The sequence below is a fragment of the Cardiocondyla obscurior genome, unplaced genomic scaffold (assembly GCF_019399895.1).
Source record: "Cardiocondyla obscurior isolate alpha-2009 unplaced genomic scaffold, Cobs3.1 scaffold69_0_121451, whole genome shotgun sequence".
Lineage (NCBI taxonomy): Eukaryota > Metazoa > Arthropoda > Insecta > Hymenoptera > Formicidae > Cardiocondyla > Cardiocondyla obscurior.
This window is the reverse complement of record NW_027228807.1, coordinates 47,497-119,585: the sequence shown is the minus strand read 5'-3', so window position 1 is coordinate 119,585 and position 72,089 is coordinate 47,497. Positions and strand designations below refer to the sequence as shown.

Here is a 72,089-nt window from a genome sequence, read left to right as displayed (position 1 = left end):
GAGTATTAGTCGCCGACTCGCGAAATATCAGACATTGCCTACAGTGCCAAGAAGCTATACGGTTATTTCTAATCTACCTCGAACGAAACCCGCAAGATCAACCCTACTTAAATAGCGAAGCAACTATCATCTGCATCAAATATCAGAGAATTGCTTTAACGTAGATCAATCCTATTTTGTTAAGTTATCGTAACTCCCACAATTGCCTAGGCCCGTAGTCCGAATCCGCTTTGGGCGCCCGCGACTACCGGGACGTAACAATATCAATCCTTTCCGATTCCGGTAACGTAAACCAAAGAGGTAATAAGAAAATGCGAACACGTTACGCGCCAGACATAAACATCTTTTCCAACACCGGTAATATAAGTAAAAAGGTGATAAAAAATATGTGAAACGATAACCGACATTCAAGCGCGCAATACATCAGACATAAATATCCTACCCGAATCAAGTAACATAAATTAAAACGATGCTCGCTTAGATTTAGATGCTCTCTTGAGTGACGATTATAATAACAAATATGCGGATAGCGGCGTATCAGATAATCAGATAGCAACTCTATTTCAAGCGAACAGTCCAACAACAAAATATTTAATAATGTTAATATACCGTACCAGTTTCCAAATCATTACATGACCATAATAAGAAACACGCAAAACAATATTTTATATCGAAAATAGTTTGGTGTTACCCGCCAAATAACATGTATTTCATAGGAATATTTTTGCGAATACATTTAAGTATAATTTAATAATCATGTACGTAATGCGTAGAAAGTAAGACATATATAGATTTATATCACTTTACTCATGCGTAGTATAGCATTAGTTGCGGTGACATTATATTCAGTAGCTTAGCATTATTCACGCCGACGCTAGAAACCAGTAGTCTAACTTTATTCCCGCCTACAGAGGCTTCCACTTTCATGCGGCCGGCAGCGCCGAACGCCGCTACTCCCACTACCTACTATTGCCTAAGCGCTAGGTGGGAGGCAGCGCCGGTGAAGCCCGGAGCTCAGTCTCACCAAAGCGTCAGTTCTATTCCCAACTTAAAACCTTAAGCATCTCTCTCCTCAAGAAAGTCCATCCCGCGTGCGGGTCCTTTACTATTTTCTTAACTTGTCTCTATCGAAACTTAGTTTGTACTTATATCTTAAACTTTATTCTTGTATAACTAACATTATTGTAACGTAACTTTAGAATATATACTTATTGTTAATTCTATATCGTGTGCCTAGATTCAGTGATATTTTACCTTATCATAATTCAACAGTTTCACTATTTGCTATATTTGTTAACCTGTGTGATTGAAGATTGATTTCGGTGCAGCCGCACTGCACGTCTTTGAGATTCAGTCTAGCAGGTATTCCTGTGTTGGAAGTGGTGCAGACGCACTGCACGCTTTCTGCCTGGAATCTTTACTTAATTTATTTGAATTTTGTGAAACTACCCATAACAAATTCTAAATCACGACGCGGCGGTCGGAAATATCAGATTCGAAAGATAACCGCGCATTATCACGCTTTGAATCGACATTTGAACAACGTACGCCTGCAATACCACTTGACGCCGATCACCTTCGTCGTGAGGAAGCCAAGCCTAGCAGACATTCCGAAGGACGATCTACGCAGGAGGGCCTACGAGAGTTCACCCCAGGAAAAGAACGTGCACTGCGACGCCGAGTTTATCGAGACGCAGCGAAGACAATCAAAAGCCAAGCAGTTTAGATGTCTAGAATGGATAAGTACGAATAACTTTTGCTTTTAAATCTGTTACACGCGTCTACGCTATTCCAAATTTATTGGTATCTACTTAAACTTAACAAATACTTCACTTTACCTTTTTACCCTAACCCCTGCTGTGAGAGTCGCGTCCCGACCCTTTTACCTACCGCATCGCTAGCACTTAACCCAAAAATCCAAAATCTACCTTTTCACTCTAACCCCTGCTGTGAGGGTTGCGTGTTCGACCCTTTTAGCGAGCACTTAACTTAAAAGCCTACTTTTACCTTTACCCCGACCTCGCTGTGAGGGTCGTGCTGTCGACCCTACACCTACCGCATTGCATGCACTTTCCTAAATAGCGTCTAGACTTTTATTTTGAATGCGCATGTTTATTTTATATTATCCTAAGATGTATAATGTGTCCTCCCAATCAACGTACCCCACGACGCGCTAATAACATTCGTGACATTGCTTTAATAAATTTAGCGCGAACCGAGTGGTTAGAAACCGGTCTTTGTGTACACAGATTGTACAGACGTCACCGCGAAACTCGTAATATTTACTGCCTACCTTGTGCAGTTAACGTCGATAGACTCAGAGGTAATTTTACTTTTGTTACTGGTCATTACCTCTGTCTTGGAACGTTTCGCGTTTTACTAAGGTGTCACGATTGCAGATTAATTTTAGAAATTCCCGAACCTTATTTAAATTGCGATTATTGCCGGCTAGTACATCGTGATTTTTCTCGGTATTTAGATCTCAGTGGCAATCAAGTCTTCCTACAAAATAATCCCGTCGAGATATTCATAGAGACCCTGACTACCATTTAATAAATGTGTCCACGACACCTTCGTGTACGGATACCTGCTCGCGTCTACTCCGGAGATCTAATTAGATTAGTGCTTAATTGGTTGTCTCACGCTCGATGTGAGTATAGATATCGTTATTTCGAGCAGAAGATTACGCGTCTCCCATTCTGTGAACGGTGCATGCGTAGGACCGGACATCCTATTTCTGATTTTGTCCGCGTACACTCGCATCAACTACTTATTGGATTAAATTGTGGCGAACGCGAGTGCAGTAATTGTGGTGTTTTGATTGTTGACTCTCGCAATATACGGCAGTGCTTAAAGCGTCGAGAGACCATTCAGTTATTTTTGCATTACCTCGAGCGAAATTCAATCGAACAACCGTATTTGGATAACGAACCTACGATAATCGTTATAGATTATCAAAGAATTCCTGCAGAATAAATTTAGTTTTACTCGGTCAAAATATCGCGATCTCATTATTGCCTAGGCCCGTGGTCCAAAACCGTTATAAAACGCCCGCGACCACCGGGACGTAACATTGGTAATATTTATCTAGAAAACCGGACAACCATGCGATTAATGCTAAAGGCTAAAATGTTAAAACAAAACTTAATTTTACCAAAAATTAATGAGCCTACTATTGGACAAGCGCGTCTAGTACCGTATATAAATAAATATAATAATTATTAATTTTACCTAAAAAATTATTCACTGTATCGCAAATGTTACGTCTCGGCAGTCGCGGACGCCTAAGGCGGAATTAAACTACGGGTTTAAGCAATTACGGAAGTAACAATAATTTAACGAAATAAAATTAATTTACGTTAAGGCAACTCTTTGATATTTAATACAAATAATAGTCGCTTTGCTATTTAAGTAAGGTTGATCCTGCGGGTTTTGCTTAAAGTAATTTAAAAATAACAATATTGCTTTTTAACACAGTGGGCAATGTCTGATATTTCGCGAATCGCGACAAGCACACCGCAGTTACTGCATTCGTATTTCCTTTGACTTAAGCCGATGTTGATTTTATGTAATGGTACGTAATAAAAGTCCGAAGAAAGTTGCCCAGATCTAAGCATACACTTTCGGCAAAAAAAAGACGCGTTACCTTTGCTCATACAATCAATACCTGGTTTCGCAAGTGGCATGAGCTAGCCAGTTATAATTACTCTAGTTAAATCCAACGAGATTTTACAGGTGAGTGCACGCGCGCAAGGTTGCCTTGGACACATTTATTAATGTAAACTAAACCGTAGGTAAAGTTTTTATAAAAATCTCAACGGAATTGTTTTAAAAAAATATTCTATCTCCACTCAGGGTTAAACAACGGGAAAAATCGCGACGTACTAATCGGCAATAATCACAATCTTAATACGACTCAAAAATTTTTAAAATTATTTTACAGTGATGGCACCTTGAAGAATTATAGGAAAGTCCCAAACAATAATTATCGCGAGTTTTGCGATGCCGTCTATATACTTTATGGACACAGCGGCCTGTGTCTAACTATTCAGTTAGCGTATGAGTCGAGTTTAATAGAGCCGTGTCGCGAGTATTACTAGTGAGCTGTGGCACGGATCGACAGGACAGGCACATTATACATAATGACAAAAATCAAGTTTTATTGATGCAAATAAAATTTAAAATAATCATGCACAAAATTTTACCAAACTTCTACAAGCCAAGAAAAAAAGTAAAAACAACCCTCACTGCAGAGTGCCGAATGACAATAGGACCAAAAAATAAAAAAATGAAAGTTAGGAAATATCACAGAACAATAGGGTAAAGTGAAAGTTAAAAAAAGTTGAGCAAGTCTGAACAAGAATAAGCTAGTCTAGTCGGATGTGACTTGCGGAGCAGATGCACATAGAATTAAATGTAACTATTAGTTTGGTTCACCCACTGCTGGCATTTTGACTGTACTTTGCGGTGTTTTTTTTTTGTTCCTTGATGAAGTTGCAGGATATGGCGTTCTTTTGTAAATGGTTTCCGTACGCCTGCCTGCAAGAATCGTTTTTAGGATGTTGTCTAAGTTCGGCTTTTTCAGGACCACACTGATTGGTGTCAGGCGGTATTGTAGGTGATTAATGATTTTGGGGTTGCCGCGCGATCGTCGATTCAACGCGTGGTAATAAGCCGTAATTTTGCGAATTTGGAATTTGTGTTTATCTCGTTGTCTAAAAGCTAAATCCCAACATCCGCAAGAATTTTGCAAAATACATTTTAGGTTGCCGATAGAAAAAATATTTTATCGACCAACTCTCAACATTTTTCGTTTTGAAAATGAACAATGCCGACACCATGCGCAAACCTCGAGACAATCGTAATAAGCTCAAGCGGTGCCCCGCTCCGGTGCCAGTCGGATTTAATCAGTCATACAGTGCACATCGTTTGTGCCAGTCTATTTTCTATATTTGTCATTAAAACTTAGTTTTGTGAGAGCGTTAGCAATACACTTGCAACTCCGCTTAGTTCTATTGTTTTACTTCAAGGATTATTTTTGTAAAACATCCAACGCCTGAAACTACATTCACAGGCCGGTGGTTACATTTAAGAGCAATTAACGCCTCAAAATATTAATTTTTTTTAACATTAACAACGTAAGTTTTATTCACTTTTTAAACCTAAGAAATTACACTTAAATTAGCTACCGTGGTCAATTCTATTTTAAATTTAATTTATTTTTGTAAGCTATTGCAATTTAAATTAATAATTTAATTGAAACTAATAGTATAAATCTATGACAACTTACTTTAAACGCGAATCGATTACCAATTATATTGTATTGTTTTTTATTGCATTAAATATTATAATCAATGATCGAGTCAACGGTTACACTTTTTGGTCTTTACGTCGTTTAATTTTAATCCTAAATTTAGCGTTAGCATGTCGGTGTGACTTAGCTCCATTAGCACAAACTCTGAGTAATTTATTCTTTTCAAATTTGTGACATTGATGCGCTAACACTTGCCCCATTGACACTTAACGTTGATGCGCTACTAGTCAGTTTGAGTGTATGCAAATTCGCTCCATATGACTCAACGTCTATAAATTTTGTTAACAGGCGACAGCGTGGATGTGATCTCATTTTAAAAGATAAATACATTTTGATTCTATTTGCTTTATAGGCGCATTCATATAATTGCTACTCTGCTGATTTATTTTATTTCTATTTTCTTTTTTTAATCCGGGTTTGTAAAGTAAAGCAAACGTGTGAGACCCGCCAAACGAAAGAGTGTTCCAAAGTGCTACTCCGCTTTATTAGCGACGATATTGAAGCGCTGGACCGCCCCATAAGCGTTAACGTTTGAATTGCTACATTGCTTGAGAGGCAAAAGCGTCCATGTACTATCAGCAAGACAAGCAATAGCATCGACGAGCGTCTCTCTAGCTCGGCGAATAATTCAAATCTTTATTTTACGAATTCATCTATTTCTGAAGAGCTACTCCGCTTCGTGCCGTAACACGATAGCGCTAGAATCAAGGACTGCGCCACAAGCGATTGCTCCGATGACCAAGTCTTTTCTATAATTTCTATTATTCTTTTTTATTTTATTACACTGACACAAGCGGCCATACCGCGTTACATAAACACAAATTTTATTAACTTTACACTACACTTACACCAGCAAAAGCTAGCAATAGCTATTCCGCTCTTAGACTAAATCGTTAGCATTCGTCTGCTACACCGCCGCCTTCACAACACTCCACAACATTATTCTCAAGCGTGAGCATTTTAATTGCTAAAATCGCTTATCATATCTTTTTTTTTTTTACCTTAGATAATCTGAAATTTAAAACACAGAGCCGGCAAACGTAAACGCGCCCGGATAGAATTCTTGAAAAGAAAAGCAGCGGCAGAAAAGGCAAAACCAAAAATATTATTTATTGAAAGCGAAACATTTCTAACACCTTTGCAAATACGACAATTTTAACGATCTTTGAGACCACCGACTCCGCCAGTAATAGACACAACATATTTAACTTTAGACGCATCTTCTATTCCAGACACTGCAAAAACTTTTACTATCTTAAACACCCCAAGATCTTTGACACCAAAAACTAAAAAAATTTTTGAATTTATGGAAATAATTAAAAACTAACAGTTGTTACGTCCCGGTGGTCGCGGGCGTTTATAACGATTTCGGACCACGGGCCTAGGCAATAATAAGATCGCGATATTTTGACCGAGTAAAAACTGAATTTGTTCCGTGGGAATTTTTTGATAATCTATAACGATTATGGTAGGTTCGTTATCTAAGTACGGCTGTTTAATTGGATTTTGCTTGAGGTAATACGCGAGCGTCCGCGGACGAAGTCAGTAATAGAGTGTCCGGTTCTACGCATACACCGTTCACAAAAAAGGAGACGTGTAATTTTTTGCTCGAAGTAACAATATCTGGTCTTACATCAAGCGTAAGCTAACCAATTAAGAATTAATTTAATTGAATCTTTGGAATAAACGCGAGCAGATATCCGTACACGAAAATGTCGTGAACACATTTATTGAAATGAATTGAATGGTAGTCAAACTTTCTATAAATTTTTTGACGGGATTATTCTGTAGAGAGACTTGATTATTGCTGAGATTTAAATACCAAGAAAAATTACGATGGACTAACCGGCAATGATCGCAATTTAAATAAGGTTCAAAACACTTTAAAGTTAATCTGCAACCGTAACATTTTTGTAAAACGCGGAACGTTCCAAGACAAAGGTAATAATTAGTAACAAGAGTAAAACTATTTTTGAGTCTATTGACGTTAACTGCACAAAATAGGCAATAAATATTACGAGTTTCGCGGTAACGCCTGTACAATTCATGTACGCAAAGACCGGTTTCCAATCACTCGATTTGCGTTAGATTTAATAAAGCAGTGTCACAAATATTATTAACGCGTTGTGGGGTACGTTGACTGAAAGAGCACATTATACATCTTAGGATAGTATAAAATAAACACACGTATTCAAAATAAGAGTCTAGACGCTATTTATAAAAATGCATGCAATGCGGTAAAGGTAGAGTTGACATCACGACATTCACAGCAAGAGTCAGGATAAAAAGGTAAAAGTAAGTTTTTAAGTTAAGTGCTCGCTAAAAGAATCAAACACGCAATTTTCACAGCAGAAGTTAGGGTAAAAAGATAGATTTTGGTATTTTGGGTTTAAGTGCAAGTAATGCGGTAAATAAAAGATCAAGCACGACCCTCACAGCAGAAAGTAAGGTAAAAAAGTAAAGTGAAGTATTTGTTAGGTTTAAGTGAATACAAATAAATTTGGGATAGCGTAAACGCGTTTATCAGAATTAAGAGCGAGAGTTATTTGTACTTCATTCCAGATATTTAAACTGCGTTGCTTTTGATTGTCTTCGCTGCGTTTCGTAAACTCGGCGTCGCAATGCACGTTCTTCTCCTGGGGTGGATTCTCGTAAACCCTCCTGTGTGAAACGTCTTTTGGAATGTCTGCTGGGCTTGGCTTCCTCACGATAAAGGTGATTGGCGTCAAGTGGTAGTGCGGGCGTACGTCGTTCGAATGTCGGTTTAAAGCGTGATTATACGCGGTTATCTTTTAAATCTGATATTTTCGACCGCCGCAGCGGATTTTAGAATTTGTCATAAAGTTTTACAAAAATATTATAATATTAAATAAAATTAATAAAAATCTTAGGATAAAAGCGTGCAGTGTAACTGCACCACTTCCAACACTAAAATGTCTGTTAAATTGATTTTTAAAAACGTGCAGTGCGGCTGCACCGAAATTAATTGTCAATCACACAGGGTCTTTGAGATATTGTTAATAATTAAAATTGTGAAACAATTGCAATTGGAATAAAGCAAAAGATTTAAGATGTCATTGAAGTTACCACGAGAATTAAAACAATTAAAATATAATCTTAAATTTTATTTTACACTACTGGTTACAATTATAAAGTATTGAATACAAAAGTTAAATTTATTTCGTTAGACTTATGTCGTTAATTTATTAGACCCGCACGCGGTATAAACTCTTTTGGAAGAGAGATTTGATTGAGAGAGAAAAATTTGAAGTCAGGATTGGAACTGTCGCTTCGGTGAGACTGAGCTCCGGACTTTACCGGCGCTGTTTTTCATCTAGCGCTTGGGTGGTAATGGAAGTTGGTAGTGGGAGTAGCGGCGTTCGGCGCTGCGGGTCGCATGGAAGTGGAAGCATTTGTTGGCGTGAATAAAGCTAAACTACTAGATATAAGTCGTCGCAACTAATGTTGTACTACTCACGAGTAAAGCAATATAAATTTATATAAGTTTTATATGTATAAGTAATAAATAATGTTTTAATGTACTTGCAAAAATATATTTATAAAAATATATATTATGGCGGGACGTAACAAAATATACATATTATATTTTTAGTGTTAAGAAAAAATAAAAAATTTGAGATTGAATTTGTTAATACTGTAAACATACTCTAAATATTTCTTAAACAATTTATGTAAATTATGTTTAAAAATTATCAGTTAAAATAATAGAGAAACTGAGCTTATTATGTGAGTCATGATTTTGAGTCATGATAAAACATCATTTTGAACCAAGACCTGATTTTAAAAACAATAACGAAATTTGTTACTATATAAAGAACTAAAATTAAACTTACATAAACAAATTTAAAACTCTGTAATTAAATAAGAATTAACAAAAACGAAATCACTTCTTTTTGTTGCTTTAAAATGGTATACAGGGTGTTCCAAAGTCATGTATAAAAACATTGAAATTAAGTAGATCTCGTTATTTTAAGAAGAAAAGTTTTTGACTATTTTTTATTCCGAGTAATATTAAGCTAGATAATAATTATTGAAAATTATATTCTTTGAGCGGAACTTACTGTCCCCCACACCGCGCGGAGACGCTTTATCTATCGGTAGTCACCAATCCTTGCGTTCTCGATCATCGATAAAAAAAATGAAAGCGCGCGAAGCAAAACAGGCGGTTACGATCGGCCCGCCTAGATAAACTGGTCTAAACCAAGAATAAAAAAAAGCGACAACGCGTAACAATACAAAAAAAATTATCGATGTGTCACATCCTGCGACGACTAGGAGACGTTTTATTAACACGGGTAAAAACTTCACCACCGGCGAAAATTTTTCAAAAATCATATTATTAAAAATAATTCTACTACACCAACTACACCGGCATTCATAAATTTCACCACTTGTAGTACAGTCACTCGACAAATCTTTAAAGAGACACAAGCGACATCTACAATAAGTCCGTTTTAAGTCAAGTCCAGAGCCAACCAATCATAACCTGACCCATTAAATTTACTCTAACTACACTCAATTACACATGTAGACCCAAGAAACCGACATTTTGTGACAACTCCTACTAACAAATCTTATGAACAATTATTAACTATTGAAAATAAAACTTATAACAATGATATATAAATAAAAAATATATAGAAACATGTTCTTCTGTCTTACGGTAACAACATACGTAAAAATAACAGTTTCATAATAAGACATTTTTTAATATCAATTGTTATAAACAATTAAAATTATATATAAAATATAAAAACTGTGATGGCTATCAATCTTGTTGTTAAAAATACAAAAACTTTTGTATATACCATTTTTTCGGTATCTGTAATAGTTTCCGAGATATAAAAATTTCCTGAATTTGAATCTCTCAGTTCAACTTTTCTCTTATGAAACTAAGGAACCACAAATCAAATCGTATAAAAATAAAATAAAATATAAAAAACAATATAACTGATAGAAAAAATTATATAGCTGTATTCGTCTCTCTCTATAGAAACAGAATATATGAAAATAATCACACCATTATTAAATAATAATATATATATAACTTATAATATATAACTTTTGATAATAAACCATAAACAATATTAATTATAATTTTTTTTGAAAAGCCTATAAGACCTATAATAACTTTTATTATAACATTTTCTATATAAAATCAAAAACCTAATTTATAAAAAGAATTAAAGGAAAAGTCACCCGTTATAAGGCAAAAGTCCCAGTAAGTGCCAATGTACATACATATATATCTGCGTCTAACGGTAATTACCGGGACCACAAGTTTAACCCTTAATATTTTTAAAAATAATAATCATAAAAATATGCTGATTAATTTAAATTAAACCTTGAACCTTTTCCTTTAAAACCATACCCTAATAATAATTTTTACTCACCTTGCATACCTAATTAATTTAAATAATACCCGGAGTCAATCGGTCCTCGAACCATATATATAAATGTACGTACAAAGACTTAGCCGCGAGAATGGTAAAGGCATAGGACTTAGCCGCGCGTACTCTTGTCTTTTCATCTATAAAAATTACTAAGTATGAATTTCGAGACGGACTTAGCCGCGAAAATGAACGACGGACTTAGCCGCGAAAATGAACGATGGACTTAGCCGCACAGACTATACGATGGACTTAGCCGCGTGAGCTCTCTTATAGAACTTAGACTCTCGATCAACCAACATAAAATTAAAAATTTAATAATTTTTACTTTTTGTTATATACGTTCTAAAGAGCCTTAAATAACTAATAACAAACCCTTATAAACCATTTCTTAATCTGCCTTAGTTTTGGACTTATAAATTTTTAAAGTTACCCACTCATGTTCTCCTGATACATCAGCCGCGTAAAATCCTTAATAATTATTAAACCATTAAAGATCAAGCCATATCCTCTTAGATGTGAAGAGCCCTATGATTTTCCATCTAAAAACCCATATAGACTTATACCTTTGTGGGCATTAATAGTATATTGTTATAAATAAATTAAATTTAATAACCATTAACACGCAAATTTTATAACGCTAAATCATACTTCCCTATGAATTATTAACGTATACTAAATATCTTTTCTTAATTTTTATTAGTTTAGCAGCTACGAATTTTTAAACTTTTACTCTTACCCATACATACATACATTTCAACACACGTACAGAGAGAACTCCCTTTATTTGCAACATTTCAAGAACTTATAATTATATTTGTATTAAGAGTAAATAAATATTCAAATTAACTTTTATAAAAGTTATTCTTTATTAATTAATTATTAAATTTGTTATAAACAAATTAAACAAGTACATTATTTTCAAATTCTGTTCCGTACATCCTTCGGCATTTGCAAAATTACCCCAAATCCATATATTATACTTTCTTCTACTCCTCATAGATTCCGAGATATAGGAATTTTACAAACTCCGATAATTTGAAGAACTGGAATACCTTTTTGCTGAAAAACAAGAGATACAAAAGTTAATAAAAGACCTTTTAAATTATAAAATATTAATAAACTATTAATTTATTTATAAAGTAATTGAATAAAGGAATAAAAATGGTTCTATAAATAAACTTTCTTAATTAGTTAATTATCCAAATTGTTATAAACAAATAAAACACTATCCAATTATTCAAAATTCTGTTACGTGTATTTTGTCACATTTGAGCTCCCATTTAAAAAACTATTAAACATTTTCTTTCTAACTCTTTTAGTTCTCGAGTTATGACCACTGTTCAAAATCAGAGACCGACACAAATGACACAAAATAGTAACACCAACATTTTCTAAACTAATGCTCCTAATAACCAACTACGAACGGAACAAAGACTCATCGCTATAACGCACAACTGAGTAATTAAAAATCTTATATTAATAAACAAATTAATAAATTGTTATAAACAATTTCAAGTTAACAATTGACCTTCTTTAAATTTTATAATAGAAGTTAAAGACTATAATGAATCATTAATCCCTGCAAAATAACTTTTCTTAATTCCTATTAATTTAGCTTTTATGAATTTTTAAAACTTTTATTCTATATATATATAGATATACTAAAGCATGTAATTCTTACCATCCTATTATTAGTTGATAAATAGCAACTCTGGTCTTATCTCTGCTATCCTGTAATAGAAACAATAACAGTAGAGAACAATTAACAAACTTAACAACTTCTAACAATTATAATAATTATTATTATTATATAAAATCTATATTATATATAAAAAATAAGAAATGCTTTAGTTAAACACTTGGAAAATATGTATAATGTAAAGAAACAACTCTTTTATATATAAAATAAAATATATAAATATCCTTTAGTTAATTAATGATTAAAATAGAAGAATTGTTTCTATCTAAACCAAGTATTAAAACCTAGTGCGGTAGAAAGTAGATTTTAACCAGCACTCTCACTGCCTTCAATACAGAAATAGACTCAAGGATATATCCTTGAGTCCCATAAAGAAAATAGCTTTTACATTCAATAATTTAAACTATAAAATATATATATATATATAATATTATGTTAACACAAGGAAAAAATGGAGAGATCTAAGACTGAATTTATTAATACTTTAAACATACTCTAAGACATTTCTTAGACAATTTATGTAAAGTATGTTTAAAGGCCATCAGATAAAATAATAGAAAAACAGAGCTTACTTGTGAGTCATAGTTCTGAGTCATGACAAAACACTTTCTCGAACCAAGGCCAGCCTTTCAAGCCAATAGCGAAATTCGTTACCATATAAGGAACCAAGGTTGAACCTACGTGGACCAATCTGAAACTCTGTAACCAAATAAGGATTGTCAAGGTCAGAACTACTCCTTTCCATTGTTCTAAAATAGTATATAAGCAGTTCAGAAAACCATAAGCCAGCTTTTATCGCGCCCACTACTTCAGTTACTTCTACTATTATTCAACCCCTTTTACTTTTAACTTTCTCGCGCTACAATTTTATCGCTGTCAAGATATAAATAAAAATACGCATATTACAAATTCGTTAAACTATAATACCAACTTTACTAATTATATTGAAATATTGTAAAAATTTGTGTTCAACAATAAATCTACTCTGGGAACAAATCATCAACTCTTCAACAGTGAATCATTAAGTGACCTTTATCTTGGAGTTTTAGCCTCCTTAACCGCAGAAGAACCCTTTAATTATTATTATTCATCATTACATGGTCGAACCAGGTCTCGAGACCACTTCGGACTTCAGGACGTCACATGTAAGGATAGAATTTTTGGTGGCAACGGTGGGATACACTACAAAATACCATCCCCGTGGAGTACTTTAAAAATCCATAAAGAATTGAGAAATATTTTTGGATTTAAAGATATTCCCTTAAGTGGAAAAGCTCGTTTATAAACAGATTAACGGACATCTTATCGTTATCTGAAAAAGAGAAATTTTCCGAAGGGAAATTGCGGAGATAAAGGATACGCTTAAGGAACTGCAAAATTATTTAAATGGAATTCTACATAATCATCTTATTTCTGGCCGTACATTCCATGTAAGTGTGCACATCTTATTTTATAATTTATTAAAACACAGAAATGTCTGTAGAAGCTAACATTGACTCATTAACTCATCAAATTGGAAGCATGAGTGTTAACGAGGATAACGTGAATCGTAGAGCAATGTCATACGTAAGCCTACGCGATGCGGGGGAAACGATTCTCCCGTTTGACGGCAAAAACATGCCTGTCAATCAATTTGTCACTAGCTGTATGCATGCCAGAAATATGGTAGCTCCTCATGCCGAGTATGGACTTGTTCAAATAATAAAAAATAAATTAGTGGGTCCCGCGCTAAGAGTAGCATTAAGCGGAGAATATAATGACATAGATACGCTGTTGACAGTATTAAGAACCAGATTTGCACCTGTCTATTCATCCTCACAATTGCATGGAGAACTTTCAAAAGTAACACAGCATCCGGAAGAGTCTGTAGTTGATTATGGCAGTCGTGTATCTATGATATTGCATCAATTAAAATCCTGTTATCAAACAGAAAATCCAAGCCAAGTAATGCCATTTATAAGCTCTGCAGAAAATAATGCGGTACGAAATTTCTTAACCGGATTAAAAACTGACATTTATACGAGAATTTATCCTAGAGATCCGACTTCGTTAAATAATGCGATAGAAAGTGCTATAAAAGCGGAAGTAGAATATAATGAACACGCTCAACGAGTAAAAATAACGGAAGGACTTATGCAGTCAATTCGCTGTAACAATTGCTTAGGATATGGACATGATACATATTCATGCAGTACTATAAATCCTCTCGCGCAAGTTTCTCACGTACAATGGCAACCTAAAATCTGTTCATATTGTAAAAACACTGGTCATGTTCGCGCCGAATGTAGAGCTTTACAGCCAAGAATTCCAAATCGAAATATGAGACAAATAATACCAACAGTACTACCACGAAATTCAAACTTTAATAATTTTAATGCTCAAAATATTAATCGCGGAAATCGCCCAAATTTTACAAACTCGCAAAACGTAGGACTATTCTGTCGTTATTGTAAAACTCCTGGTCACTGCCTTGAACAATGTCGAAAACGGGAGTATAATAATAATCTAAGAGCTCGTGGAAATCAAGTGAACGAAGCTCCCAGAACTCAGGGGATTCAAATGAATAACACCCGCAGACCACAAGGATTTTCGGGAAACCAAGAACGGGGTCAGCGAGCAGGCGCAGCGCTGAACGAACGGCCCCAAGTGCGCCTTGTGAGCCCGCAAGAAGCACCAACAGAATCGCAAGCGTAAGAATCACAGGCAACGAAATTGGAAGACCACCATCTGTCGTTTTACCTAGCCTAGACATTATTGATAACCGTGGAAACTTTATGATTGACACAGGTTCCGATATTAATTTGATTAAGAAGAATTCATTAATTAAAGAGGTACCAATTGATACAAAAATTGTGTACATTCTGAGTGGAATAACAAAGGGACGCACTCGCACCATAGGCGTAGTTAAATTACGCATTCTCGGTAATGAAGTGCTGTTTCATGTGGTTCCCAACGATTTCCCAATCCAGCAAGATGGAATATTGGGCACAGAATTCTTTAAAAATCAAAAGGCAACAATAGACTACCCGAGGGCTTGTCTAGTTGTAAACGGAACTCCATATTATTTTCACGACAATGAAATTGTTACAATTCCAGCTAGAACAAGAAAACAGATTTATATTCGAGTAGCAAATCCAGAAACAAAATACGGATATATTCCTAAACTGAACGCAGGACCACAGGTGTACTTAGGTGACGCCGTAGTATCTAATCACCATGGAATTGCATATTTATATGCAATAAATTCATCGGACGAGGATATACAATTAGCGGTCCCTACAGTAAAGTTATATCCGTTTGAAGAAGCACATGAGAAGAAAGAAGTCGTAACACAAGATAGTATTAATGATAAAAATCATGAAACACGTATAAACAAAATATTACAACAATTACGTTTGAATCATTTAAACGATGAAGAAAAATCCAACGTCATTGGTCTAGTAACAACGTATGCGGAAAGATTTCAATTGGCTGAAGAGCCGCTAGGCGCGACAAGCGTTCTCAAACACCGAATATTCACTACTGATGATCGACCAATCAACGTCAAGCAATATCGGTATCCTCAAATTCATAAAGAGGAAATACAGAAACAAGTTGACGCAATGTTGGAAAAAGGTGTTATAGAACCGTCTAGTTCGCCATACAACTCTCCGTTGTGGATAGTCCCTAAAAAGGATGACTCTCAGGGAAATAAAAAATGGCGCCTTGTAATTGATTTTCGGGCACTAAATGATAAGACCATTGGAGACGCATATCCACTACCAAATATCGTTGACATACTAGATCAGCTTGGAAGTGCTAAATATTTTTCTGTGTTTGATTTAGCATCTGGGTTTCATCAAATTGAAATGGATCTAAAGGACAAACATAAAACTGCATTTTCAACACCCTATGGACATTTTGAATATAATCGAATGCCGTTTGGATTGAAAAATGCTCCTGCTACATTTCAGAGATTAATGGACCAAGTTTTGACTGGATTACAGGGAATCGAGTTGTTTGTCTATCTCGATGACATTGTAATTTATGCGCGATCTCTTAACGAACACGCAGTCAAGTTTGAAAGACTCATGAAACGTCTGGAAGAAGCAAATTTATTTTTGCAGCCAGACAAATGCGAATTTCTAAAAAGAGAAGTCGCTTATCTTGGGCATATAATCACAGAAAATGGAGTACGACCAGATCCTAAAAAAATTGATGCTGTAAAAAATTTTCCTATACCAAAAACAAGAAAAAATATTAAACAGTTTCTTGGACTTGCCGGATACTATCGACGATTTATCGAAAACTTTTCCAAGATCGCTAAACCTTTGTCAGACTTGACAAAGCAAACTATAGCCTTTGAATGGAAAGAGCAACAGCAAAACGCATTTGACGTACTACGCAATGCTTTATGTTCAGAGCCAATACTACAGTATCCGAATTTTGACGAACCTTTTGTCATAACGACAGATGCTTCAGGATTTGCAATTGGAGCAATATTAAGTCAAGGAAAAATAGGAAACGACCTCCCGATAGCATACGCATCGCGAGTGTTAAATGACGCGGAAACTAGATACTCTCCTACTGAAAGAGAATTATTAGCTCTTGTATACGCTGTAAAACATTTTCGTCCATATATTTACGGTCGCAAATTTACTTTAGTAATGGATCACAAACCCTTGGAATGGTTAAATTCCATATCTGATCCAACTTCACGACTTATGCGATGGAGACTCAAGTTAGCCGAGTATGAGTATCAAATAAAATATAAACCTGGTAAGAAAAACAAAAACGCTGACGCATTGTCTCGAAATCCTGTCGAATTAGAACAAAAAGTTTATCCGCTACGTGCCAAACGAGCATTATCATCTTCTAGCGAAAAGTCAATTGAGCAAGAACACAAGAAACAAAAATAACGCATCCTACTTTAAAAGAGCACGAGAAACCAGCGATTCAGGAAATCCTGCTCCTCATCAAAAACTTAGACCACATGAATTAACTCCATATGATGACAGTGACAGTAGAAAAGAACAATCTGTAAAAGATAAATTTCTAAAAGCTTGGGACAGTAGCGACGACGATACAGAATCTTATTATTACGACACCGACGATGAAACTGACGATTCAAAAAACTGTCTAAAGGGAGAAAAGAGAAAACATGTTAGTAGCTCATCTGATTATGCTTTACGCAGAAAACGGAAACGTAAGAAACATAAAAAAATTATTAAAAATTCAAGCTCGGGAGAAGAAAATAAAAGTTGCGACAGTCCTAAAGAAAGTGCCACACCCGTGAATGCACCTTTAGGGCGTGGTCAAGATGATCACAGCGCCACATCACTTGAAGTAGAAGTTTACACCGCCCCTAGCGTCGATCACAAGAAGCTCAAAAGGAAGGAAGACTATACAACGGGTGTCCCTAAAAAACGGATCAACAATAAAAATTTGAATCTCGATGAAATTACACAAATTCCTATGGAAATGGATTCCAGCGATAGTTTTCAAGTCCAAACAAATATTCAAGTACAAGCAGATGTACATGAACCACCAACTTTAAAAAGAACATTACCAAAATCAATTGATTTTAAAAATAAAATCCAAAAAATGCCAGATGACATAGATAACATTAATGTAATAGAAGAAAATATTCCGCTTAATAAAAAGAACTAGAAGCAATGGAAATAAGTGTAGAAGAGAACATGGACTATGATATGGAGCCGCAACGATTTAATTACCGTAATATAAAAGCACCAACCGACAAAACCAGCAGCAGTTCAGAAATGGAAAAAATATTTTCGCCACCGTTTTATCAAGCTAAAACCAAACCCATAAATCTTGAAAACAAGAACGTTAGCAAAACAACAAAACCTATCCCAGATAAAATCAAAATTAAGAAACAGTCTAAGAAAAAATATTCAAATAAGAAACCTGTTAGAAAAGCTATTAAAGAAAATAAAAAACCAAGAATTACAGAAAATGTACCAGTGTTTGTTAATCTTTTGGATTCACGTGACCACATTTGGATGAAAAATAATAACATAATTTATTTCATGGACACAAGAGGAAACCCAATAGACGAAATAGGACAAGAATTAATTAAAAGAAAAATATGTTATAAACCAAATAATTTTAAAGGCGTTCTCGGACACGTCTTAACACAACAAAAAAGTAATCGAAAGACTTTTGGCATCATAGTGAAAGATGAATTAAACAACGACATTAAAGAAAGAGATATAAATAACGGATTTAAAGAATTGAGAAGTATAATGCTAGCGCAAAATGTTCTTTACGCAGCAATATCTCAAAGCCAAAGCAGCTTAAATATCCCATGGTTTAAAATTCGTAACATTATAAGATTAACATTTTTAAATACAGAAATTCAAATTACGGTATATAAAGGACAAATATGTGTACCAGAAATCAAAGATAGATTACGAATTATACGAGAATCACATGAATCAAGCGTTGGAGGACACAAGGGAATTGCAAAAACAGTCTCACGTATTCGTCATAAATATTATTGGGATAATATGAAGACACAAGTAGAGAACTTTATTCAATCATGTAACAGCTGCCAGAAAAAGAAATTGGTGCGGGTAAAGAATAAGCAGCCTATGGTAATTACCGACACACCAATGAACGCTTTTGATAAAGTAGCTATGGATATAGTAGGACCATTACCCATAACTGATAATGGAAATGAATTTATTCTAACAATTCAAGATCAATTAACAAAATATTCTCTTGCTGTACCACTCATCTTAACAAACTCAGAAGAAATTGCAAAGGCATTTACTCGAAGATTTATCTGCCAATTTGGAAGCCCTAAAGCTATTTTGACGGATCAAGGATCAAATTTCACTAGCTCCATGATGAAACAATTTGCAAAATATTTCAGGATTAAACAATATTGTACAACAGCCTTTCACCCTCAATCAAATGGCTCGTTGGAACGAAGTCATCATGTCTTAGTAGAATATTTAAAACATTATATTGCTAATGAAAAAGATTGGGATAACTGGCTTGAACATGCAATGTTTTCTTACAATACAAGTGTGCATGAAGGAACTAAATTTACTCCTTATGAATTAGTGTACGGCAGGAATGCACGACTACCATCTGAATTTAAAACAGATGACACACTAGAAACATATAATGATTACATAGCTGAATTAATTGACAAACTAAGTGACTTGAGACAGCTTGCAATACAAAATCTAGGAAACGCAAAAACACGATACAAACATTACTATGATAAAAGAATAAAAGAAAAGAAAATACAAAATTATCAAGTAGGAAATTTTGTATATTTATTAAGAGGAAAAAAGAGAGGTAAATTTGATGATGAATATCAAGGACCATTTGAAGTTATAGAAATACTACCAAACAATAATATTAAAATATTAACTAAACGAAATCAAACCAAGACAGTACATATGGACAGAATTAAACTAGCTCGCATTACAGGTCTGGGATGACGCAGGAAAGATACATGATAACGACTCTCAAGGATAACCCTGGAGTGTTCTACGAATCCATCGGCGACTTGCGTACCTACGAAACTTCTTGGAAAATGATCACATACATTGATCTAAACGGAATCGCTGATGCAGCTATAGGACTCCAGAGAGAATTAAAAATGGTTATTTGGCAATGTAATAACATTTCAAAAATATGCCAATCCCAGAAATCATTGCTGCTAGCCGAAGCAAAACTAGATAAAGTAAGACAATATCAAAATCGCATAGGCGAACTGTTAAAGAAATCAAGATCGCGAAGAGCTCCGTTAGAATTTATTGGAGAAATTAGTAAAATATTATTTGGCACAATGACGTTGGAAGATGCCAATCATATAAATGAAGCATTGAAACATATAGAAAGTAAAACTGATGATCTTGCTGCCCTATTCATAAACCAAACGATAGCAATCAAGACGAGGTTCGGAGAATTACAGAACGTGACTTCGAAAATTAAACAACAAATGATTGCGATGAACCGCCGCATAAGTGAAAGAATATTAAATCTTACAAATGAATATGCAAAAATTGAAATTAATGAATATTTTCATCAAGCAGTTGTAAATATTAATGACGCAATTTTAGAACATGAATTAAATATAAATACTCTTATTGATGGAATACTTTTTGGAAAACAAGGATTAATACATCCTCGAATAATACCTCCACAACAATTAATACAAAATTCTAAGGCAATCAGGGAACGAGTTCCACACGAAGAATTTCCCGTAGCAATAAATGAAGAAGGAATGGATCGATTAATTAAAATATCAAATTTACAAATTGCATATATTAAAAACCGATTAATCTACGCATTACATATACCATTAATAAGCCCAGGGAAATATAAATTATATAAAGCCGTACCATTACCGGCAAAACAAAATCTGGATGGAGACAAATATGCTACAATAAAACCGAATACAGAATATATTGCAATAAACGAAGACTCTGATAGCTACTATGAGTTAGAAAAAGAAGACTTGGAAAAATGTTCAACCACGAGTTCTACTTTAATATGCCCCGCTACATCTCCTTTAAGAAAGATAAGACAGACGCCCAGCTGCAACATCAACTTGATGCTTAATAGAAAATTAATATTAAATCAATGTAACATAATATTGCAGGAATTACAAGAGACATACTGGAAAGTTCTTGATACTCCAGGAAATTGGATTTTTAGTGCCAAGGGAGAAGAAGAAATACGAATTGAATGCGCCGGTTTTAGAGACCATGCAATTATTGAAAACTGTGGAACAATAACAATACAACCAGGTTGCAAAATTAAAGCAAAAACCGCCACGATGAGTCACCCGTCTACTCAAGCAACTAAATTTCTACATCATTACACACCATCTAGCAACCTCAGCATTCTGCAATTGTATGAACCAACGCGTGAAAAATTTAATATTAATTTAACGGAAACTACAGATGAAATATGGGTGTCAGATCATAGCAATATAGAAGCAACGCTTAATGATATTATTCAAAAAGCTCAACAACTTAGAGAAAGAAAAATTCAAGAATGGAAAACTACTGCCTACAGCACCGTCGCCTGCAGCATTGGAGTACTAGGAATCATAATCTTTATCTTCTCCTTGACCTGTCGGACCCCATGTGTGGGCAAGACCCTGAACCGTCTTTTCCTAGAATTTTGCCGCAGGGGAAGAACTGAAAGACCGACACCACACCCCGCAGCTAGCTATATAAACCTAAACCCTGAGATCCCCCAGGAACAGTCGAACCAAAAGAGTGCTGAAGCCACGACGGTCGAATCAAAGTTATAAATAAAAAAAAATATATATATTTTATTTTACCGGAAGCAGTAAGTGACTGAAGCAAATAAGATTTAAAATTAAGACTAATCCTTTGGTTCCGTCACTTTTAGGAAATTTTTATATGAATCGCCAAGAAGCGAGCCGACACTGGAGAAGAATAACGGATAGGATCCGAAGAAGTATCCGACCCAGGAATCAACCCATTATGTCATCGCATCAAGAATCAGACGTCGGGCCAACGGACCCGTACGTATTTCATTCACCGGCCAGACAGCCTGACGCCCCAAGTGCTTATCAGTACGAAGAACCGGTAGTGCAACGATCCCGGACACCAGAGCTCATTCGAGAAATACTCGATGAGATAAGGAGGCTTCCGGATACGGAACAGGAAGACAATGTGAGCACGCAGACAAACTATGACAACGAGGGATACATCGCGATGCGCCCTGTTGGGATAGCGTCCCCGGTGCGACCGAGGGAACCATCCCCGGAACCATCGATTGCTACGCAGACAACGCGGGCACCGGACTCCCCTCGGGACGATTACATAAACGACAGGCCAACCTATATGGAGCATGTGAGGGACCGGGATCACACCACAAGAGTTCCTCAGGGATCCCCGCCACTGCCACAGCCGACGCACGTGCAGGTACCCCCGTATTATAGAGATTATTTACATTTTAACGCGATGCCGGCATACAATTTAGTCTGTCATTCGGCTTGGTATATACAAGTCGAAAATTATATGGTGATGTGCCCGCAGTGCGCTACTGCAGAGCATATATTTTGCGCTCCTGACAGACCAAACACAACTTTCCGACAATTTCATGCAATCTCACGAAATTTACAACATACTACTATGCACTGTGGTAGATGCTACCGATTGATTATTCAAACGCGACGAGCGATCGATTGTTACACTTGTCGTACTTATGTAATTCAACATTATTACGGAATCGAACGAATGATTTATCATTTGATTTGCGACTTAATCATTTCACAACAAAATGTTCCAACTTAAAATACAATTACAAACGTATGAGAATTATAAAACCTATTAATCCTTAATTATAAGTATATGCTATTAATCCTAAAAAAAAAAGAAAAATATATAACACCATATAATATAAAAAAAAAACCTATCTTTATATAACAATATTACAAATGGTCAATTAACTGGCCAAGGCTTATTATATTAATTAAACACGCTTATATTATAAAAACAAATGTATTTTATAGTATTATATATACATTATCACTAATATAACATTAAAAAGTTGTTATAGTTGTAGTAGTAGTAGCAGCGTATGCGTTCATCTTGGTGATGGGATATACTAAAATAGATAGAAATATATATATATTATAAAGTAAATAAAAATAACATTTATATAACTGCTATACATTTATAACATACCTTATTAATCAACCAAGCTATTCCACTAATAAACCTACAATAAAACAAAAAAAAAGCATTAATAAATACAATAACTCCTAACCTTTAATCCATGTTTAATAGAATTTAAATACTATATACTTATCTAATACTGGTGATGGAAAAATGAAATTGTTCCACAGAGTGCCACCTCCAAAATGTTCAACCTAGAATAGAAAATATCATAATTAAGAATGCATTAAATTTATATACTTTAAATACATACATATAGAACATACATACCTAGTAATTTGGTAAAAGGGGAACATTGTACGCTTTATTATATACCCTGAAACATATAAAGTAGTTAGACTTTGTTAAATACAATTAAAACTTTGCTATAATAAATCATTATTACATACCATTGAAATTCAGCTATACTAACTCCATAATAATATAATCCTTTATTCAACTCTGCGATCGACTGATCCTACTGCTATCCTGAAACATATATAAATAATTAAACAAAATACTTTAACAAATATATACAAAAACATAACCTTACTTAAAGTTCGGAGGCCGAACTTCCCCATGAAGGGAGATGTCACATCCTGCGACGACTAGGAGACGTTTTATTAACACGGGTAAAAACTTCACCACCGGCGAAAATTTTTCAAAAATCATATTATTAAAAATAATTCTACTACACCAACTACACCGGCATTCATAAATTTCACCACTTGTAGTACAGTCACTCGACAAATCTTTAAAGAGACACAAGCGACATCTACAATAAGTCCGTTTTAAGTCAAGTCCAGAGCCAACCAATCATAACCTGACCCATTAAATTTACTCTAACTACACTCAATTACACATGTAGACCCAAGAAACCGACATTTTGTGACAACTCCTACTAACAAATCTTATGAACAATTATTAACTATTGAAAATAAAACTTATAACAATGATATATAAATAAAAAATATATAGAAACATGTTCTTCTGTCTTACGGTAACAACATACGTAAAAATAACAGTTTCATAATAAGACATTTTTTAATATCAATTGTTATAAACAATTAAAATTATATATAAAATATAAAAACTGTGATGGCTATCAATCTTGTTGTTAAAAATACAAAAACTTTTGTATATACCATTTTTTCGGTATCTGTAATAGTTTCCGAGATATAAAAATTTCCTGAATTTGAATCTCTCAGTTCAACTTTTCTCTTATGAAACTAAGGAACCACAAATCAAATCGTATAAAAATAAAATAAAATATAAAAAACAATATAACTGATAGAAAAAATTATATAGCTGTATTCGTCTCTCTCTATAGAAACAGAATATATGAAAATAATCACACCATTATTAAATAATAATATATATATAACTTATAATATATAACTTTTGATAATAAACCATAAACAATATTAATTATAATTTTTTTTGAAAAGCCTATAAGACCTATAATAACTTTTATTATAACATTTTCTATATAAAATCAAAAACCTAATTTATAAAAAGAATTAAAGGAAAAGTCACCCGTTATAAGGCAAAAGTCCCAGTAAGTGCCAATGTACATACATATATATCTGCGTCTAACGGTAATTACCGGGACCACAAGTTTAACCCTTAATATTTTTAAAAATAATAATCATAAAAATATGCTGATTAATTTAAATTAAACCTTGAACCTTTTCCTTTAAAACCATACCCTAATAATAATTTTTACTCACCTTGCATACCTAATTAATTTAAATAATACCCGGAGTCAATCGGTCCTCGAACCATATATATAAATGTACGTACAAAGACTTAGCCGCGAGAATGGTAAAGGCATAGGACTTAGCCGCGCGTACTCTTGTCTTTTCATCTATAAAAATTACTAAGTATGAATTTCGAGACGGACTTAGCCGCGAAAATGAACGATGGACTTAGCCGCACAGACTATACGATGGACTTAGCCGCGTGAGCTCTCTTATAGAACTTAGACTCTCGATCAACCAACATAAAATTAAAAATTTAATAATTTTTACTTTTTGTTATATACGTTCTAAAGAGCCTTAAATAACTAATAACAAACCCTTATAAACCATTTCTTAATCTGCCTTAGTTTTGGACTTATAAATTTTTAAAGTTACCCACTCATGTTCTCCTGATACATCAGCCGCGTAAAATCCTTAATAATTATTAAACCATTAAAGATCAAGCCATATCCTCTTAGATGTGAAGAGCCCTATGATTTTCCATCTAAAAACCCATATAGACTTATACCTTTGTGGGCATTAATAGTATATTGTTATAAATAAATTAAATTTAATAACCATTAACACGCAAATTTTATAACGCTAAATCATACTTCCCTATGAATTATTAACGTATACTAAATATCTTTTCTTAATTTTTATTAGTTTAGCAGCTACGAATTTTTAAACTTTTACTCTTACCCATACATACATACATTTCAACACACGTACAGAGAGAACTCCCTTTATTTGCAACATTTCAAGAACTTATAATTATATTTGTATTAAGAGTAAATAAATATTCAAATTAACTTTTATAAAAGTTATTCTTTATTAATTAATTATTAAATTTGTTATAAACAAATTAAACAAGTACATTATTTTCAAATTCTGTTCCGTACATCCTTCGGCATTTGCAAAATTACCCCAAATCCATATATTATACTTTCTTCTACTCCTCATAGATTCCGAGATATAGGAATTTTACAAACTCCGATAATTTGAAGAACTGGAATACCTTTTTGCTGAAAAACAAGAGATACAAAAGTTAATAAAAGACCTTTTAAATTATAAAATATTAATAAACTATTAATTTATTTATAAAGTAATTGAATAAAGGAATAAAAATGGTTCTATAAATAAACTTTCTTAATTAGTTAATTATCCAAATTGTTATAAACAAATAAAACACTATCCAATTATTCAAAATTCTGTTACGTGTATTTTGTCACATTTGAGCTCCCATTTAAAAAACTATTAAACATTTTCTTTCTAACTCTTTTAGTTCTCGAGTTATGACCACTGTTCAAAATCAGAGACCGACACAAATGACACAAAATAGTAACACCAACATTTTCTAAACTAATGCTCCTAATAACCAACTACGAACGGAACAAAGACTCATCGCTATAACGCACAACTGAGTAATTAAAAATCTTATATTAATAAACAAATTAATAAATTGTTATAAACAATTTCAAGTTAACAATTGACCTTCTTTAAATTTTATAATAGAAGTTAAAGACTATAATGAATCATTAATCCCTGCAAAATAACTTTTCTTAATTCCTATTAATTTAGCTTTTATGAATTTTTAAAACTTTTATTCTATATATATATAGATATACTAAAGCATGTAATTCTTACCATCCTATTATTAGTTGATAAATAGCAACTCTGGTCTTATCTCTGCTATCCTGTAATAGAAACAATAACAGTAGAGAACAATTAACAAACTTAACAACTTCTAACAATTATAATAATTATTATTATTATATAAAATCTATATTATATATAAAAAATAAGAAATGCTTTAGTTAAACACTTGGAAAATATGTATAATGTAAAGAAACAACTCTTTTATATATAAAATAAAATATATAAATATCCTTTAGTTAATTAATGATTAAAATAGAAGAATTGTTTCTATCTAAACCAAGTATTAAAACCTAGTGCGGTAGAAAGTAGATTTTAACCAGCACTCTCACTGCCTTCAATACAGAAATAGACTCAAGGATATATCCTTGAGTCCCATAAAGAAAATAGCTTTTACATTCAATAATTTAAACTATAAAATATATATATATATATAATATTATGTTAACACAAGGAAAAAATGGAGAGATCTAAGACTGAATTTATTAATACTTTAAACATACTCTAAGACATTTCTTAGACAATTTATGTAAAGTATGTTTAAAGGCCATCAGATAAAATAATAGAAAAACAGAGCTTACTTGTGAGTCATAGTTCTGAGTCATGACAAAACACTTTCTCGAACCAAGGCCAGCCTTTCAAGCCAATAGCGAAATTCGTTACCATATAAGGAACCAAGGTTGAACCTACGTGGACCAATCTGAAACTCTGTAACCAAATAAGGATTGTCAAGGTCAGAACTACTCCTTTCCATTGTTCTAAAATAGTATATAAGCAGTTCAGAAAACCATAAGCCAGCTTTTATCGCGCCCACTACTTCAGTTACTTCTACTATTATTCAACCCCTTTTACTTTTAACTTTCTCGCGCTACAATTTTATCGCTGTCAAGATATAAATAAAAATACGCATATTACAAATTCGTTAAACTATAATACCAACTTTACTAATTATATTGAAATATTGTAAAAATTTGTGTTCAACAATAAATCTACTCTGGGAACAAATCATCAACTCTTCAACAGTGAATCATTAAGTGACCTTTATCTTGGAGTTTTAGCCTCCTTAACCGCAGAAGAACCCTTTAATTATTATTATTCATCATTACATGGTCGAACCAGGTCTCGAGACCACTTCGGACTTCAGGACGTCACACAACCTCATTTGTAATGTTCGTTTTAAACGGAAATGTGCCCGCCGAGTCAGGCTAATTACTGTAGAGTCAACGAAAGAAACTACGCGTTATTAAATCTAACTGCTACTAGATCAGAGTGGATAGCAAACGCTTGCTGTGTCCATAAAATATACCGACGACATCGCGAAACTCGTGAGCTATATTGTCTCGGTTGTGCACCCTTAATAGACTTTTTCAAATCCAACTTTGTACACGTCGTCGATCATTACCTGTATTTCGGGAACGCTCCTAATACATTAAAGTGTCGCGAGTGTAGAATAAAATTAGAGCTGTCGGAAGCTTACAGGAATTGTGGCGTTTGCCCCTTAGTTCATCGCGATTTTATACGTTATCTTGAATTAAGCGGAGATACAGTATATTTGCTAGGAGAACCAGTAGAAATATTCATCGATCATATAGGGAGTGAATCTCAGTAAAAGAACGTAAATGTGCCCAAATCGACCCCGTCCTCGAATGCCCGTTAGCACAGCTCCTTTGGGATTAACCAGAGCAGTTATCAATTGGTTGCTCCAAGCTAGGTGCGAGATCAGATACCGTCACTTCGAACAAAAGGTTACGCGTCTTCCCTTTTGCCGTAGATGCATGCTTAATTCCGGATACCCGACTTCAGAATTTGACTACGTACCGTCTCATCGCATCCTTATCGGAATACGTAGTGGAGAATACGAATGTAGCAATTGTGGTGTTTTAATAGCAGATTCACATAATATCCGACATTGCCCCTTGTGTATAGAAACGATAGATCGTTTTCTAGATTACCTTGACGAAAATCCGGAAGATCAACCATATTTAGATAGTGAACCGACTATAATTACTATTGTATACCGGAGATTACCAGTGCCAGATGCCTCATAAATTGTAAAATAAATATTTCGTGGTCCGAGCGAGTAAAAGAATCCCTTGATCGGAAGCCGTAACACGCTGAACTTTCTTGATCCCATAAATGCCTAAGACCCGCGGTTCGAAATTGTTTTGAAACATCCGCAATCGCCGGGACGTAACATTATTTCCATAAATTCAAAGATTTTTTTAGTTTTTGGTGTCAAAGATCTTGGGGTGTTTAAGATAGTAAAAGTTTTTGCAGTGTCTGGAATAGGTGATGCGTCTAAAGTTAAATCTGTTGTGTCTATTACTGGCGGAGTTGGTGGTCTCAAAGATCGTTAAATTTGTCGTATTTGCAAAGGTATTAGAAATGTTCCGCTTTCAATAAATAGTATTTTTGGTTTTGCCTTTTCTGCCGTTGCTTTTCTTTTCAAGAATTCTATCCGGGCGTGTATACGTTTGCCGGCTTTGTGTTTTAAATTTCAGATTATCTAAGGTAAAAAGGAAAATGATATGATAAGCGATTTTAGCAATTAAAATGCTCACGCTTGAGGATAATGTTGTGAAGTGTTGTGAAGGCGGCGGTGTAGCAGATGAATGCTAACGCCTTAGTCTAAAAGCGGAATAGCTATTGCTAGTTTTTGCTGGTGTAAGTGTAGTGTAAAGTTAATAAAATTTGTGTTTATGTAACGCGGTATGGCCGCTTGTGTCAGTGTAATGAAATAAAAAAGAATAATAGAAATTATAAAAAAGACTTGGTAATCAGAGCAATCGCTTGTGGCGCAGTCCTCGATTTTAGCGCTATCGTGTTACGGCACGAAGCGGAGTAGCTCTTCAAAACTGGATGGGTTCGTAAAATAAAGATTTGTATGATTCGCCGGGCTAGAGAGACGCTCGTCGATGCTATTGCTTGTCTTGCTGATAGTACATGGACGCTTTCGCCTCTCAAGCAATGTAGCAATTTAAACGTTAACGCTTATGGGGCGGTTCAGCGCTTCAATATCGTCGCTAATAAAGCGGAGTAGCACTTTGGAACACTCTTTCGCTTGGCGGGTTTCACACGTTTGCTTCACTTTACAAACCCGGATTAAAAGGAAATAAAATAAACTGAATCAGCAGAGTAGCAATTATATGAATGCGCCTATAAAGCAAATAGAATCAAAGTGTATTTATTTTTTAAAATGAGAATACATAGACGCTGTCGCCTGTTAACAAAATTCATAGACGTTGAGTCATATGGAGCGAATTTGCATACGCTCAAACTGACTAGTAGCGCATCAACGTTAAGTGTCAATAGGGCAAGTGTTAGCGCATCAATGTCACAAATTTGAAAAGAATAAATTACTCAGAGTTTGTGCTAATGGTGCAAAGTCACACCGACATGCTAACGCTAAATTTAGGATTAAAATTAAACGACGTAGAGACCAAATAGTGTAACCGTTATCTCGATTACTGATTTTAATATTTAATGCAATAAAAAACAGTACAATATAATTGGTAATCGATTCGCGTTTAAGGTAAGTTGTCATAGATTTATACTATTAGTTTCAATTAAATTTTTAATTTAAATTGCAATAGCTTACAAAAATAAATTAAATTTAAAATAGAATTGACCACGGTAGCTAATTTAAGTGTAATTTCTTAGGTTTAAAAAGTGAATAAAACTTACGTTGTTAATGTTAGAAAAAATTAATATTTTGAGGCGTTAATTAATCTTAAATGTAACCACCGGCCTGTAAATGTAGTTCCAGGCGTTGGATGTTTCACGAAAATAATCCTTGAAGTAGAACAATAGAACTAAGCAGAGTTGCAAGTGTGTTGCTAACGCTTTCACAAAACTAAGTCTTAATGACAGGTATAGAGAATAGACTGGCACAGACGATGTGCACTGTATGACTGATTAAATCCGACTAGCACCGGAGCGGGGCACCGCTTGAGCTTATTACAATTGTCTCGAGATTTGCGCATGGTGTCGGCATTGTTCATTTTCAAAACGAAAGATGTTGAGTCTTGGTCGATAAAATATTTTTTACTATCGGCAACCTAAAATGTATTTTCCAAAATTCTTGCGGATGTTAAGATTTAGCTTTTAGACAACGAGATAAACACAAATTCCAAATTCGCAAAATTACGGCTTATTACCACGCGTTGAATCGACGATCGCGCGGCAACCTTAAAATCATTAATCACTTACAATACCTCCTGACACCAATCAGTGTGGTCCTGAAAAAGCCGAACTTAGACAACATCCTAAAAACGATTCCCGCAGGCAGGCGTACGAAAACCATTTACGAAAGAACGCCATATTCTGCAACTTCATCAAGGAACAAAAAAAAACACGGCAAAGTACAGTCGAAATGCCAGCAGTGGGTGAACCAAACTAATAGTTACATTTAATTCTTTGTGCATCTGCTCCGCAAGTCACATCCGACCAGACTAGCATATTCTTGTTCAGACTTGCTCAACTTTTTTTAACTTTTGTTACGTCCCGGCGATTGCGGATGTTTCAAAACAATTTCGAACCGCGGGTCTTAGGCATTTATGGGATCAAGAAAGTTCAGCGTGTTACGGCTTCCGATCAAGGGATTCTTTTACTCGCTCGGACCACGAAATATTTATTTTACAATTTATGAGGCATCTGGCACTGGTAATCTCCGGTATACAATAGTAATTATAGTCGGTTCACTATCTAAATATGGTTGATCTTCCGGATTTTCGTCAAGGTAATCTAGAAAACGATCTATCGTTTCTATACACAAGGGGCAATGTCGGATATTATGTGAATCTGCTATTAAAACACCACAATTGCTACATTCGTATTCTCCACTACGTATTCCGATAAGGATGCGATGAGACGGTACGTAGTCAAATTCTGAAGTCGGGTATCCGGAATTAAGCATGCATCTACGGCAAAAGGGAAGACGCGTAACCTTTTGTTCGAAGTGACGGTATCTGATCTCGCACCTAGCTTGGAGCAACCAATTGATAACTGCTCTGGTTAATCCCAAAGGAGCTGTGCTAACGGGCATTCGAGGACGGGGTCGATTTGGGCACATTTACGTTCTTTTACTGAGATTCACTCCCTATATGATCGATGAATATTTCTACTGGTTCTCCTAGCAAATATACTGTATCTCCGCTTAATTCAAGATAACGTATAAAATCGCGATGAACTAAGGGGCAAACGCCACAATTCCTGTAAGCTTCCGACAGCTCTAATTTTATTCTACACTCGCGACACTTTAATGTATTAGGAGCGTTCCCGAAATACAGGTAATGATCGACGACGTGTACAAAGTTGGATTTGAAAGAGTCTATTAAGGGTGCACAACCGAGACAATATAGCTCACGAGTTTCGCGATGTCGTCGGTATATTTTATGGACACAGCAAGCGTTTGCTATCCACTCTGATCTAGTAGCAGTTAGATTTAATAACGCGTAGTTTCTTTCGTTGACTCTACAGTAATTAGCCTGACTCGGCGGGCACATTTCCGTTTAAAACGAACATTACAAATGAGGTTGGCAGGTACTTACCCAATCTCGGCATCTCATCTGCGCTGCTTTGGATTGCTTCCTCTGCGTTTCTATGAATTCAGCGTCGCAGTCTTTGACTTCCTTCTGAGGTGGATTTTCGTAGGCTCTCCTGCGTGGGTCGTCCTTCGGGATGTCGTTCAAGGAAGGCCTCTTTATGACGTAGGTAATCGGCTTCAGATGATAGATCGAAGTTCCACAAGAGTGTCGATTTAGCGCGTGATAATACGCGGTGATTTTACGTATTTGATATTTACGGCCGCCGCGTCGTGATTTAGAGTTTGTCATGGGTAGTTTCACAGAATATGAATAAGTTAACTAAAGATTCCAGGCAGAAAGCGTGCAGTGCGGCTGCACCACTTCCAACGCAGGAATACCTGTTAGACTGAATCTCAAAGACGTGCAGTGCGGCTGCACCGAAATCAATCTTCAATCACACAGGTTAATAAATATAGCAAATAGTGAAACTGTTGGATTATGGTAAGGTAAGGTATCACTGAATCTAGCACACGATGTAGAATTAACAATAAGTATATATTCTAAAGTTACGTTACAATAATGTTGGTTATACAAGAATAAAGTTTAAGATATAAGTACGAACTAGAAGAAAATAGTAAAGGACCCGCACGCGGGATGGACTCTCCTTAGAGAGATGTGACTCGACTTAGAACTGGGTACGAAGTGAGCTCTCTGGCTTGTGCATGGACCTCCTTCGGTTTGATCCCCTCCATCGTCGTTGGCTGACGGTGGGGGTGATGCGCGCGCCGCCGCTGGCCGTTGATGGGGCGATGACGCAGGTGGGGATGATGCGCGCGCCGCCGCTGACTGTTGGTGGGGCGATGACGCGTCTGCTCTGCTGGCTGTTGCGTGGGAGTGATGACGTAGGTCCATGTGGTACGCAATACGATTACGCAATATGCTTACGCAATTACGCAATACTATCTTATGCTTAATGCTATTCTTATATAATGTGTTTACGAAGTGGTATATTGACGCACATGCGTCTAAGTAGATTAATTCTTATAGGTCTAAAATAGATTAGAAGTGTCATACAAGTAAAAAGGCGAAAAATTTCTTAGGCGTAGTGTTTCTTATTAACTATGTGTTGTGGGGTCGTAACACGTCCCCCTTAAAATAAAAGATTGGCCAATGTGCCAATGTTTTTGCTTAAAACTATACTTAATTATTTCCGTCTATATATTGACGCAGTGATGCGTATGTATACTTGTGGGGTACCTTTTCTTCAGGGAAATCAGCTTTGGAGGTTGATGGCGGGTGAAGAGCTTCTATCGTTGAATGGGGTTTATCTTCTTTGGGGATATCTGGCTCTCGTTCCCTTGTTGGTTTTCCTCCCAGGTGTAGTAACAGGTGCGTGACTGAACTCCACAAGGCTCCCAATAGATGAAGACTCCATCCGTAGACGGTGTGTAGAGCGTAACCGTGAATAATGGTATCTATGCAGAGTTTTACAAATCTGATGATTAGGAAGATTGCCAGTATTCCTGCACTGGCTGATCCAAATGACATGAATCCTTTCCAGATTCGTCGTCCCGTATTTTCAGCAATATGATCGAGTGTGGCTTCATCCAGTAAGCCAATCATAGATATTGATCCAGGTGCGACTTTATTTCCCATCGCGCCTTGTGCAATGTTGTTAATCATTGCTGGTTTTTCCACTGGAAACATTATGTGTGTCCTGAGTCGGTCTAGGTCGTCGGTAGAGTAGATTCCGCTCGCTGCTAGACCTGCTGGGCTGGTATAATGCCATTTAGGTTGTGATAGTGGTTCGATTATTGGAGGCGGAAGAGTTTCCATTGGTCGTGGTGCTACTCTATACCAAGTGTTTTCGATTTTGTACATGGCAGGTAATAAACCATGGCAATCACGAACTGTACCTTTTCTCGTGATTATCCGGGATCTTGGTAATAAGAAGAACGATTCGTTGTGCCTCGTAATTGGCAACTCGTTGTAGCAGTCTTCGGTGTGTCTAATTTTACACTCCACTGGAATGCATTTAATCATGTGGATGACTTCTCCACTTGTTACGGCAGTATAACCGGGTCCTTTCATTAGTCTTATCGCCATTTCGTCTGGTGCGATACTGGCTAATGATAAGGCGTTTTGTAGCACTTGGCGCTCCAATGCGCATTTCTGTTCCATAATGTCTCTGTATAGTTTAGACAGTTGGGTCTTTATATGCTTTTCTACATATATAAATTTAGAATTCACATATGCGAAAATGTCTAAATTATCGACTGATATTTTAGATCTTGTCTTGAAGGTTGCTCCTCTTTTAGTCTCCAATATGAATAGCTTCGGGTGTTCCGTTTGCAGTAATGTGTATCCACACACATTGATTTCGTGCGTTTTGGTCAGAGCAAACGTTGTATCTTGTGATGTCACTGTGTAGATTATTGGGTTGTCTGGGTTATTTCGTGATGTCAATTTTGCAGCTATTCCTTCATACAGTATGTCGTATCGATCGAAGTGGCAGGTATCAGTGGGTAGAATTGGCCAATACGTTTCTGTCCCTTCAGCGTCCATGCAGTATCCTCTTGAAAGAGTGCATTTTGTTCCAACTGGTAGTATCACTTGTCCTGAAGCTCGTTTTACTGGCGCTTCCGAGGATCTGAGTGTAATCTTGATACTGGCCTGTACCACAACGTTCTCCCAATTTCCATATCCATCAGAGTATTGTGATCCGCTACAGCGTCCATCGACTGACACGGATCCGGCTAACGTTGCGCTTCTGAAGTTGGTTGAGTTTTTGGTGAGTCCATCGAGGATGGCGTTGACAATAGTAATGGAGCCGGTGTCGTGTATTCTCCTGCAAGCTTGTTCGCCTACTTCCTGAATGTATTCGCGGCGTCCATTATGAACGACTGATGTGTGTGAGTGCATTCCACAGTAGGAAATGGTTCGGTCTATCTCTATTCTGCATTGGGTTATTGTTACCCTGTCGTAGTCCGATGTCTGCATCAGTTGTACATAGACTTTTTCTTCTTTTGGTTCCAGGCTTCCGACGTCACAGTCTCCGATATCGAGAAGTGATAGCGTAGTTATGTTCATTCCTTGTCCTCCACAATCATAGCCTATCAGCGCTGTTGCTAACGGCAAGAGTGTTGTGATGACGAGAGTCTTCCTGGCAGAGAGAGTCATGTTGTCGGTCAGTGGTCTTCGGGTGTAGTGCCGGTTCTTGGCTCCGATGACCGGGAATATGTATCCTTTTCAGGTGACTCAGCATTGGGAGGGGCTAACTTAATCTTATCCATGTGGACGGTTCGCGTGACTCGGTTGTTTATCTTAAGACGTACGTTATTTCGAGGGAGTATCTCAATTACTTGATAAGGTCCTACATACTGGTCCCCAAGTTTATGTGTCGGTTCTTTTAAGAGATACACCATATCATCTTTCTTTATACAATTTAAATTCTGTCTTGCGTCGTATCTTGCCTTTGATTTATGTTTCGCATTTATAAGATTAGATTGGGCGCTCGTCTGTACATCATGAATCTTATCGTGTAACTTAATGAGATAGTCGGTATAGCTTTCGTTCGGAACGTCTTCTGGGAATGGATTGCTTGTCGGTACGCGGGCGGCTTTGCCAAATACTAATTCATGAGGCGTGTAACCCGTTCCCTCATGAACGCTCGTGTTGTAAGATAAGCTTGCTAAGCTAAGATAACAGTCCCAATCGGATTTGTTATCTACAATTTGTTTTAAGTATTCCCAGAGAACGTGGTGTGACCGTTCTATTGACCCATTCGCCTGAGGTCGATAAGCGGTCGTCTTAAAAGTAGTTATCCGAAATCGTTTGGCTATCGCTCGCATGAGACTGTTTAAGAAATGTGACCCTTGGTCTGTCAATAGCGCTTTAGGAGCACCATAAATACAGATAAACTTTTCAACGAATGCGTCGGCAACGTCTAACGCGCCGGCTTTCTTTAAGGGTATAGCTAATGAATATTTTGTCAAAAGATCTTGGATAGTTAAAATGTATGAATGTCCTGTGCGAGAGGTAGGCAACGGTCCCATAATGTCCATAGAAATTTTATCAAACGCAGTATCAGGGGTATCGGTTAATACCATCGGTTGTTTAGGCTTAACTCTAATTAACTTTTTACGTTGGCAGTTTTTACAATTCTTTATAAACTTTTCTATCTCCATTTTCATTCGTGGCCACAGATAATGTTCGCGAATTCTACGGTAAGTTTTTGTTATACCTTTATGTCCGCCTATTGGTGATGCATGATTTTCATTAATAATATTCATTCTTTGATTTTCAGGTGGAATACTAATTTCGTTGGAGCAGACAGTGATTCTAACTTCCGTTCCTCTAAATGTATCATCTAAAAGTCTGTGGATGGTAAGCCACGGTATGTTTCCTACTTTGCCCTTACTGATTGAAAAGCTGAGAAGACCAAGTTCTTTAACGACGTCGAACAAAGATGCTATTGATTCTTTAATGAGGTCTCTTTCAGATACGGCTGATATACTTTTGGTTAAGGTAAGTGCTATAATAAATTTATCTTTCTTATATGGCAAGGGTCGAGCGCGTCCTATCGTTGGGTCTTTGATAACTGGCATAACTGCGGCTTTATTTAATAATTCGGAGCCTGCATCGTACGGTTGGCTCTTATCCGTGATAAAAATAACTAGGTTATCTTTTCGGCCTAATAGGTTATCTTTCGTCGAGCTTATTATCGTCATATAATTATTTGGAAACACGTACGGCTTGTTAACGTTATCAAATATCTCCTCGTCCGAGGTCTCAGTGTCAGATTGTTCGCTATCGGGGCTCTCATTAGCTGAATATTCGGTTTCGGTATCGCTCGTTTCGGGTTTATCGCTAGTGGCCTGCACATTATCGTTATCGCTTATAACTCGCTGGTTCTTATCTGTTGCTCTACTGCCTCGTGTGGCTTCAAATATTTCTTCATCAGAGCTTATCTCTAGCGGATATACACGCGCGGCTTGGGTTATCGGGTTCCGAGATAGCGCGTCGGCGTTCACATTAATTTTGCCTGCTTTGTATTCGATTTTATAATCATATTCGGCGAGTTTTAACCGCCACCGAATAAGGCGTGATGTCGGGTCTTTAACTGAATTTAACCATACAAGTGGTTTATGATCGGTCACAAGAGTAAATTTATTACCGTACAGGTAAGGTCTGAAGTAATTTGTACAATAAACAATTGCCAAAAGTTCTTTTTCTATCGTGGAATAGTTACATTCGGCTTCATTCAGTAGTCTCGACGCATATGCAATTGGTCTATCTTTCCCTATTTCGCCCTGACTTAAAATTCCTCCTATTGCGTATCCCGAGGCGTCTGTTGTCAACACAAATGGCTTAGTAAAATCGGGATGTTGCAAAAGGGGTTCTGAACATAGTAAATCGCGTAATTTACAAAACGCTTTCTCTTGCTCTTCTGACCATGCAAATGCGGTTTCCTTTTTAAGTAATTGAGTTAAAGGCTTGGCTTCCTTGGAAAAACCCGGTATAAATCGTCGGTAGTAACCGGCGAGACCCAAAAATTGCTTGATATTTTTGGGATCCTTTGGTCTTGGAAAGTTCTTGACGGCAATTATTTTCTTTGGGTCTGGTTTTACCCCATCTTCACTTATTATATGACCAAGGTAGCCAACCTCCTTGCGAAGGAATTCGCATTTGTCTGGTTGGAGCTTCAAGTTCGCTATTCTTAGGCGCTCGGCTAGCTTATTGAATTTTACTGCATGCTCTTTCAAAGAGCTCGCGTAGATTACTATGTCATCTAAGTAAACGAACAATAACGTTCCTTGGAGGCCGCTCAGAATTCTATCCATCACTCTTTGAAAGGTGGCCGGTGCGTTCTTTAAGCCAAACGGCATTCGCTTGAATTCATAGTGCCCAAAGGGCGTAGAAAACGCGGTTTTCTGAGCGTCTTCCTCGGACATTGGTATTTGGTGAAATCCTGACGCGAGGTCAAAAACGCTGAAGTATTTTGAACTCCCGAGTTGGTCCAAAATTTCCGTTATATTTGGTAACGGGTATGCGTCTCCTAGTGTTTTTTCATTGAGTGCGCGAAAATCTATTACGAGCCTCCAACGTTTATTTCCCTTCGAATCAGGTTTCTTGGGTACAATCCATAACGGACTGTTATATGGGGATTTCGATTCCTCTATTACTTTGTTTTCTAATAGATCTTTGACTTGTTTATCAATCTCATTTTTGTGGATTGGAGGAAAGCGGTATTGCTTTGTATTAATGGGTTGGTTATCGGTGGTAGTGATTTTGTGACTTGCCACGGTGGTGTGCCCTAAGGTTTCACCGGGGAGATGGAATAGATCATGATGTTTATGGATGAGGCTTATCGCATGTTCGGCCTCTTCTTGGTTTAGATGATCGAGTCTGAGTAATTTCTTTACCTTATCTACTCGGTCCTCTTTCGATATAGAGACGGAGTTTACTTGTGCGGTATCTCTCGCTGATACGCTTATCGCGCGCTTGGAGACGGTTTCGATTTCTTCTAAGTTTATCGAGGGGACTATTATCTCCTGATCCCGTTCCCCTGGGTTTATCGCGCGGCAATATGCCTTCCCGTCTCGGTTAGTGACCACGGCGTCGCCGAGGATGACATCACCGCCTACCCTAAGGCGCGGGATGTAGCCGACTCTGAGTTTATTTATAACTTTTACGTAGAGAGTTGTTTGTGTTCGGGCTGGAATAGTTATCGATTCTGGAGTAGTAAATGGTAGTCTGTTTCCTTTCCATTCTACGTATTTCTCCACGAAATTTATATTTGATGCGTCCCTAAGAAAGTCCGATCCTAAGATGCCTTCTTGTATTATGGGGAAATCATCGGGAACGATATGGAAAATAACCGGGTGACCGAACAATTCTATTTTTAAATAACCGAGGGTTTTTACTTGCCCGCTTGTGATGCCGCTAAGGAACAAGGGGTCTCCATTTATTATCTCGGCGTCCGGTTTAATCCCGTGTTGCTTGATTAGATTAGGTGCTGCGCCAGTATCAATCATGAGATTAACTTCCCTAAGGAGGTTATCTGAATTTATCTTTGTTGTTGGCGCGTGTGTGAACTCTTTTGGATTTAGGATTGCGATACGGGTTCGTCGGGTGTTTCCGTTTTGCTGGTCGACGGTTGTGACGTTATGGAATTTATCGGACGCGTATTTTGTCGGTTGTCCGACCGGGGTGCGTCCGGGCGTCCCGTCGGACGATTCTCGTTTCCCGAATGTTGTCTCTGTAAATTATTATTATATTGTCGTTTCCGGCATTCTTCGATCGTATGGCCGTGATTTTTACAATATCTACATGTTTTTTCAGTTGCTGTAGGCGTACTCTGTCGCGTCGGTGGGTTATCTTGCGGTCGAGTAGTGTAGTTATCGCGGGGTCGAGGTGAATAGTTATCGCGGGGTCGCGATGTGTAATTATCGCGGGGTCGAGGTGAATAGTTATCGCGGGGTCGCGATGTGTAGTTATCGCGCTCCGGCTGATTTCTCTCGTATCTCGGACGATTCCATTGCGACGTCGGTCGGTTAGTCATGTAAGTTTTTGGGGTCGAAAAGGCTATCGGCCGTCCGATAGGATGAATGCGCTGCGACTGATTATTTCTTTCGTTATCATTTCGCCCTCGTGAATCGAAGCGTTGTTTGTCTAATTCTTGTCGTTTCGCGATAGCTTTCACTGAAGCAAATGCTTCTGACGGATTATAATATGCATCCGGTCGTAATTGGAGCCTGTACTCAAGTGGCAAGCCATCGCAAAAAGAACGCGCGGTTAATGTTTCCACTTCGGCTGTTATGCGATGGTCGAGTTGTCCGTGCCTTCGACGTTCCGCGTCGAGGATGTTGGAACGCAGGTCCTTAACGCGACTGATGTAATCGAGAATGTGTTCGTGCGGTTTTAGGTATACTGTACTTAGATCTCCGCGGTATTGATCAATAGTCCTCGAGGGTCCGAATGCACCATTTAATAAGTCTATCAACTGGGTAACGGTATCGCAAGGTTCGTCTTCTACGGCGTAGTACGCACGTCCTCTTAATTTATTAATTAAGAGTTTAGTCAAGTTTCTTTCTGACGCTGCTGGTACGATGCTTCTTGCTCTTCGGCAAGCACGCGTAAATTGAGCGAGGGGAATGCTATAACCATCAAATGACGGTACGCCTTCCGTGGCTTCGCGAAAGGATACTTTAGGAATACTAACGTCGTAAGGTACGTCAAAACTGAACGGGGTAGATGAAGGTTCTATATGAGCCGTGGCGTTCGGTATGTTACCAATATTGTGAGTGGTTTCCTCGCGTGTATGTTCGGTTTCTTTTGGGAGCGTAGGGTTGTTCCATTTATTTAATTCCAAGTGAGATATAGAAGACTCATGGATTTGGGCGGCTCTTTCCTTTTCAAACGCGACGCGTTGTTTTTGGAGTTCCGCGCTTTCCGCGGCCATTTTCTTTTGTTGTGCTTTAATACTTGTGCGTATTGCGTCAAGTTCGGCGGTTTCTTGCGCAATCTTTCTGCGAGCAATATCAAGTTCGGACTCGCTCAGAGGCTTATCAGTAGTCTTACTGCGCGTCTCCATCTCGTTGGGCATATCTTATCTTGCTTACAAGGTGACGTCACGATTGCGTCAGAATTTTAATTGCGTGGTCTGCTTTATCAGTGAGGCTGATTTCGTAGTACGAATATAAGGCCAATTAGTGTAATTAAAATGAAACGTTCGCTTGGCGAATGCTTGGTCTTCAATGATAAGATAAGATAAGGCACTTCCCGTGATAACAACCAATTAGTATAATTAAAATGAAACGTTCTTTTGGCGACTGTTTAGTCTTATGATAAGATAAGATAAGACGCTTCCTGTGATAACAACCTGATATGCTACAAGGCCTTTATTTATTCCGTTAACAACTTGATGAACAGTGCTTCTATTCATTCAACGAAATATAATTTAATTTAATTGTGGGTTAATATTGAATTTGTTTGCACGTGGACTTAACGGATCCCACCGCTGTCACCAAATTTATGTTACGTCCCGGCGATTGCGGATGTTTCAAAACAATTTCGAACCGCGGGTCTTAGGCATTTATGGGATCAAGAAAGTTCAGCGTGTTACGGCTTCCGATCAAGGGATTCTTTTACTCGCTCGGACCACGAAATATTTATTTTACAATTTATGAGGCATCTGGCACTGGTAATCTCCGGTATACAATAGTAATTATAGTCGGTTCACTATCTAAATATGGTTGATCTTCCGGATTTTCGTCAAGGTAATCTAGAAAACGATCTATCGTTTCTATACACAAGGGGCAATGTCGGATATTATGTGAATCTGCTATTAAAACACCACAATTGCTACATTCGTATTCTCCACTACGTATTCCGATAAGGATGCGATGAGACGGTACGTAGTCAAATTCTGAAGTCGGGTATCCGGAATTAAGCATGCATCTACGGCAAAAGGGAAGACGCGTAACCTTTTGTTCGAAGTGACGGTATCTGATCTCGCACCTAGCTTGGAGCAACCAATTGATAACTGCTCTGGTTAATCCCAAAGGAGCTGTGCTAACGGGCATTCGAGGACGGGGTCGATTTGGGCACATTTACGTTCTTTTACTGAGATTCACTCCCTATATGATCGATGAATATTTCTACTGGTTCTCCTAGCAAATATACTGTATCTCCGCTTAATTCAAGATAACGTATAAAATCGCGATGAACTAAGGGGCAAACGCCACAATTCCTGTAAGCTTCCGACAGCTCTAATTTTATTCTACACTCGCGACACTTTAATGTATTAGGAGCGTTCCCGAAATACAGGTAATGATCGACGACGTGTACAAAGTTGGATTTGAAAGAGTCTATTAAGGGTGCACAACCGAGACAATATAGCTCACGAGTTTCGCGATGTCGTCGGTATATTTTATGGACACAGCAAGCGTTTGCTATCCACTCTGATCTAGTAGCAGTTAGATTTAATAACGCGTAGTTTCTTTCGTTGACTCTACAGTAATTAGCCTGACTCGGCGGGCACATTTCCGTTTAAAACGAACATTACAAATGAGGTTGGCAGGTACTTACCCAATCTCGGCATCTCATCTGCGCTGCTTTGGATTGCTTCCTCTGCGTTTCTATGAATTCAGCGTCGCAGTCTTTGACTTCCTTCTGAGGTGGATTTTCGTAGGCTCTCCTGCGTGGGTCGTCCTTCGGGATGTCGTTCAAGGAAGGCCTCTTTATGACGTAGGTAATCGGCTTCAGATGATAGATCGAAGTTCCACAAGAGTGTCGATTTAGCGCGTGATAATACGCGGTGATTTTACGTATTTGATATTTACGGCCGCCGCGTCGTGATTTAGAGTTTGTCATGGGTAGTTTCACAGAATATGAATAAGTTAACTAAAGATTCCAGGCAGAAAGCGTGCAGTGCGGCTGCACCACTTCCAACGCAGGAATACCTGTTAGACTGAATCTCAAAGACGTGCAGTGCGGCTGCACCGAAATCAATCTTCAATCACACAGGTTAATAAATATAGCAAATAGTGAAACTGTTGGATTATGGTAAGGTAAGGTATCACTGAATCTAGCACACGATGTAGAATTAACAATAAGTATATATTCTAAAGTTACGTTACAATAATGTTGGTTATACAAGAATAAAGTTTAAGATATAAGTACGAACTAGAAGAAAATAGTAAAGGACCCGCACGCGGGATGGACTCTCCTTAGAGAGATGTGACTCGACTTAGAACTGGGTACGAAGTGAGCTCTCTGGCTTGTGCATGGACCTCCTTCGGTTTGATCCTCTCCATCGTCGTTGGTTGACGGTGGGGGTGATGCGCGCGCCGCCGCTGGCCGTTGATGGGGCGATGACGCAGGTGGGGATGATGCGCGCGCCGCCGCTGACTGTTGGTGGGGCGATGACGCGTCTGCTCTGCTGGCTGTTGCGTGGGAGTGATGACGTAGGTCCATGTGGTACGCAATACGATTACGCAATATGCTTACGCAATTACGCAATACTATCTTATGCTTAATGCTATTCTTATATAATGTGTTTACGAAGTGGTATATTGACGCACATGCGTCTAAGTAGATTAATTCTTATAGGTCTAAAATAGATTAGAAGTGTCATACAAGTAAAAAGGCGAAAAATTTCTTAGGCGTAGTGTTTCTTATTAACTATGTGTTGTGGGGTCGTAACATATGTGTTGTGGGGTCGTAACACTTTCACTTTACCCTATTGTTCTGTAATATTTCCTTTCATTTTTTTATTTTTTGGTTCTATTGTCATTCGGCACTCCGCAGTGAAAGTTGTCTTTACTTTTTCTTCTGGCTTGTAGAAGTTTGGTAAAATTTTGTGCATGAATATTTTAAATTTTATTTGCATCAATAAAACTTGATTTCTGTCATTATGTATAATGTGCCTGTCCTGTCGATCCGTGCCACAGCACACTAGTAATACTCGCGACACGGCTCCATTAAACTTGACTCATACGCTAACTGAATAATTAGACACAGGCTGCTGTGTCCATAAAGTATATAGACGGCATCGCAAAACTCGCGATAATTATTGTTTAACCTGCGCACTCGACGCTGATAGACTTAAAATCATTTTTGTTCTCGTTACCGGACATTATCTTTGTTTGGGACTTTTCTATAATTCTTCAAGGTGCCATCACTGTAAAATAATTTTAGAAATTTTTGAGTCGTATTAAGATTGTGATTACTGCCGATTAGTACGTTGCAATTTTTCCCGTTGTTTAACCCTGAGTGAAGATAGAATATTTTTTTAAAACAATTCCGTTGAGATTTTTATAGAAACTTTAACTACGGTTTAGTTTACATTAATAAATGTGTTCAAAGCAACCTTTTGCGCGTGCACCCATCTGTAAAATTTCGTTGGATTTAACTAAAGTAATTATAACTGGCTAGCTCATGCCACTTGCGTAACCAGGTATTGATTGTATGAGCAAAAGGTAACGCGTCTTTTTTTTTGCCGGAGGTGTATGCTTAGATCTGGGCAACTTTCTTCGGACTTTTATTACGTACCATCACATAAAATCAACATCGGCTTAAGTCAAAAAAAATACGAATGCAGTAACTGCGGTGTGCTTGTCGCAATTCGCGAAATATCAGACATTGCCCACTGTGTTAAAAAGCAATATTGTTATTTTTAAATTACTTTAAGCAAAATCCGCAGGATCAACCTTACTTAAATAGCAAAGCAACTATTATTTGTATTAAATATCAAAGAGTTGCCTTAACGTAAATTGATTTTATTTCGTTAAATTATTGTTACTCCTGTAATTGCCTAAACCCGTTGTTCAATTCCGCCTTAGATGTCCGCGACTACCGAGACGTAACATTTGCGATACAGTGAATAATTTTTTAGGTAAAGTTAATAATTAATATATTTATTTATATACGGTACTAGACGCGCTTGTCCAATCGTGGGCTCATTGATTTTCGGTAAAATTAAGTTTGTTTTAACACTTTAGCCGTTTAATCGCATGGTTGTCCGGTTTTCTAGATAAATATTACCAAACTATTTTTTCAATATAAAATATTGTTTCGCGTGTTTCTTATTATGGTCATGTAATGATTTGGAAACTAATACGGTATATTAACATTATTAAATATTTTGTTGTTGAACTGATAATTTGAAATAAAGTTGCTATCTGATATATCTGATACGTTGCTATCCGCATATTTGTTATTATAATCGTCACTCAAAAGAGCATCTAAATTTAAGCGAGCATCGTTTTAATTTATGTTACTTGATTCGGGTAAGATATTTATGTCTGATGTATTGCGCGCTTGAATGTCGGTTATCGTTTCACATATTTTTTATGATCTTTTACTTATATTACCGGTGTTGGGAAAGATGTTTATGTCTGGCGCGTAACGTGTTCGCATTTTCTTATTACCTCTTTGGTTTACGTTACCGGAATCAAAAAGGATTGATATTGTCTGGCGCGTTGCGTGTTTGCATTTTCTTATCATCTCTTCGGTTTACATTACCGAAGTCGGAAAAAATGCTTATGTCTACCGCGTCGCGCGTTTGAGTGTTGCGTGTCATCTCAAATATTTTCTCGCCGTGTTACGTCCTGGCGATTGCGAATGTTTTAGAACAATTTCGAACCGCGGGTCTTAGGCATTTATGGAATCACGAAAGTTAAGCGTGTTGCGGCTTTTGATCAAGGGGCTTTTTTATTTGCTCGGACCACAAAATATTAACTTTTGTTACGTCCCGGCGATTGCGGATGTTTTAAAACAATTTCGAACCGCGGATCTTAGGCATTAAATGAATTGTTACGTCCCGGTAGTCGCGGGCGCCTAAAGCGGATTCGAACTACGGGCCTAGGCAATTGTGGGAGTTACGATAACTTAACAAAATGAGATTAATCTACGTTAGAGCAATTCTTTAATATTTAATGCAAATAATAGTTGCTTTGCTATTTAAGTAAGGTTGATCTTGCGGGTTTCGTTCGAGGTAGGTTAGAAATAACAATATCGCTTCTTGACACTGTGAGCAATGTCTAATATTTTGCGAGTCGGCGACTAGTACACCGCAGTTACTGCATTCGTATTCCCCTTGACTCAAGCCGATGTTAATTCTATGTGACAATACGTAGTAAAAGTCCGAAAAGGGTTGCCCAGATCTAAGCATACACCTCCGGCAAAAAGGGAGACGCGTCACTTTTTGCTCATATAACCGATATCTGGTTTCGCAAGTCGCGTGAGCTAGCCAATTAATAATTATTCTAGTTATATCTAACGAGATTCTGCAAGTGGGTACACGCGCGAAGTCTATAGACACATTTATTAATTTAGACTAAACCGTTGTTAACGTTTCTATAAAAATCTCAACGAAGTTGTTCTGTAAATATACTCTATTTCCGCTTAGAGTTAAGTAATGTTACGACCCCACAACACATAGTTAATAAGAAGCACTACGCCTAAGAAATTTTTCGCCTTTTACTTGTATGACACTTCTAATCTATTTTAGACCTATAAGAATTAATCTACTTAGACGCATGTGCGTCATTATACCACTTCGTAAACACATTATATAAGAATAGCATTAAGCATAAGATAGTATAGCGTAATTGCGTAAGCGTATTGCGTAATCGTATTGCGTACCACATGGACCTGCGTCATCGCCTACGTCATCACTCCCACGCAACAGCCAGCAGAGCAGACGCGTCATCGCCCCACCAACAGTCAGCGGCGGCGCGCATCATCCCCACCTGCGTCATCGCCCCATCAACGCGGCCAGCGGCGGCAGCGCATCACCCCCACCGTCAGTCAACAACGATGGAGGGATCAAACCGAAGGAGGTCCATGCATGAGCTAGAGAGCTCACTTCGTACCCAGTTCTGTCGAGTCACATCTCTTAAGAGAGTCCATCCACGACGTGATTTGGAATTCGTTATGTAGAAATTTTACAAAAGTATTATACTATTAAATAAAGTCAATAAAAATTTTAAGGTAAAAGCGTGCAGTGCGTCTGCACCACTTCCAACACTAGAATGCCCGTTAGATCGATTCTTAAAAACGTGCAGTACGGCTGCACCGGAATTAATCGTCAATCACACAGGGTTTTGGGATATTGTTAATAAATTGAAATTGTAAAACAATTGAAATTGAAATAAAATAAGAGATTTAGGATGTCACTGAATTTTACACGAGAAGTTATTTTTAACAATTAAAATATATTCTTAAATTTACGTTACACTACTGGTTACAATTATAAAGCATAAAAGTTGAACTTATTTTGTTAGGTTTATGTCGTAAGACCCGCACGCGGGATGGACTCTTAAGGAAAAGAGATGCTTAAAGTTTGAAGTTGGAAATAGAACTGACGCTTTGGTGCAACTGAGCTCCAATTTTTACCGGCGCTGTTTCTACCTGGCGCTTAGGTGGTAGTGGGGTAGGTAGTGGGAGTAGCGGCGTTTGGCGTTGCCGGCCGATTGGAGGTGGAACGGTGGTGGTGGGAATAGCGGCGTTCAGGGCTGCGGAGTACATGGAAACCTTTGAGCGGGAATCGGTTAAACTACTGATTTCCAGTCGACGTAAAAATGTGCTAAGTTATGAATAAAACGTTGGCGCAACTAATGCTATACTACGCATAAGTAAAGTATAAATTTATATATGTCTTACTTTTACACATACATAATTATTAAGTGTACTTTAAATGTATTCGCAAAAATATTTCTATAAAATACATGTTTTTTAGCGGGACGTAACAGGATCACAAAAGTTCAGCGTGTTGCGGCTTCCGATCAAGGGATTTTCATTCGCTCAGACCACGAAATATTAACTTTACAATTTATAAGCATCTGGCACTGGCAACCTCGGTATACAAGTGAATTATAATCGGTTTACTATCTAAATATAGTTGATCTTCCGGATTTTCTTCGAGATAAGTTAAAAAACGATTTATCGTTTCTGTACACAAGGGCAGTGTCGGATACCGCCCAGATTTGCTATCAAAAACACCACAATTGCTACATTCATATTTTCCGCTTTATATTCCGATAAAATGCGATGAGATAGTACGTAGTTAAATTCTGAAGTCGGATATCAAGGTGGCATGCATTTACGGCAAAAAAGGCGCGTATCTTTTGTTTAAAATAACGGTACCTGATTTCGCGCAGCCGGCCTGGAACGACAATTGATAATTGCTTTGGTTAATCCCAAGAAAGCTGTGTTAATGGGCATTTGAGGACGGGGTCGATTTGGACACATTTATGTTCTTTTTACTAAGATTCGCTTTTCCTTATAATCGATAAATATTTCTACTGGTTCTCTAACAAATATACTGTATTTCCGCTCAATTCAAGATAACATTACAAAATGTGATAAACTAAGGAGCAAATGCCACAATTTCTGTAACTTCCGACAGCTCTAATTTTAATCCGCACTCGCGACATTTTAATGTACTAGGAGCTTTTCCAGTATAGGTAAGATAAGCAACGTGCACACAAAGTTGGATTTAAAGAGTCTATTAATGGTGCACAACCGAGACAATATAATTCACGAGTTTTGCGATAATTGACGGTTATCTTTTATGGACTGTCACCTGCATTAGGAAACGTTTTACTAACACGGATGCAAACTACCACCGGCGACTAATTTTTCAAAAATCATGTGTGCAAAAATAATTCTACTACACCAACTACCGGCATTCATAAATTTCACTACTTGTAGTACGGTCACTCGACAAATCTTTTTAAGATAATACGCGGTGATTTTACGTATTTGATATTTACGGCCGCCGCGTCGTGATTTAGAGTTTGTCATGGGTAGTTTCACAGAATATGAATAAGTTAACTAAAGATTCCAGGCAAGCGTGCAGTGCGGCTGCACCACTTCCAACGCAGGAATACCCAGACTGAATCTCAAAGACGTGCAGTGCGGCTGCACCGAAATCAATCTTCAATCACACAGGTTAATAAATATAGCAAATAGTGAAACTGTTGGATTATAGTAAGGTAAGGTATCACTGAATCTAGCACACGATGTAGAATTAACAATAAGTATATATTCTAAAGTTACGTTACAATAATGTTGGTTATACAAGAATAAAGTTTAAGATATAAGTACGAACTAGAAGAAAATAGTAAAGGACCCGCACGCGGGATGGACTCTCCTTAGAGAGATGTGACTCGACTTAGAACTGGGTACGAAGTGAGCTCTCTAGCTCGGGCATGGACCTCCTTCGGTTTGATCCCCTCCATCGTCGTTGGCTGACGGTGGGGGTGATGCGATGCCGCCGCTGGCCGTTGATGGGGCGATGACGCAGGTGGGGATAATGCGCGCGCCGCCGCTGACTGTTGGTGGGGCGATGACGCGTCTGCTCTGCTGGCTGTTGCGTGGGGGTGATGACGTAGGCGATGACGTAGGTCCATGTGGTACGCAATACGATTACGCAATACTATCTTATGCTTAATGCTATTCTTATATAATGTGTTTACGAAGTGGTATATTGACGCACATGCGTCTAAGTAATTCTTATAGGTCTAAAATAGATTAAAAGTGTCATACAAGTAAAAAGGCGAAAAATTTCTTAGGCGTAGTGTTTCTTATTAACTATGTGTTGTGGGGTCGTAACACCTCCCCCCTTAAAATAAAAGATTGGCCAATGTGCCAATGTTTTTGCTTAAAACTATACTTAATTATTTCCGTCTATATATTGACGCAATGATGCGTATGTATACTTGTGGGGTACCTTTTCTTCAGGGAAATCAGCTTTGGAGGTTGATGGCGGGTGAAGAGCTTCTATCGTTGAATGGGGTTTATCTTCTTTGGGGATATCTGGCTCTCGTTCCCTTGTTGGTTTTCCTCCCAGGTGTAGTAACAGGTGCGTGACTGAACTCCACAAGGCTCCCAATAGATGAAGACTCCATCCGTAGACGGTGTGTAGAGCGTAACCGTGAATAATGGTATCTATGCAGAGTTTTACAAATCTGATGATTAGGAAGATTGCCAGTATTCCTGCACTGGCTGATCCAAATGACATGAATCCTTTCCAGATTCGTCGTCCCGTATTTTCAGCAATATGATCAAGTGTGGCTTCATCCAGTAAGCCAATCATAGATATTGATCCAGGTGCGACTTTATTTCCCATCGCGCCTTGTGCAATGTTGTTAATCATTGCTGGTTTTTCCACTGGAAACATTATGTGTGTCCTGAGTCGGTCTAGGTCGTCGGTAGAGTAGATTCCGCTCGCTGCTAGACCTGCTGGGCTGGTATAATGCCATTTAGGTTGTGATAGTGGTTCGATTATTGGAGGCGGAAGAGTTTCCATTGGTCGTGGTGCTACTCTATACCAAGTGTTTTCGATTTTGTACATGGCAGGTAATAAACCATGGCAATCACGAACTGTACCTTTTCTCGTGATTATCCGGGATCTTGGTAATAAGAAGAACGATTCGTTGTGCCTCGTAATTGGCAACTCGTTGTAGCAGTCTTCGGTGTGTCTAATTTTACACTCCACTGGAATGCATTTAATCATGTGGATGACTTCTCCACTTGTTACGGCAGTATAACCGGGTCCTTTCATTAGTCTTATCGCCATTTCGTCTGGTGCGATACTGGCTAGTGATAAGGCGTTTTGTAGCACTTGGCGCTCCAATGCGCATTTCTGTTCCATAATGTCTCTGTATAGTTTAGACAGTTGGGTCTTTATATGCTTTTCTACATATATAAATTTAGAATTCACATATGCGAAAATGTCTAAATTATCGACTGATATTTTAGATCTTGTCTTGAAGGTTGCTCCTCTTTTAGTCTCCAATATGAATAGCTTCGGGTGTTCCGTTTGCAGTAATGTGTATCCACACACATTGATTTCGTGCGTTTTGGTCAGAGCAAACGTTGTATCTTGTGATGTCACTGTGTAGATTATTGGGTTGTCTGGGTTATTTCGTGATGTCAATTTTGCAGCTATTCCTTCATACAGTATGTCGTATCGATCGAAGTGGCAGGTATCAGTGGGTAGAATTGGCCAATACGTTTCTGTCCCTTCAGCGTCCATGCAGTATCCTCTTGAAAGAGTGCATTTTGTTCCAACTGGTAGTATCACTTGTCCTGAAGCTCGTTTTACTGGCGCTTCCGAGGATCTGAGTGTAATCTTGATACTGGCCTGTACCACAACGTTCTCCCAATTTCCATATCCATCAGAGTATTGTGATCCGCTACAGCGTCCATCGACTGACACGGATCCGGCTAACGTTGCGCTTCTGAAGTTGGTTGAGTTTTTGGTGAGTCCATCGAGAATGGCGTTGACAATAGTAATGGAGCCGGTGTCGTGTATTCTTCTGCAAGCTTGTTCGCCTACTTCCTGAATGTATTCGCGGCGTCCATTATGAACGACTGATGTGTGTGAGTGCATTCCACAGTAGGAAATGGTTCGGTCTATCTCTATTCTGCATTGGGTTATTGTTACCCTGTCGTAGTCCGATGTCTGCATCAGTTGTACATAGACTTTTTCTTCTTTTGGTTCCAGGCTTCCGACGTCACAGTCTCCGATATCGAGAAGTGATAGTGTGGTTATATTCATTCCTTGTCCTCCACAATCATAGCCTATTAGCGCTGTTGCTAACGGCAAGAGTGTTGTGATGACGAGAGTCTTCCTGGCAGAGAGAGTCATGTTGTCGGTCAGTGGTCTTCGGGTGTAGTGCCGGTTCTTGGCTCCGATGACCGGGAATATGTATCCTTTTCAGGTGACTCAGCATTGGGAGGGGCTAACTTAATCTTATCCATGTGGACGGTTCGCGTGACTCGGTTGTTTATCTTAAGACGTACGTTATTTCGAGGGAGTATCTCAATTACTTGATAAGGTCCTACATACTGGTCCCCAAGTTTATGTGTCGGTTCTTTTAAGAGATACACCATATCATCTTTCTTTATACAATTTAAATTCTGTCTTGCGTCGTATCTTGCCTTTGATTTATGTTTCGCATTTATAAGATTAGATTGGGCGCTCGTCTGTACATCATGAATCTTATCGTGTAACTTAATGAGATAGTCGGTATAGCTTTCGTTCGGAACGTCTTCTGGGAATGGATTGCTTGTCGGTACGCGGGCGGCTTTGCCAAATACTAATTCATGAGGCGTGTAACCCGTTCCCTCATGAACGCTCGTGTTGTAAGATAAGCTTGCTAAGCTAAGATAACAGTCCCAATCGGATTTGTTATCTACAATTTGTTTTAAGTATTCCCAGAGAACGTGGTGTGACCGTTCTATTGACCCATTCGCCTGAGGTCGATAAGCGGTCGTCTTAAAAGTAGTTATCCGAAATCGTTTGGCTATCGCTCGCATGAGACTGTTTAAGAAATGTGACCCTTGGTCTGTCAATAGCGCTTTAGGAGCACCATAAATACAGATAAACTTTTCAACGAATGCGTCGGCAACGTCTAACGCGCCGGCTTTCTTTAAGGGTATAGCTAATGAATATTTTGTCAAAAGATCTTGGATAGTTAAAATGTATGAATGTCCTGTGCGAGAGGTAGGCAACGGTCCCATAATGTCCATAGAAATTTTATCAAACGCAGTATCAGGGGTATCGGTTAATACCATCGGTTGTTTAGGCTTAACTCTAATTAACTTTTTACGTTGGCAGTTTTTACAATTCTTTATAAACTTTTCTATCTCCATTTTCATTCGTGGCCACAGATAATGTTCGCGAATTCTACGGTAAGTTTTTGTTATACCTTTATGTCCGCCTATTGGTGATGCATGATTTTCATTAATAATATTCATTCTTTGATTTTCAGGTGGAATACTAATTTCGTTGGAGCAGACAGTGATTCTAACTTCCGTTCCTCTAAATGTATCATCTAAAAGTCTGTGGATGGTAAGCCACGGTATGTTTCCTACTTTGCCCTTACTGATTGAAAAGCTGAGAAGACCAAGTTCTTTAACGACGTCGAACAAAGATGCTATTGATTCTTTAATGAGGTCTCTTTCAGATACGGCTGATATACTTTTGGTTAAGGTAAGTGCTATAATAAATTTATCTTTCTTATATGGCAAGGGTCGAGCGCGTCCTATCGTTGGGTCTTTGATAACTGGCATAACTGCGGCTTTATTTAATAATTCGGAGCCTGCATCGTACGGTTGGCTCTTATCCGTGATAAAAATAACTAGGTTATCTTTTCGGCCTAATAGGTTATCTTTCGTCGAGCTTATTATCGTCATATAATTATTTGGAAACACGTACGGCTTGTTAACGTTATCAAATATCTCCTCGTCCGAGGTCTCAGTGTCAGATTGTTCGCTATCGGGGCTCTCATTAGCTGAATATTCGGTTTCGGTATCGCTCGTTTCGGGTTTATCGCTAGTGGCCTGCACATTATCGTTATCGCTTATAACTCGCTGGTTCTTATCTGTTGCTCTACTGCCTCGTGTGGCTTCAAATATTTCTTCATCAGAGCTTATCTCTAGCGGATATACACGCGCGGCTTGGGTTATCGGGTTCCGAGATAGCGCGTCGGCGTTCACATTAATTTTGCCTGCTTTGTATTCGATTTTATAATCATATTCGGCGAGTTTTAACCGCCACCGAATAAGGCGTGATGTCGGGTCTTTAACTGAATTTAACCATACAAGTGGTTTATGATCGGTCACAAGAGTAAATTTATTACCGTACAGGTAAGGTCTGAAGTAATTTGTACAATAAACAATTGCCAAAAGTTCTTTTTCTATCGTGGAATAGTTACATTCGGCTTCATTCAGTAGTCTCGACGCATATGCAATTGGTCTATCTTTCCCTATTTCGCCCTGACTTAAAATTCCTCCTATTGCGTATCCCGAGGCGTCTGTTGTCAACACAAATGGCTTAGTAAAATCGGGATGTTGCAAAAGGGGTTCTGAACATAGTAAATCGCGTAATTTACAAAACGCTTTCTCTTGCTCTTCTGACCATGCAAATGCGGTTTCCTTTTTAAGTAATTGAGTTAAAGGCTTGGCTTCCTTGGAAAAACCCGGTATAAATCGTCGGTAGTAACCGGCGAGACCCAAAAATTGCTTGATATTTTTGGGATCCTTTGGTCTTGGAAAGTTCTTGACGGCAATTATTTTCTTTGGGTCTGGTTTTACCCCATCTTCACTTATTATATGACCAAGGTAGCCAACCTCCTTGCGAAGGAATTCGCATTTGTCTGGTTGGAGCTTCAAGTTCGCTATTCTTAGGCGCTCGGCTAGCTTATTGAATTTTACTGCATGCTCTTTCAAAGAGCTCGCGTAGATTACTATGTCATCTAAGTAAACGAACAATAACGTTCCTTGGAGGCCGCTCAGAATTCTATCCATCACTCTTTGAAAGGTGGCCGGTGCGTTCTTTAAGCCAAACGGCATTCGCTTGAATTCATAGTGCCCAAAGGGCGTAGAAAACGCGGTTTTCTGAGCGTCTTCCTCGGACATTGGTATTTGGTGAAATCCTGACGCGAGGTCAAAAACGCTGAAGTATTTTGAACTCCCGAGTTGGTCCAAAATTTCCGTTATATTTGGTAACGGGTATGCGTCTCCTAGTGTTTTTTCATTGAGTGCGCGAAAATCTATTACGAGCCTCCAACGTTTATTTCCCTTCGAATCAGGTTTCTTGGGTACAATCCATAACGGACTGTTATATGGGGATTTCGATTCCTCTATTACTTTGTTTTCTAATAGATCTTTGACTTGTTTATCAATCTCATTTTTGTGGATTGGAGGAAAGCGGTATTGCTTTGTATTAATGGGTTGGTTATCGGTGGTAGTGATTTTGTGACTTGCCACGGTGGTGTGCCCTAAGGTTTCACCGGGGAGATGGAATAGATCATGATGTTTATGGATGAGGCTTATCGCATGTTCGGCCTCTTCTTGGTTTAGATGATCGAGTCTGAGTAATTTCTTTACCTTATCTACTCGGTCCTCTTTCGATATAGAGACGGAGTTTACTTGTGCGGTATCTCTCGCTGATACGCTTATCGCGCGCTTGGAGACGGTTTCGATTTCTTCTAAGTTTATCGAGGGGACTATTATCTCCTGATCCCGTTCCCCTGGGTTTATCGCGCGGCAATATGCCTTCCCGTCTCGGTTAGTGACCACGGCGTCGCCGAGGATGACATCACCGCCTACCCTAAGGCGCGGGATGTAGCCGACTCTGAGTTTATTTATAACTTTTACGTAGAGAGTTGTTTGTGTTCGGGCTGGAATAGTTATCGATTCTGGAGTAGTAAATGGTAGTCTGTTTCCTTTCCATTCTACGTATTTCTCCACGAAATTTATATTTGATGCGTCCCTAAGAAAGTCCGATCCTAAGATGCCTTCTTGTATTATGGGGAAATCATCGGGAACGATATGGAAAATAACCGGGTGACCGAACAATTCTATTTTTAAATAACCGAGGGTTTTTACTTGCCCGCTTGTGATGCCGCTAAGGAACAAGGGGTCTCCATTTATTATCTCGGCGTCCGGTTTAATCCCGTGTTGCTTGATTAGATTAGGTGCTGCGCCAGTATCAATCATGAGATTAACTTCCCTAAGGAGGTTATCTGAATTTATCTTTGTTGTTGGCGCGTGTGTGAACTCTTTTGGATTTAGGATTGCGATACGGGTTCGTCGGGTGTTTCCGTTTTGCTGGTCGACGGTTGTGACGTTATGGAATTTATCGGACGCGTATTTTGTCGGTTGTCCGACCGGGGTGCGTCCGGGCGTCCCGTCGGACGATTCTCGTTTCCCGAATGTTGTCTCTGTAAATTATTATTATATTGTCGTTTCCGGCATTCTTCGATCGTATGGCCGTGATTTTTACAATATCTACATGTTTTTTCAGTTGCTGTAGGCGTACTCTGTCGCGTCGGTGGGTTATCTTGCGGTCGAGTAGTGTAGTTATCGCGGGGTCGAGGTGAATAGTTATCGCGGGGTCGCGATGTGTAATTATCGCGGGGTCGAGGTGAATAGTTATCGCGGGGTCGCGATGTGTAATTATCGCGGGGTCGAGGTGAATAGTTATCGCGGGGTCGCGATGTGTAGTTATCGCGCTCCGGCTGATTTCTCTCGTATCTCGGACGATTCCATTGCGACGTCGGTCGGTTAGTCATGTAAGTTTTTGGGGTCGAAAAGGCTATCGGCCGTCCGATAGGATGAATGCGCTGCGACTGATTATTTCTTTCGTTATCATTTCGCCCTCGTGAATCGAAGCGTTGTTTGTCTAATTCTTGTCGTTTCGCGATAGCTTTCACTGAAGCAAATGCTTCTGACGGATTATAATATGCATCCGGTCGTAATTGGAGCCTGTACTCAAGTGGCAAGCCATCGCAAAAAGAACGCGCGGTTAATGTTTCCACTTCGGCTGTTATGCGATGGTCGAGTTGTCCGTGCCTTCGACGTTCCGCGTCGAGGATGTTGGAACGCAGGTCCTTAACGCGACTGATGTAATCGAGAATGTGTTCGTGCGGTTTTAGGTATACTGTACTTAGATCTCCGCGGTATTGATCAATAGTCCTCGAGGGTCCGAATGCACCATTTAATAAGTCTATCAACTGGGTAACGGTATCGCAAGGTTCGTCTTCTACGGCGTAGTACGCACGTCCTCTTAATTTATTAATTAAGAGTTTGGTCAAGTTTCTTTCTGACGCGGCTGGTACGATGCTTCTTGCTCTTCGGCAAGCACGCGTGAATTGAGCGAGGGGAATGCTATAACCATCGAATGACGGTACGCCTTCCGTGGCTTCGCGAAAGGATACTTTAGGAATACTAACGTCGTAAGGTACGTCAAAACTGAACGGGGTAGATGAAGGTTCTATATGAGCCGTGGCGTTCGGTATGTTACCAATATTGTGAGTGGTTTCCTCGCGTGTATGTTCGGTTTCTTTTGGGAGCGTAGGGTTGTTCCATTTATTTAATTCCAAGTGAGATATAGAAGACTCATGGATTTGGGCGGCTCTTTCCTTTTCAAACGCGACGCGTTGCTTTTGGAGTTCCGCGCTTTCCGCGGCCATTTTCTTTTGTTGTGCTTTAATACTTGTGCGTATTGCGTCAAGTTCGGCGGTTTCTTGCGCAATCTTTCTGCGAGCAATATCAAGTTCGGACTCGCTCAGAGGCTTATCAGTAGTCTTACTGCGCGTCTCCATCTCGTTGGGCATATCTTATCTTGCTTACAAGGTGACGTCACGATTGCGTCAGAATTTTAATTGCGTGGTCTGCTTTATCAGTGAGGCTGATTTCGTAGTACGAATATAAGGCCAATTAGTGTAATTAAAATGAAACGTTCGCTTGGCGAATGCTTGGTCTTCAATGATAAGATAAGATAAGGCACTTCCCGTGATAACAACCAATTAGTATAATTAAAATGAAACGTTCTTTTGGCGACTGTTTAGTCTTATGATAAGATAAGATAAGACGCTTCCTGTGATAACAACCTGATATGCTACAAGGCCTTTATTTATTCCGTTAACAACTTGATGAACAGTGCTTCTATTCATTCAACGAAATATAATTTAATTTAATTGTGGGTTAATATTGAATTTGTTTGCACGTGGACTTAACGGATCCCACCGCTGTCACCAAATTTATGTTACGTCCCGGCGATTGCGGATGTTTCAAAACAATTTCGAACCGCGGGTCTTAGGCATTTATGGGATCAAGAAAGTTCAGCGTGTTACGGCTTCCGATCAAGGGATTCTTTTACTCGCTCGGACCACGAAATATTTATTTTACAATTTATGAGGCATCTGGCACTGGTAATCTCCGGTATACAATAGTAATTATAGTCGGTTCACTATCTAAATATGGTTGATCTTCCGGATTTTCGTCAAGGTAATCTAGAAAACGATCTATCGTTTCTATACACAAGGGGCAATGTCGGATATTATGTGAATCTGCTATTAAAACACCACAATTGCTACATTCGTATTCTCCACTACGTATTCCGATAAGGATGCGATGAGACGGTACGTAGTCAAATTCTGAAGTCGGGTATCCGGAATTAAGCATGCATCTACGGCAAAAGGGAAGACGCGTAACCTTTTGTTCGAAGTGACGGTATCTGATCTCGCACCTAGCTTGGAGCAACCAATTGATAACTGCTCTGGTTAATCCCAAAGGAGCTGTGCTAACGGGCATTCGAGGACGGGGTCGATTTGGGCACATTTACGTTCTTTTACTGAGATTCACTCCCTATATGATCGATGAATATTTCTACTGGTTCTCCTAGCAAATATACTGTATCTCCGCTTAATTCAAGATAACGTATAAAATCGCGATGAACTAAGGGGCAAACGCCACAATTCCTGTAAGCTTCCGACAGCTCTAATTTTATTCTACACTCGCGACACTTTAATGTATTAGGAGCGTTCCCGAAATACAGGTAATGATCGACGACGTGTACAAAGTTGGATTTGAAAGAGTCTATTAAGGGTGCACAACCGAGACAATATAGCTCACGGGTTTCGCGATGTCGTCGGTATATTTTATGGACACAGCAAGCGTTTGCTATCCACTCTGATCTAGTAGCAGTTTGATTTAATAACGCGTAGTTTCTTTCGTTGACTCTACAGTAATTAGCCTGACTCGGCGGGCACATTTCCGTTTAAAACGAACATTACAAATGAGGTTGGCAGGTACTTACCCAATCTCGGCATCTCATCTGCGTTGCTTTGGATTGCTTCCTCTGCGTTTCTATGAATTCAGCGTCGCAGTCTTTGACTTCCTTCTGAGGTGGATTTTCGTAGGCTCTCCTGCGTGGGTCGTCCTTCGGGATGTCGTTCAAGGAAGGCCTCTTTATGACGTAGGTAATCGGCTTCAGATGATAGATCGAAGTTCCACAAGAGTGTCGATTTAGCGCGTGATAATACGCGGTGATTTTACGTATTTGATATTTACGGCCGCCGCGTCGTGATTTAGAGTTTGTCATGGGTAGTTTCACAGAATATGAATAAGTTAACTAAAGATTCCAGGCAGAAAGCGTGCAGTGCGGCTGCACCACTTCCAACGCAGGAATACCTGTTAGACTGAATCTCAAAGACGTGCAGTGCGGCTGCACCGAAATCAATCTTCAATCACACAGGTTAATAAATATAGCAAATAGTGAAACTGTTGGATTATGGTAAGGTAAGGTATCACTGAATCTAGCACACGATGTAGAATTAACAATAAGTATATATTCTAAAGTTACGTTACAATAATGTTGGTTATACAAGAATAAAGTTTAAGATATAAGTACGAACTAGAAGAAAATAGTAAAGGACCCGCACGCGGGATGGACTCTCCTTAGAGAGATGTGACTCGACTTAGAACTGGGTACGAAGTGAGCTCTCTGGCTTGTGCATGGACCTCCTTCGGTTTGATCCCCTCCATCGTCGTTGGTTGACGGTGGGGGTGATGCGCGCCGCCGCTGGCCGTTGATGGGGCGATGACGCAGGTGGGGATGATGCGCGCGCCGCCGCTGACTGTTGGTGGGGCGATGACGCGTCTGCTCTGCTGGCTGTTGCGTGGGAGTGATGACGTAGGTCCATGTGGTACGCAATACGATTACGCAATATGCTTACGCAATACGCAATATGCTTAATGCTATTCTTATATAATGTGTTTACGAAGTGGTATATTGACGCACATGCGTCTAAGTAGATTAATTCTTATAGGTCTAAAATAGATTAGAAGTGTCATACAAGTAAAAAGGCGAAAAATTTCTTAGGCGTAGTGTTTCTTATTAACTATGTGTTGTGGGGTCGTAACATATGTGTTGTGGGGTCGTAACAACGTAAACCAAAAAGGTAATAAGAAAATGCGAACACGTTACGCGCCAAACATAAACATCTTTTCCAACACCGGTAATATAAGTAAAAAAGATGATAAAGAAATATGTGAAACGATAACCGACATTCAAGCGCGCATCAGACATAAATATCTTACCCGAATCAAGTACCATAAATTAAAACGATGCTCGCTTAGATTTAGATGCTCTTTTGAGTGACGATTATAATAACAAATATGCGGATAGCGGCGTATCAGATATATCAGATAGCAACTTTATTTCAAACGATCAGTCCAACAACAAAATATTTATTAATGTTAATATACCGTACCAGTTTCCAAATCATTACATGACCATAATAAGAAACACGCGAAACAATATTTTATATCGAAAAAATAGTTTGGTAATATTTATTTAGAAAACCGGACAACCATGCGATTAATGGGCTAAAGTGTTAAAACAAAACTTAATTTTACCGAAAATCAATGAGCCCACAATTGGACAAGCGCGTTTAGTACCGTATATAAATAAATATATTAATTATTAACTTTACCTAAAAAATTATTCACTGTATCGCAAATGTTACGTCTCGGTAGTCGCGGACATCTAAGGCGGTATTGAACAACGGGTTTAGGCAATTACGGGAGTAACAATAATTTAACGAAATAAAATCAATTTACGTTAAGGCAACTTTTTGATATTTAATACAAATAATAGTCGCTTTGCTATTTAAGTAAGGTTGATTCTGCGGATTTTGCTTAAAGTAATTTAAAAATAACAATATTGCTTTTTAACACAGTAGGCAATGTCTGATATTTCGCGAATTGCGACAAGCACACCGCAGTTACTGCATTCGTATTTTTTTTGACTTAAGCCGATGTTGATTTTATGTGATGGTACGTAATAAAAATCCGAAGAAAGTTGCCCAGATCTAAGCATACACCTCTGGCAAAAAAAAAAGACGCGTTACCTTTTGCTCATACAATCAATACCTGGTTACGCAAGTGGCATGAGCTAGCCAGTTATAACTACTCTAGTTAAATCCAACGAAATTTTACAGATGGATGCACGCGCGCAAGGTTGCCTTGAACACATTTATTAATGTAAACTAAACCGTAGTTAAAGTTTCTATAAAAATCTCAACGGAATTGTTTTAAAAAAATATTCTATCTCTACTCAGGGTTAAACAACGGGAAAAATCGCGACGTACTAATCGGCAGTAATCACAATTTTAATACGACTCAAAAATTTCTAAAATTATTTTACAGTGATGGCACCTTGAAGAATTATAGGAAAGTTCCAAACAAAGATAATGTCCGGTAACGAGGACAAAAATGATTTTAAATCTATCAGCGTCGAGTGCGCAGATTAAACAATAATTATCGCGAGTTTTGCGATGCCGTCTATATACTTTATGGACACAGCAGCCTGTGTCTAACTATTCAGTTAGCGTATGAGTCAAGTTTAATAGAGCCGTGTCGCGAGTATTACTAGTGTGCTGTGGCACGGATCGACAGGACAGGCACATTATACATAATGACAGAAATCAAGTTTCATTGATGCAAATAAAATTTAAAATATTCATGCACAAAATTTTACCAAACTTTTACAAGCCAGAAGAAAAAATAAAGACAACTTTCACTGCGGAGTGCCGAATGACAATAGAACCAAAAAATAAAAAAATGAAAGTTAGGAAATATTACAGAACAATAGGGTAAAGTGAAAATTAAAAAAAGTTGAGCAAGTTTGAACAAGAATATGCTAGTTTAGTCGGATGTGACTTGCGGAGCAGATGCACAAAGAATTAAATGTAACTATTAGTTTGGTTCACCCACTGCTGGCATTTCGACTGTACTTTGCCGTGTTTTTTTTTTGTTCTTTGATGAAGTTGCAGGATATGGCGTTCTTTCGTAAATGGTTTCCGTACGCCTGCCTGCGGGAATCGTTTTTAGGATTTTGTCTAAGTTCGGCTTTTTCAAAACCACACTGATTGGTGTCAGGCGGTATTGTAGGTGATTAATGATTTTAAGGTTGCCGCGCGATCGTCGATTCAACGCGTGGTAATAAGCCGTAATTTTGCGAATTTGGAATTTGTGTTTATCTCGTTGTCTAAAAGCTAAATCCCAACATCCGCAAGAATTTTGCAAAATACATTTTAGGTTGCCGATAGTAAAAAATATTTTATCGACCAAGACTGAACATCTTTCGTTTTGAAAATGAACAATGCCGACACCATGCGCAAACCTCGAGACAATCGTAATAAGCTCAAGCGGTGCCCCGCTCCATTGCTAGTCGGATTTAATCAGTCATACAGTGCACATCGTTTGTGCCAGTCTATTCTCTATACCTGTCATTAAGACTTAGTTTTGTGAAAGCGTTAGCAACACACTTGCAACTCCGCTTAGTTCTATTGTTCTATTTCAAGGATTATTTTCGTGAAACATCCAACGCCTGGAACTACATTTACAGGCCGGTGGTTACATTTAAGATTAATTAACGTCTTAAAATATTAATTTTTTCTAACATTAACAACGTAAGTTTTATTCACTTTTTAAACCTAAGAAATTACACTTAAATTAGCTACCGTGGTCAATTCTATTTTTAATTTAATTTATTTTTGTAAGCTATTGCAATTTAAATTAAAAATTTAATTGAAACTAATAGTATAAATCTATGACAACTTACCTTAAACGCGAATCGATTACCAATTATATTGTATTGTTTTTTATTGCATTAAATATTATAATCAGTGATCGAGTCAACGGTTACACTATTTGGTCTCTACGTCGTTTAATTTTAATCCTAAATTTAGCGTTAGCATGTCGGTGTGACTTTGCCCCATTAGCACAAACTCTGAGTAATTTATTCTTTTCAAATTTGTGACATTGATGCGCTAACATTTGCCTTATTGACACTTAACGTTGATGCGCTACTAGTCAGTTTGAGCGTATGCAAATTCGCTCCATATGACTCAACGTCTATGAATTTTGTTAACAGGCGACAGCGTCCATGTGTTCTCATTTTAAAAAATAAATACACTTTGATTCTATTTGCTTTATAGGCGCATTCATATAATTGCAACTCTGCTGATCTATTTTATTTTTATTTTCTTCCTTTAATCCGGGTTTGTAAAGTGAAGCAAACGTGTGAGACCCGCCAAGCGAAAGAGTGTTCCAAAGTGCTACTCCGCTTTATTAGCGACGATATTGAAGCGATAGACCGCCCCATAAGCGTTAACTTTTGAATTGCTACATTGCTTGAGAGGCGAAAGCGTCCATGTACTATCAGCAAGACAAGCAATAGCATCGACGAGCGTTTCTCTAGCCCGGCGAATCATACAAATCTTAATTTTACGAACTCATCCAGTTCTGAAGAGCTACTCCGCTTCGTGCCGTAACACGATAGCGCTAAAATCGAGGACTGCGCCACAAGAGATTGCTCCGATTACCAAGTCTTTTTTATAATTTCTATTATTTTTTTATTTCATTACACTGACACAAGCGGCCATACCGCGTTACATAAACACAAATTTTATTAACTTTACACTACACTTACACCAGCAAAAGCTAGCAATAGCTATTCCGCTCTTAGACTAAGGCGTTAGCATTCATCTGCTACACCGCCGCTTTCACAACATTACACAACACTTCACAACATTATCCTCAAGCGTGAGCATTTTAATTGCTAAAATCGCTTATCATATCTTTTTTTTTTTTACCTTAAATAATCTGAAATTTAAAACACAGAGCCGGCAAACGTAAACGCGCCCGGATAGAATTCTTAAAAAGAAAAGCAACGGCAGAAAAGGCAAAACTAAAAATACTATTTATTGAAAGCGGAACATTTCTAACACCTTTGCAAATACGACAATTTTAACGATCTTTGAGACCACCGACTCCGCCAGTAATAGACACAACAGATTTAACTTTAGACGCATCTCCTATTCCAGACACTGCAAAAACTTTTACTATCTTAAACACCCCAAGATCTTTGACACCAAAAACTAAAAAAATCTTTGAATTTATGGAAATAATTAAAAACTAACAGTTGTTACGTCCCGGTGGTCGCGGGCGTTTATAACGGTTTCGGACCACGGGCCTAGGCAATAATAAGATCGCGATATTTTGACCGGGTAAAAACTATATTTATTTCGTGGGAACTTTTTAATAATCTATAACGATTATGGTAAATTCGTTATCCAAGTACGGCTGCTTGATGCGATTTCGCTCGAGGTAATTCAAAAATAACAGAATAGTTTTTCGACACTTTAAGCACTGCCGGACGTTGCGAGAATCAACAATTAAAACGCCACAATTACTACATTCGCGTTTGCCACAATTTAATCCAATAAGTAATTAATGCGAGTGTACGCGGACAAAATCGGTAATAAGATGTCCGGTTCTACGCATACACCGTTCACAAAATGAAAGACGCGTAATTTTCTGCTTGAAATAACGATATCTGGTTTCACATCAAGCGTGAGCTAACCAATTAAGAACCAATCTAGTTAAATCTTTGAAATAAACGCGAGCAGGTATCCGTACATGAGGGTGTTGTGGACACATTTATTAAAATAAATTAAATAGTAATCAAACTCTCTATAAATATCTCAACGAGATTATTCTGTAAAAAAACTTGATCGCCGTTGATATCTTAGTACCAAGAAAAATTGCGATGGACTAACCGGCAATAATCGCAATTCAAATAAGGTTCAGAAAGTTCTGAAATTAATTTGAAGTCGTGACACCTATGTAAAACGCAGAACGTTTTAAGACAGAGGTAATGACCGGTAACAAGAATAAAATTACCTTTGAGTCTTATCGACGTTAACTGCGCAAAGTAGGCAATAAATATTACAAGTTTCGCAATAACGCCTGTACAGTCTGTGTACACAAAGACCGGTCTTTAACCACTTGGTTCGCGTTAAATTTAATAAAACAATGTCACAAATATTATTAGCGCGTTGTGGGGTAGGTTGACTGGGAGGGCACATTATTCATCCTAGGATAGTACAAAATAAACACACGTATTTAAAATAAGAGTCTAAACGCTATTTAGGAAAGTGCATGTAATGCGGTAGGTGTAGAGTTGACAACACGACCCTCACAGCAGGGGTCAAGATAAAAAAATAAAAGTAGGCTTTTAAGGTAAGTGCTTGCTAAAAGGGTCGAACACGTAACCCTCACAGCATGGGTTAGGGTAAAAAGAAAGATTTTGGAATTTTAAGTTAAGTGCTAGCGATGCGGTAGGTAAAGAGTCGAGCACGCGACCTTCACAGCAAGGGGTAAGGTAAAAATATAAAATGGAGTATTTGTTAAGTTTAAGTGGATACAAATAAATTTGGGATAGCGTAGACGCGTGCAACAGATTTAAGAGCGAAAGTTATTCGTACTTACCCATTCTAGACATCTAAGCTGCTTGGCTTTAGAGTGCCTTCGCTGCGTCTCGATAAACTCAACGTCGCAATGCACGTCCTCCGGGAGTAGATTCTCGTAGACTTTCCTGCTTGAATCGTCTTTTGGAATGTCTTCTAGGCTTGGCTCCCTCACGATAAAGGTGATCGGCGTCAAATGGTATTGCGGGCGTACGTCGTTTGAATGTTAGTTTAAATCGTGATAATACGCGGTTATCTTTCGATGGTAGATGGTAGTGGGAGTAGGTAGTGGGAGGAGCGACGTTCGGCGCTGCCGGCCGCCTGAAAGTAGAACGATGGTGGTGGGAATAGCGGCGTTCGGCGCTGCGGGCCGCATGGAAATGGAAGCCTCTGTAGGCGGGAATAAAGTTAGACTATTGATTTTTAGCGTTGACGTGAATAATGTTAAGCTACTAAATATAACGTCGGCGCAACTAATGTTATATTACGCATGGGCAAAGTGATATAAATTTATATATGTCTTACTTTCTACGCATTACATACTTGAATATTAGATTATACTTAAATGTATTCGCAAGAATATTTTTATAAAATACATGTTATTTGACGGGACGTAACACAGTTTATCATTAATTACCTCTAAATTCTCTTTTGAGATTAAACACAAAAAACAGATTTACTCATTGTTTAATCAATTAAATTACAAAAAAACTTTGTCCGTAAAAAGTACAATAAATAAGCAATTATTTTAATGAAATTCAGTTTCAATTTTATTTGTTATAACATTGATTTTATTCCAAACAAAATCAGTGACGTTCTTGCCAATTCCCGAGCTATCGCCGGTGTATGCAAATAGGCTCAAAAATAAATAAGGAGATCGGCTTGCGTTGTAGAACCGAGGTATCTCAAGCGAGAGTAAAACAAAGCGTAGTGTTTCCCGAGATGCAACACGACGTGACAGTAATATTTATCTAGAAAACTGGACAACCATGCGACTTAAAAGCAAAGTTAAAGCAGAATTCGATTTTGCCAAAAATTAACGAACCGACGGTTAAACCAGCGCGTCTTATACTATACAAAAATAGACATTATTGTTATAACTTTTAAATAAATCATCTACTGTATTACAAAAAATAGCGTTAAAGATGCAATCTTATTTTTATACGATGTAGTAAAAGAAATCAGCATTTCCGATTTTTCAATCACTAAAGGAAACGTCGGTAACATACTTTGAAAAACCGTTGATAAGTACTTTGACGATACATTCAAGGAATGGAAACAACAATTACAATTTGTCTAAATAAAATTGATTTACCTTTGAAAACCGTCGAGAAAATATAAAAAAGTATTACGCTTCTTTTCTCAAAGGCCATAAAAAAGTTACAAAAATTTTTAGACTAATCCGCAAAAAATATACGTGGCCGCAACTAAAGCGCGACTTAGAGTGAGTAATTAGGTATTGCAATAACTATAAAAAAAAAACTTATTTGTGTTAAAGCCAAACAACCAATGGTACTTACAAACACCCCCGACAATGCATTTAATATAATATCTATAGACATGGGTCTATTACCGGTGTTAGAAAACGGAAACGCGTATATATTCAACTATACAAGATTTACTAACAAAATATTTTGTTGCGATACCATTGCAAAAATCCGGCGTTTTAGACGTTGCAGATGCGCTAATAATAAATTTACATGCGTGTATGGTGCTTCAAAAGCCTTGCTATCAGATCAAAAAAATCACTTTTTAAATAGCCTAATGCGAGCCATAGCGAGAAAATTTAGAAATCCACTTACAAAACCACAGCCTACCGATCACAGTCTAATGGTTTGGTAGAACAAGCTTACCATGTTTTATGGAAATACCTAAAGCAAATTGTTGAAAAAAAATTAAATTGAGATAAACACCTCGAACTTGCAAATTTTTCTTATAACACCAGTGTTCACGAATGCATTGGTGTTACGTCCCGGTAGTCGCGGACGTCTAAGACGGATTCGGACCACGGGCCTAGGCAATGAAATTGCGATATTTTGACCGGGTAAAAACTGGATTTATTCCGCGGAAATTCTTTGATAATTTATAACAATTATGGTAGGTTTGTTATCCAAGTACGGCTGTTCAATTGGATTTGCTTGAGGTAATACGCGAGCATACGCGGACGAAATCAGTAATAGGGTGTCCGGTTCTACGCATACGCCGTTCACAAAAAAGGAGACGCGTAATTTTCTGTTTGAAGTAACGATATCTGGTCTCAAATCAAGCGTAAGCTAATTAAAAATTAATCTAATTGAATCTTTGGAATAAACGCGAGCAGGTATCCGTACACGAAAATGTCGTTGACACATTTATTAAAATGAATTGAATGGTAGTCAGACTTTTTATAAATATTTTGACGGGATTATTCTGTAGAGAGATTTGATCATTGCTGAGATTTAAATACCAAGAAAAATTACGATGGACTAACCAGCAATGATCGCAATTTAAATAAGGTTTAAAACACTTTAATGTTAATCTGCAACTGTAACATTTTTGTAAAACGCGAAACGTTCCAAAACAAAGGTAATAATTAGTAACAAGAGTAAAATTACCTTTGAGTCTATTGACGTTAACTGCACAAAATAGGCAATAAATATTACGAGTTTCGCGGTAACGCCTGTACAATTCATGTACGCAAAGACCGGTTTCCAATCACTCGATTCGCGTTAGATTTAATAAAGCAGTGTCACAAATATTATTAACGCGTTGTGGGGTACGTTGACTGAAAGAGCACATTATACATCTTAGGATAGTATAAAATAAAAACACGTATTCAAAATAAGAGTCTAAACGCCATTTAAAAAAATGCATGCAATGCGATAAAGGTAGGGTTGACATCACGACATTCACAGCAAGAGTCAGGATAAAAAAGTAAAAATAAGCTTTTAAGTTAAGTGCTCGCTAAAAGAATCAAACACGCAACCTTCACAGCAGAAGTTAGGGTAAAAAGGTAGATTTTGGTATTTTGGGTTTAAGTGCTAGCAATGCGGTAGATAAAAGATCAAGCACAACCCTCACAGCAGAAGGTAGGGTAAAAAAGTAAAATAAAATATTTGTTAGGTTTAAGGTGATACAAATAAATTTAAAATAGCGTAGACGCGTGCATCAGATTTAAGAACGAGAGTTATTTGTATTTACCTATTTTAGATATTTAAACTGCGTTGCTTTCGATTGTCTTCGCTGCGTCTCGATATACTTGGCGTCGCAATGCACGTTCTTCTCCTGGGGTGGATTCTCGTAAACCCTCCTGTGTGAACGTCTTTTGGAATGTCTGCTGGGCTTGACTTTCTCATGATAAAGGTGATTGGCGTCAAGTGGTAGTGCGGGCGTACGTCGTTCGAATGTCGGGTTAAAGCGTGATTTTACGCGGTTATCTTTTAAATCTGATATTTTCGACCGCCGCAGCGGATTTTAGAATTTGTCATAGTTTTACAAAAATATTATAATATTAAATAAAATTAATAAAAATCTTAGAATAAAAGCGTGCAGTGCAACTGCACCACTTCTAACACTAAAATGCCTGTTAAATTGATTTTTCAAAACGTGCAGTGCGGCTGCACCGAAATTAATTGTCAATCACACAGGGTCTTTGAGATATTGTTAATAATTAAAATTGTGAAACAATTGCAATTGGAATAAAGCAGGAGATTTAAGATGTCATTAAAGTTACCACAAGAATTAAAACATTTAAAATATAATCTTAAATTTTACGTTACACTACTGGTTACAATTATAAAGTATTGAATATAGAAGTTAAATTTATTTCGTTAGACTTATGTCGTTAATTTATTAGACCCGCACGCGGTATAAACTCTCTTGGAAGAGAGATTTGATTGAAGAAATTTGAAGTCAGGATTAGAACTGTCGCTTCGGTGAGACTGAGCTCCGGACTTTACCGGCGCTGTTTTTCATCTAGCGCTTGGGTGGTAATGGAAGTTGGTAGTGGGAGTAGCGGCGTTCGGCGCTGCAAGTCGCATGGAAGTGGAAGCCTTTTTTGGCGTGAATAAAGTTAAACTACTAGATATAAGTCGGCGCAACTAATGCTGTACTACACACGAGTAAAGCAATATAAATTTATATATGTTTTATATGTATAAGTAATAATTAATGTTTTAATGTATTCGCAAAAATATATTTATAAAAAATATATATTATTTGGCTGGACATAACAAAATATACATATTATATTTTTAGTATTAAAAAAAAGAAAAATTTAAGATTGAATTTGTTAATACTGTAAACATACTCTAAACATTTCTTAAACAATTTTTGTAAATTATGTTTAAAAATTATCAGTTAAAATAATAGAGAAACTGAGCTTATTATGTGAGTCATAATTTTGAGTCATAATAAAACATCATTTTGAACCAAGACCAGATTTTAAAAACAATAACAAAATTTGTTACCATATAAAGAACTAAAATTAAACTTACATAAACCAATTTAAAACTTTGAAATTAAATAAGGATTAACAAAGACGAAACCACTTCTTTTTATTGCTCTAAAATGGTATACAGGGTGTCCCAAAGTCATGTAGAAAAACATTGGAACTAAGTAGATCTCGTTATTTTAAGAAGAAAAGTTTTTTACCATTTTTTATTCCGAGTAATATTAAGCTAGATAATAATTATTGAAAATTATATTCTTTGAGCGGAACTTACTGCTCCCCACACCGCGCGGAGACGCTTTATCTATCGGTAGTCCCCAATCCTTGCGTTCTCGATCATCGATAAAAAAAATGAAAGCGCGCGAAGCAAGACAGGCGGTTACGATCGGCCCGCCTAGATAAACTGGTCTAAACCAGGAATAAAAAAAAGCGACAACGCGTAACAATACAAAAAAAATTATCGATGATCAAAAAAGCAAGGACTGGGGACTACCGACGGATAGAGCGTTTCCGCGCGGTGTGAGTAAGATCCGCTCAAAAAATCTAACTTTAAATAATTTTTATCTTGTTTAATATTAATCAAAATAAAAAATGATTAAGGACGTTTCGTCTTAAAATAACGACATCTACATAATTTTAAAGTCTGTCTACATGACTTTGGGACACCCTGTATAAGCAGTACTAAAAACCACAAGCAACCATTACCTATCTCGCGCTTGCTCTCTAGTAAAAAGCTTAAAAAAATCCTCAAAAATTTTCTTGTAAAATTTACAAAGTTCTTAAGCTCTAAGCTTTTAGATAATTTTATAAGGTTTATAAAGAATTACAAATTAAAATACGCATATTGAAAATTCGTTAAAATATTAAACCAACTTTAATAATACGGACTTATTTCAAGTTTTTTGTTTTCACCAGTATGCAAAATATTGCAAAAAAACAAAATAAATATTTTTAAAATCTGGCAACGTAGTATTGTGCGCAACTTGAAAAAAATGTATACAAGTTTATTTTGAGCATTTCACTTTTACCAGTAGCAAAAATATAACTAAAAACAGAAAAAAACTTTTAAAAATTTTGCAACGTAGAATTGTGCAGTGACGTCAGCAAATGTTTTCATGACCATTTTCAGCGTTCTACCCCCACCAAAAAAAAAGATATTAACAAAAAACGAAAAAGAAATTTTTCAAAATATGACCACTTGACGTCGTGCGGTGACGTCAGCAGATGCCCACGTGATCATTTTTGGCGTTCTACTCACTCCAGGGGCAAAGATATTGACAAAAAACGAAAAAAAAATTTTTGAAAATCTGACCACGTGACGTCGTGCGGTGACGTCAGCAGATGCCCACGTGACCATTTTTAGCGTCCTACTCCCTCCAGCAGCAAAGATATTGACAAAAAACAAAAAAAAAATTTTTGAAAATCTGACCACGTGACGTCGTGCGGTGACGTCAGAAGATGCCCACGTGACCATTTTTAGCGTCCTACCCCTCCAGGAACGGAAATATTGACAAAAACGAAAAAAATTTTTGAAAATCTGACCACGTGACGTCGTGCGGTGACGTCAGCAGATGCCAACGTGACCATTTTTAGCGTCCTACTCCTCCAGGGGCAAAGATATTGACGAAAAACGAAAAAGAAATTTTTGAAAATCTGACCACGTGACGTCGTGCGGTGACGTCAGCAGATGCCCACGTGATCATTTTTGGCGTCCTACTCACTCCAGGGGCAAAGATATTGACAAAAAACGAAAAAAAAATTTTTGAAAATCTGACCACGTGACGTCGTGCGGTGACGTCAGCAGATGCCCACGTGACCATTTTTAGCGTCCTACTCTTTCCAGGGGCAGAGATATTAACAAAAAGCAAAAGAAAAATTTTTGAAAATTTGACCACGTGACGTCGTGCGGTGACGTCAGCAGATGCCCACGTGACCATTTTTAGTGTCCTACCCACTCCACGAGCAAAGATATTGACGAAAAACGAAAAAGAAATTTTTTAAAATTTGACCACGTGACGTCGTGCGGTGACGTCAGCAGATGCCCACGTGACCATTTTCAGCGTCCAACTTCCTCCAGGGGCGGAAATATTGACGAAAAACGAAAAAGAAATTTTTTAAAATTTGACCACGTGACGTCGTGCGGTGACGTCAGCAGATGCCCACGTGACCATTTTTAGCGTCCTATCTCCTCCAAGGGCGAAGATATTGACGAAAAACAAAAAAATAATTTTTGAAAATCTGACCACGTGACGTTGTGCGGTGACGTCAGCAGATGCCCACGTGACCATTTTGAGCGTCCTACCTTTTCCAGAAGCAAAGATATTGACGAAAAACAAAAAAGAAATTTTTTAAAATTTGACCACGTGACGTCGTGCGGTGACGTCAGCAGATGCCCACGTGACCATTTTCAGCGTCCTACTTTTTCCAGGGGCGGAAATATTGACGAAAAACGAAAATGAAATTTTTTAAAATTTGATCACGTGACGTCGTGCGGTGACGTCAGCAGATGCCCACGTGACCATTTTTAGCGTCCTACCCCCTCCAAGGGCGAAGATATTGACGAAAAACAAAAAAATAATTTTTGAAAATCTGACTATGTGACGTCGTGCGGTGACGTCAGCAGATGCTTACGTGACCATTTTTAGTGTCCTACTCTTTCCAGGGGCAAAAATATTGACGAAAAACGAAAAAAAAATTTTTGAAAATCTGACCACGTGACGTCGTGCGGTGACGTCAGCAGATGCCCACGTGATTATTTTCAGCGTTCTACTCCCTCCAGAAACGGAAATATTGACGAAAAACGAAAAAGAAGTTTTTGAAAATCAGATCACGTGACGTCGTGCGGTGACGTCAGCAGATGCCCACGTGATCATTTTTGGCGTCCTACTCACTCCAGGGGCAAAGATATTGACAAAAAACGAAAAAAAAATTTTTGAAAATCTAACCACGTAACGTCGTGCGGTGACGTCAGCAGATGCCCACGTGACCATTTTTAGCGTCCTACTCTTTCCAGGGGCAGAGATATTAACAA

The 72,089-nt window shown here is 37.9% G+C and overlaps 2 protein-coding genes and 1 long non-coding RNA gene across 4 annotated transcripts; all 3 read right to left on the bottom strand.

The window, feature by feature from the left end:
- Positions 1–12,907: 12,907 nt before the first annotated feature.
- On the bottom strand, positions 12,908–24,317 carry LOC139112891 (uncharacterized). 2 transcript variants are annotated; one of them, XR_011547504.1, is made up of 4 exons: positions 23,639–24,317; positions 23,496–23,574; positions 23,377–23,422; positions 12,908–13,126 (listed from the first exon to the last, which is right to left on the bottom strand). It is a non-coding gene; the product is annotated as an uncharacterized lncRNA (long non-coding RNA). The 2 variants fall into 2 exon arrangements; XR_011547505.1 differs by lacking the exon at positions 12,908–13,126 and adding an exon at positions 23,202–23,300.
- An 8,839-nt stretch (positions 24,318–33,156) lies between these two features.
- On the bottom strand, positions 33,157–35,193 carry LOC139112889 (uncharacterized). The gene has a single exon (XM_070673872.1). It carries the CDS (start codon positions 35,183–35,185, stop codon positions 33,206–33,208), a length of 1,980 nt encoding a protein of 659 aa, XP_070529973.1. The 5' UTR covers positions 35,186–35,193; the 3' UTR covers positions 33,157–33,205.
- A 13,875-nt stretch (positions 35,194–49,068) lies between these two features.
- Positions 49,069–51,177, bottom strand: LOC139112890 (uncharacterized). Its single transcript, XM_070673873.1, has one exon. It carries the CDS (start codon positions 51,168–51,170, stop codon positions 49,191–49,193), a length of 1,980 nt encoding a protein of 659 aa, XP_070529974.1. The 5' UTR covers positions 51,171–51,177; the 3' UTR covers positions 49,069–49,190.
- Between the last annotated feature and the right edge of the window lie 20,912 nt (positions 51,178–72,089).

Excerpts from the sequence above, each read along its gene's own strand:
- LOC139112889 (XM_070673872.1), bottom strand. The coding sequence starts at position 35,185 with ATGACTCTCTCTGCCAGGAAGACTCTCGTCATCACAACACTCTTGCCG.
- LOC139112890 (XM_070673873.1), bottom strand. The coding sequence starts at position 51,170 with ATGACTCTCTCTGCCAGGAAGACTCTCGTCATCACAACACTCTTGCCG.